The 72,089-nt window shown below is 47.0% G+C and overlaps 1 long non-coding RNA gene across 1 annotated transcript; it reads left to right on the plus strand.

Annotated features, from left to right (window-relative positions):
• The first annotated feature begins 18,613 nt into the window (after positions 1-18,613).
• LOC123623053 lies at positions 18,614-28,413 on the plus strand. The gene is made up of 4 exons (XR_006729771.1): positions 18,614-18,955; positions 25,661-25,724; positions 27,102-27,153; positions 27,805-28,413. It is a non-coding gene; the product is annotated as an uncharacterized LOC123623053 (long non-coding RNA).
• The last annotated feature ends 43,676 nt before the right edge of the window (positions 28,414-72,089 follow it).

Here is a 72,089-nt window from a genome sequence, read left to right on the forward strand (position 1 = left end):
AAGCAAAAATTAGAATTACAAATCATCATTACGATAATTCTAAATTCTGTAATAGCCCATGTATTTACCTTTACTGAAATATTTATTTCTTTGTATAGTTTCAAGTTATTACAATTTTTTAAAAATTTCAAACTGCAGAACTCCCTTTAGAATTTCTTGCATGGCAGGCCTATTGGTAACAAACTTTTTCAGTTTTTTTAAAATTTTTTTTATTTCCACATATTACAGGGGTACAAATGTTTAGGTTACATATATTGCTTTTGCCCCACCCAAGTCAGAGCTTCAAACATGTCCATCCCCCAGACGGTGCGCACTGTACCCATTAGTTGTGTACATACCCATCCCCTTCCTCCCCTCCCATCTGCTCAACAGCTGATGAATGTTATTAGCTATGTACACTTAAGTGTTGATCAATTAATACCAATTTGATGGTGAGTACATGTGGTGCTTGTTTTACCATTCTTGTGATACTTCATTTAGTAGAATGGGCTCCAGCTCTATCTAGGATAATACAAGAGGTGCTAGATCACCATTGTTTTTTTGTGGCTGAGTAGAACTCCATGTTATACATATACCACATTTTCTTAATCCACTCATGTATTGATGGGCACTTGGGTTGTTTCCACATCTTTGCAATTGTGAATTGTGCTGCTATAAACATTCTAGTGCAGATGTCTTTTTTATAGAATGTCTTTTGTTCTTTGGGGTAGATGCTTGGTAATGGGATTGCTCGATCAAATGCAAATCAAAACCACAATGAGATATCACTTATCTCCAGTGAGAATGGGCTTTATCAAAAAGTTCCAAAACAATAAATGTTGACGGGGATGCAGAGAGATAAGAACACTCCTACACTGCTGGTGGACTGCAAACTAGTACAACCTCTGTGGAAAGTAATATGGAGATACCTCAAAGAGATACAATTAAAACTACCATTTGATTCAGTTTTTTTTTAAATCTAAAAATGTCTCAATTTCTCTCTCACTTTTTTTTAAAAAGTGCAATATTTTTTATTCATTGATAAAATAAAAGCCAATTTTTAGATGTTTCTTTCTCGTGTATGCTACATCTGTTTTAGTAGTAAGCAAAGCCCTATAAGGAGTGGCTTCACCTAGTCCTCAGACTCTGATGCATCTTCATCTTGACTAATCTGGAAGTAACGAAGTTCGTAAGTCTCCTTATCAGAGGCAACCACTCGAAGCCAATCACGAAGATTGTTCTTCTTAAGGTACTTCTTGGTAAGGTATTTCAAGTACCTTTTAGAGAACTGTTTCTCAGAAACAACTATGATTTTATTTTTGAAGCATTCAATGTGAATAACATTCCCAAGATTTCCAGTTTTTCCATTGACTTTAACCTTTTCTCATAAAAACTACTCAAAATTAGGACTATTTTGCTGGAAATAGGATTCTTGGATAAGTTTTTTTCTTTTTTTAATACTTTGAATATATCAGCCACTACCTTCTGGCCTTCAAAGTGTGTGATGAGAAATCTGCAGATAATTTTATTAAGGATCTCTTATGTATGACAAGTCATTTCTTTCTTATTGTTTTCAATATTTTCTTTTTGTCATTGTCTTTCAAAAGTCTGATTATAATGTGTCTTGGTGTGGGTATCTTTGAATTTATCCTACTTGAGTTCATTGAGTTTCTTGTATGTTTACATCTTTCATCAAAATATAATTATAAATTCACCAAATTTGAAATGTCTTGGCCATTATTTCTTCAAATAATCTCTCTGCCCCTTTCTCTCTTCTTCTGAGACTCCTATAATGTATGCATTGCTTCACTTGATGATGTCCCACAAGTCCCTTATGTTCTGTTCACTTTTCATCAATCTTTCTTCTTTCTCTTCCTCAGACTAGGGAGTTTCAGTCGCTTTACTTTCAAATTTACTGATTCTTTCTTCTGGCTGTTAAAATCTGCCTTTGAATACCTCTAATAATTTTTTTTATTTCAATTATTGTACTTTTCAACTCTAGAATTTCCTTTTGGTTTATTTTTTTAATCTCTTTATTGTTATTTTTATTTTATTTATACATCATTTTCTTGAATTTCTCCACATCTTCCTTTAGTTCTTCGAGTGTCTTTAAGATGTTTGTTTTAAAGTCTTTGTCTAGTAAGTCTGCCATCTGGTCTTTCTCAGGGTCAGTAGCTCCTGGGTTTTTTTTTTTTTCTTTTTTTTTTTGCCTTTGAACAGGCCATACTTTTCTGTTTTTTAATAAGCCTTGTGGGTTTTTGTTAAAAACTGAACATTTGAATTTAGTAATGTGGTAACTCTGGAAAGAAATTTCTTCCCATCCCTCAGGATTTGCGTTTGTTTTGTTTTGTTTCGTTGGATTAGTATAAGCTGTCTCCATGTGGAGGATCAGCATGAGGCGTAAAATTAAATTCTTCTTGGGTATTTTCTGAGCATGTTCATTCCCCTGTGTATACACATTGACTTTCTAATTTTCTCTTATGTGCAGTTGATTTTGAATGTCCCAGTCTTTAGTGTCCAGTTCCCAAAAGGAGAAAAAGAGAATAATGAAGGGGAGAGGAGAAGGGCACTGGCCTTTTATATCTCCTGGAAGTACTTAGCACAGGGGGAGGGGCTTATAAAAATGGGAAGAGGGTACAGCAATGGCTACTCACCTTGGCGTCTGCACCTCTGTGATCAGAAGCAGCATCCAGTGACCAAAACACAGTTCCTTGACACTTGGAGGACAGTGTCCTTATTGCCTGCTCTGGCTCCTGCAGGCTGCATACAAGCTACATCATGAACATTGCACAGCTGCCTACTATGGGGCTGGGGGTCAGGGAATGTGTAATTGCTGCTGAGATAAGAGCTAAAATTGACCAAAATTAACTGCAGTTTACCATCTAAGCCCTTTCATGAAAGTTGCAAGCTCCAGAGCTCCAAAATTGTTACATCAGACAGATTTTGCCAGTGTGATTGTTGTGTAGGTGAGGAGACAGATTCCTGGTGCTTTCTACTTTGCCATTTTCCAGAATCCCCCTCTTTTAAATTTGTTTTCAACAGACAATTTCAAACTTACATAAGGTCAAGAAAGTAGTATATAAGCCCCTAGGTACTTGTTACCCAGTTTCAAAAATTACTAACTCATAGTCTACTTTGTTTCATCTATATTCCACCCTAATTCTCACCCCTCCCATATTATTATTAAGCAAATTTATTAAGAAATAACCTATGTAACATCAAATTAACCCTTTCAAGTGCACAATATTATGAGGTTTGACAAATATATATACTTGTGTAACCACCACAGTTAAGATGTAGAAAGATTTCTCTCATCCCTAAAAGGTCTCCCATGCTCCTTGGCAATAAATCCCCATGCCTACCCTGGGCCCCAGGCAACCACTGCTCTACGCTCTGTCGCTGTAGAAGAGCATTGCCTTTCCTAGAATGCCATGGAAGGGAAATTGCATAATATCTACCCTTTTGTGTTTAGCTATTTTGCTCAGCACAATGATTTATGTGTATCAGTAGTTTGCTCTTTTATTGAGGAGTACTATTTGACTGTCTGAATATGTACAGTTTTTTATTATGAATAAATCTTCTACAAATAACTCCTGTGCAAATCATTGTGTAGACACATTTTAATTCCTTTTGGGAAAATATCCAGGACTGGAATGACTAGATCATATGGTAAATATAGGGGTAACTTTTAAAAACAATAAACTGCCAAGCTGTTTTCCAAAGTGGTCGTATCTCCTCATCCTTGTCAACACTTGATTGAGGCCAATCTTTTTAATTTCAGCCATTCCAATGGATATGTAGTAGTATCTTACTATGATTTTCATTTTTCTTTCCCTGATGACTGTTTTGAACATCTTTTTACATATTTATTCCACATTCATACATCTTCTTCTGCAAAGCATCTGTTTAAATTTTTTACTCATTTTGATTAGACTTTATTTTATAATTACAAAGTACTAGGAGTGCTTTATATATATTAGATATAAGTCATTTATTATATCCATTTTTTCTTTTAGTCTGTAGATTATCTTTTCTTTTACTTAATAGTGTCTTTCGCAGAATGAAAACTTTACATTTTTATAAAATCTAATTTATTATTTTCTTTTCTTTTATGGTTTATGCTTTTTGAGTTTTATAAGAAATTCTGGCCATGTCAATATCACTAAGGTTTTCTCCTATGTTTTCCATAAGAAATTTTGTAAATTTGTAGTTTTAGCTCTTATTTTTAGGCCCATGATCCATTTTAAACTGATTTTTATGCATAGTGTGTGGTAAGGGTCAAATATTTTTCCCTAAATTAATGTTCAGTTATTTCAGTACCATTTTATGAAAAAATTATTCTTTTCCCCATTAAATTAATTTTTCTCTTTTGTCAAAAATCAATGCCACATAGGTATTAATATTAGTCTATTTCTGGACTCTCTGTTTTGTTCCATCGATCTATGGGTCCGTCTTTATGTCAGAACCTCACTGTCGTGTTTCTATCAGTAGTTGCTATACTACACTTTGAAATGAGATAGTGTAAGTCCTCCAACTTTGTTCTTTTTCAAAATTGTTTTGGCTTGTTATTGGAAGGAAGCATTAAGTATGAGTGAGGTTCAGGGAGCCTCCTAGGAGGAAAAGGCTTTTCTTTTTGAGGCTTAATGCTATTGGAGATCCTTTGGCAGGAAAGAAAATTGGAAACCCAGAGTGCAACTCACCAGGAAGGAAGGGAATTTCTAGGTGGGTGAGTGACCCAAGTTCCGCTCAAACGGTCTGAAGGCTGGGCTGCTTCTATTACAGCGTGTGGCTAGTGTTGGAACGCCCTGCTCAGCCTCAGCGGTTCCGGCCCAGTGGGAACAGGGCTGTGCTTGTGAGTGAGCCCTAAGGGAGCTGTAATCGTGAGGGCCGCCAATGCAGGCACCACTGGGACACTGCCAGGGATCTGGGGCCACCAGGACCTGAGACAGTAACGGACATGTAGTCCCAAGACCGGCGCTGCTCAGACTGTGACGTGCCTGTGAATCACTTGGGGGTCCCGTTAGGATGCAGAGCCCTACCCGGGGGGTCTGAGGCGGATCCGGGACTCTGCGTTCCTAGTGACTGTCCGCCCAGGCGTGCGGACGCTGCTCACCCCGAGGAGCGGGGCTGCCCAGGGCCAGAGTTCAACCGCGAGACCAGAGCAGGAACCGAAGGTACGGCAGTAGCCATAACCGCACTGGCCAGACTCTCCGGTTCTCTGTTTCTGGCTTTATTTATGTATTAATATCATTCTGGCTTTCGAAAAGAGGAGGAGAAGGAGACCTCCAAGTCCGTAGAGTTTTCGGGCAGTTTGAGAGTGGCAGGAAGGCGTAAGACAGAGACACTATGTGCTAACAGAGGCATTAGGGGATTTGAAAATTTAACTGAAACAATCATGGAAATGTGTCTGAGCAGCAACTGGTGAAGTGAGTTGTAAACGGTTAAATTTTCAGTATTGCCGCATCAGACTCCACAGCTGTTGACTCCAAAACCTGAAATGAGGAAGTGGGCATTTTAAACGGCCCTGGCCGAGGAAGGACACGCTGCAAGAGCAGGGATAATGGCTATGTTGTCAAAATAACCTTACAAATGTCAACTGTCCTCTGGCAATGCCGTTTGATAAATTGCTTACAAGAGGAATTTAGAGACATTAGAAGATCGGGGGCAGAGTTTGCTTTATAAAAATCTGCCACATAGTGAACACTTAATAGGAAAATGGACGGATGAGCGAATGAATGAATTAATGAATGAACGCAGGCAGTGATGAGGCAGGAAAATCTCAGATCTGTTTAGATTCCTACTGTCCATGTTTTGAATATTTAGCAAATGTAATAAAGGGGATAATGATCTGCAATTTAATTTTAATCATTTCAGCTAAAACTGTTAGGATTCTTGAAACATGCTTTTGGAATGCGACACATTTACCTCAGAACTAAATGACAATAAAACCCACTTAAGACGTCTATAGAAAGATACTTAGCTGTAATCTTTCACTCTGAACTTCAAAGACATGCATTAATTTGTCCCACTTTGGGTTTTTGGAGCCTATTGTTGAAAGGAATGTTACCTACTGTTACTAAAAATTGCTCTGAATCATGACCCTGTGAGTTAGCTCGGGTCCTACAGTTCTGGGAGACAAACGCCCTCCTTCAGGGACCCTGGCAGCCAGAGGACAGACTGTCTTAAAAACAGAAAACTGCAACGGGAGAATTTCTCTGCTCCCTTTCTTTCTCAATATAATTTAATATATTATATTAAATTTTATATATATTAAATATACATTTAATATATTAAATATATTTTATAATATATATCATATATAATTATGTATATTAAATATAATTAAATGTATATTAAATTTAATTTATTATAATTTAATATTTACTTAGTGGCTACTTCATCCCAAGATCCTGAAGTCCTGAAGTCCTGAAGAGGGATGATTCACGGACGCTGCCCTAAGGGAGCTCACAGTCTGGTGGAGGAGGCAAGGCATAAACAAGAATCTATAATATATAACAAGTACAAAAAGAGGATGTTCAGAGTTTCTTAGGGTCAGAGGGAGGAGCAGCACATTTTTGCCTGAGGGCAACAAGGAAGGCTTCTTGGAGAAGGTGACATGTGAAATTGATCTTAGAAATGAATGGGGCTTTTGACAGAGAAGAGGAAGGAAAGGCATTTCAAACCTACAGAACAGTGAGTATAAAGGTACAGAAATACAGAAGAGGTTTAGAGTTGTACAAATCTTGGGTGGCCTCAGATGTAAAGTGCTGGGAGGCTTCTGCTGACCTCTGGATGAATGAGGTTAGCGTCCAAGTGCTAATCTGAGGAAAATGGTTGGAACTTCAACATGGGGTGAACAGAATCAGCTTTTCTGGTTTCAGATCCTTCCAAAAAATCTATCTCAAAATGGATATGAGGCCCTTTTCCCAGACTGATCATTGAAAGAAGGGGATTTAGAAGGGGATGTTTGTCATTTGTCCTCCATTTTATCTGGAATAAGTAGTCTTGAACACTTGGGATGTGTGGCTATGAGGGTGCTCATACTGTTGATGGTCATCTTGAATATTCTAGATGCAAGTGCAGAAAGCCCAATTCAAACACGCCTGTGCAAGAAAGTGGTAACTCAAAAGACCAGAAGTTGGTTGGAATTAGGGTCTATTAGATTCAATGTTCAAACAAAGTCTCCAACACTCAGTTTCTCATCATCTTTCGGCTGAACTTTCCCCAAGGCTGGGCCTCTCCATTGGGCAGTTGGTTCCCTGAGAGCAAGTGCCTGAGAGAACAAAAGAGACCACTCATGCTGGAAGCCACAGTCTTTTTGTAACTTAGTCTCAGAAGTAACATCCATCATTTTTGATGCAGTGTATTCATAAGTGAGTCACTACATCCAGCCCACCCTCAGGGATTTACACAAGAGTGTGGATGCCAGGAGGGGGGATCATTGAGGGCCATCTTAGAGGCTGCCCGCAACACCATGTCCAAGACAGATCCCAGTCCCACACCAGGAAGATCAACTCTGCTAATCTGATTCTTGAAACAAGAAGAACCCCAAGTTATGGATACCAAGAGGTGGGTGTAATGGGGAGTCACCCTAGAGTATGTCTGCCTAAAAGAAAAAAAATATTCTTGCTCCTCCTTTAAGGTCATATTCAAATGTCTACCTCCTCTGAGAAACTTCCTTTTTCCTCTAGGTAAATGGTTTGACTCCCTGTTCCCTGGGGACCCACAACTGCTGTACATCCCATCCCTCTGGTGGAGCACATGACTGACTCCCTGTGTGACGGCAGTCTGCATGGATGTGTCCTCACAGCAGTCTGTGAGCTCCTGGAGGGTGAACTGTGCCAGGCAAGGACGATAGTGGTGAACAAGGTCCCATTCCACGTGACATCCAGTTTGATGGGAGAGGTAGTAATTAACATGATAATCACAAAACAATTGATAATTTAAAATCTTAATAAATGCCATAAAGCCAAAGTTCAGGCTCTACTGGGCTCTAATCTGGTCTGTCTTTGTGTTCGCCACTAGCTTATAGCACTGGGCAGGGCACAGAGCAGTCATTTGGCAAATGCTCGTTCAGTGAAGGAGTTTAACAAGGGCTCAATTATGCTTTTAAAAAAAACAGACTAAGAAAAGCCTCTCTACTATGATTGCAGAGTAGAATTTCATGTTCTATAAAAGATCAAAAAGTGAAGACTGAGCTAGATTGCTACATTTTATAACTTGCCATTTCCAGACAATGAATAAGTACTAATTATTTCTCCCACAACCCCCTTAAAAGGCAAATAGTGTTCTTCAAATAACTGTCTCAGAAGTTATAAAACAGAGAGATTGTGACAAAGTCTACAACAAAGAAAAAGACTGGACTTAATGGCTTTGTTAAGAGGTCTGGGGTCATAAAACCTGGGTTCAAGCCCTTATTCCATCTCTAATAGGCTGTGTAACAAAGATAAGCCATTTCAGCTTTCCGGGCAATAATGATATGTCCCTCAAAGGTCTCTAATGAGGGCTAAAATATATTCAAAGAACGTAAAACTGATAGTCAATTCATTTCTTCATTTTTTCACTCAGCATTTATTTCCCCTGGCTAGACTCTAGAGATGAGAGCCCCACTCTAGGGATACATGAACCAAAAATAGTCACATAAATAAAAAATTGCAATGAGGTAAGTAGTCATTACAGCAGAGCTCAGTCTATCCAAAGGGAGGCTCTCAGGAGGCAGGAGCTGATTCCCCCAGTGGGATGTGGAGGCTGGTTCATGAGGAGGCTTAAAAGTTGTGTAGGTGCACACTGAGTGAAAGGTAGGAGGGGCAGGTGACACAGATACCGGGGACAGGTGTCTGCTGAACTCAGCTTAGAACACCTTCCTCCATAAACTGTTCTTTTGTAGCCATGTTTCATAGTGGGGCCCAGTCTCTCCCTGGCCACAGCTGATTGGACCAAGGCAGACAGCTGACCCAGGAGATGCACTCCATTGGCTGAATCTAGCCAATCAGATTCTTTTCTGGGAATTGGGGACTTGGGTCAGAGGGGAGCTGATGCTGGACACTCAAGGTCATGTCGACTTGGGGCTGAGGCTGCCAGGGAGAGGCAGCTCTTTGGAATCTTCCACACTGATAGGCAAACAGAGGCCGCAGGTTTGTGGAGAAATCTGTAGAATGCGAGCAAGAAGAAAAGCAGAGCGAGAGCCCCCACGGCCGAGAGAGCCCCGCGCAGGAAGCAGTGGCTGGGCCCAGCTGCAGAGCCTGTCTCATGACAAATCACCTTTGGCTGATGCTGAAGTGTTCTGTTTTGTTTTATTTTGTTTGTTTATAAAAAACAATCTCTGACCCAAACGCCATTCCTGTTAGCAGGACACTAACACGCATAGTTCTGCAGATGTAACTTCTAAATTTATGCCATCCTTCCTCCCTCCTTTTTACTGCGAAGCCCATCAGTTCTCTCCTCTTAACTTCTCACAGGGCCAAGCTTTTCCAGTTCTCTTTAACATCGCTTGGGGCTTTTCCTGAAAATGGCAAAGAATAGCTTCCATTGCCTACTTTACCACCCCACCCCCACTGCCGTCAGCCTGCTCCACAAAGTCAGTCATAGAGTGACACTTTATTTTCTCCAAGCCAAATTCAATCTGGCTTGCAACATCCATCCACATGGCTGGTGGGAAATTTAACCTCCATCATTGCTAGGTCCTGTATCAATCCAATGCCATTGCCCTGTGAGGTCCTGCCCCTCCTGGGGTGCTACCAGCATCCCTGTGCTGCTGGTCCTGACTTGCTCAGTGTGCAAGGGACCCTCCTCCTCTCCCACACTGCCTGCAGAGGCACTGCCCTCTCTCCCGTCCCCTTGTTTAATGCCTTTAATGAACACTTGCTCTGGAAAACCATGGTCCAGAAGGTAATTCCTGGAGGAGAATCACAGGAACAAACACAAACATCTCTGTAAGTTATCATGCCTTCCAGACAACATTGCTTGAATGGTTAATTTAGCACCTACTTCAGGTCAAGAATCGTGCAAAGAGGGTTTTTTTAATATATAATTAATTCACAATATTATGGGGGCACAAACATTTTGGTTATATGAAATGTGTTTGCCTTGCCTAAGCCAGGGCTACAAGTGTGTTCTTCCCCCATACAGTGTACCCCATTTCCATTAGTTGTGGGTTTATCCCCCACCCCAACCCCACCCAGACTGGCACCCAGTGAGTATTACTACCTTGTGAACAACTTAGTGTTGGTCAGTTAGTACCAATTTGATGGCGAGTACATGTGGTGCTTGTTTTTCCATCCTTATGATACCTCACTTCAAAGGATGGGCTCAAGCTCTATCCAGGATAATATAAGAGGTGCTAGATCAGCATTCCTTTTTGTAGTTGACTAGAATTCCATGGTATACATATACCACATTTTATTAATCCACTCATGGATTGATGGGCACTTGGGTTGTTTCCACATGTTTGCTATTGTAAATTGTGCTGCCATAAACATTCGAGTGCAGATGTCTTTATTATAGAATAACTTTTGTTCCTTTGGGTAGATGCCTAGTAGTGGGATGGCTGGATCAAATGGTATTTCTATTTTTAGCTCTTTGAGGTATCTTCAAATTACTTTCCACAGGGGTTGTACTAATTTGCAGTCCCACCAGCAATATAAGAGTGTTCCAATCTCTCCACATCCACACCAGCATTTGCTATTTGGGGACTTTTTCAAAAAAGCCATTCTCACTGGAGTTAGGGGTATCTCATGGTAGTTTTGATTTGCATGTCCCTGATGATTAGAGATGTTGAGCACTTTTTTATATGTTTGCTGGGCATTAGTCTGTCTTCTTTTGAAAAATTTCTGTTCATGTCCTTTGCCCATTTATTGACGGGGTTGTTTGATTTTTTTCTTGTTGATTTTCTTAAGTTCTATATAGATTCTTGTTTTCAGCCCTTTATCGGATGTGTAGAAAGCAAATGTTTTCTCCCATTCTGTAGGTTGTCTATTCACTCTAATGATAGTTTCCTTGGCTGTGTAGAAGCTTTTTAGTTTGATCAGGTCTCATTTGTTTATTTTTGTTGCTACTGTGATTGCTTTGAGAGTCTTCTTCATAAATTCTTAATCTAGGCCAATATCTAAAAAAGTCTTCCCAACATTTTCTTCCAGAATTCTTAAGGTTTTGCATCTTGGGTTTAAGTCTGTTATCCGGCGTGAGTTGATTTTTGTGAGAGGTGAGAGGTGGGGATATAATTTCAATCTTCTGCATGTGGATATCCAGTTTTTGAACTGTTTTTCCATCCCTGAGATACTTCACTTAGGATAATGGTCTCCAGTAACATCCAAGTTGCTGCAAAAGACATTATTTCATTCCTTTTTATGGCTGAGTAGTACTCCATGGCATACACACACACACACACATCACATTTTCTTTATCCACTCATGAATTGATGGGCACTTAGGTTGATTCCACATCTTTGCAATTGTGAATTGTGCTGTGATAAACATTTGAGTGCAGGAATCTTTTGGATAAAATTATTTATTTTCCTTTGGATAGATAGTTAGTGGGATTGCTGGATGTCTAAGGCTACATTTATTTCTTTGAGGAATCACCACACTGTTTTCTATAGAGACTACTCTAACCTGCAGTCCCACCAACAATGTAGAAGCGTTTCTTTTTCTCTGCATTCATGCCAGCATGTATTGTTTTTTGACTTTTAATAATGGCCATTCTGACAGGGATAAAGTGGTATCTCATTGTGGTTTTAATTTGCATTTCCCTGATGATTAGTGATGTTGAGAATTTTTTTCATGTTTGTTGGCCATTTGTCTATCTTGAAAAACTTCTGTTCATGTCTTTTGCCCATTTTTTAAGGTTATTTTTTTTCTTATTTGTAAGACTTCTTTGTAGATTCTGGCTATTAGCCCTCTACCAGACATAACGTTTGCAATATTTTCTCCCATTCTGTAGGTTGTCTATTTACTCTGTTGATTATTTACCTTGCTGTCTAGAGGCTTTTCAGTTTAATTGGGTCCTATTTGTTTATTTTTGTTATTGTTGTATTTGCCTTTGGAGCCTTAGTCATTAATTCTTTGCCTAGGCCATTGTCTAGAAAATTTTTCCAATGTTTTCTTCTAGAACTTTTATGATTTCATGCCTTACATTTAAGTTTTTTATCCATCCTGTTTCATTCTTCTGCATGGCTTTCCCACCGTCTTACAGTCAGAAAATTATAAGTTGAATCATTGTATATCTGGGACTATCTGTATTTGGAAAGAGAGAAGAAGAAAAGGAGAAGCATGTTCCCTGCCACTCACTGAATCCACACAGCAGTCCTCTGAGGCAGGGAACATTACTTCCATTTTGCAGATGAGGAAACTGAGGCTCAAAGAGATGAAATAGCTTGCCGGGACTAATGCTCAGGTGTGCTTGACTCCACAGCCCTGTGTTGTGTCCCCTGCTTGATCTAACATCCTTATACCATGTTGGTTTTTGCAAAGAATTGCAAGTGGTTTCTTTCAGCTTTCCAGCTCCCTCTCATCATCACAATGACGACATAGAGAGGCTTAAAATAACCACTTGTCCTTGGGCAGGCTTCCTGCCTTCACCACCGTCACCAGATCTGACTAATGTTCCCAGATTGGGCGGATGTGTCTGAGCCCTTCACCTCTGTGAAGAAGCCACCGTGAGGCAGGCACCACCTCCGTGGTGCGAAATGTGTGGAGACGTTTTAGGCAGCCATGTGTTACTTCTGGGAGCGCTCTTCCAGGAAAAGCTGTTTTGAAATCGATTAATTTGACTCCAGCATTTATTGCTCAAAACACTTACCGAGCACCAGCTGTATGCCGGCCCCTCCCTTAGATATAGGGCCCTTGAGATCTGCAAAGTCTGGTCCATGGACTTGACCTCCTGCATCAGAATTCTGGGTCCCAACCCAGGCCTGCTGAGTCAGAGCTTTTTCCATTGGGGTCTGGGAATCTACATTCCTAAAAAGCCCTTTGCTTTCTAAAGCTGGACACCCTTGGCTGGAGAAATGGGCAGCCCAGCTGAGGCGCCCAAGTTGACTGACTTATGCAAGGTCATTCAAGAGCGTGGATAGAGCCAGGCTTTCAATTAAGTTAGGTTGGCCTAAGTCCCACCCTTACTCTACCGCACTCTGCTGTGGGTATTCCCTAAATGCCAAACACACAGCTCTCCTCAGGCCTCTGAGTTTTTGTCCCCATGGTTTCTGCCTTCAGGAATGACTCTGCTGTGGGTATTCCCTAAATGCCAAACACACAGCTCTCCTCAGGCCTCTGAGTTTTTGTCCCCATGGTTTCTGCCTTCAGGAATGACCTTTCTCTTATTCTCCACTGGGTAACTTCATATTTATCCTTCAAACTCCAGCTCCACTTTTACTTTCTCCAGGAAGCCATCCTGATTCCATCCCCTTTTCCCTGTCTCCACCTTCCAGCAGTAAATTCTCATGACATTTTGTTTTTACAATCTTCTTTTAAAATGGACATAGTCTCATCTCATATTCTACCAAGGTCTCAAGATAGGAGATGCCATATTCCAAAGCTAGGTGCAAGAGCATTCTGCAGGACTTGCAAAGGAGAGGCCAAAACCCAGTTCTGCTTTAGTCACCCTTCCCTTCTGCCAAATGCAGAAAGCATGAGAGCTGACCAGGCTCTGGCTCCTGACTGGTGCGAGGCAGGCTGAGTGTCCAGGGGCAGGGAGGGGGCCTACGTTCCCACCTGAGCAGGCCAAAGGTGTGTGTTTTCAGGGGACCAGATGTGGGCGAGTAGGTAGGTAGGTGTGGGGTTGCCCTTGACGCTGCCCTAGAAGGGACCGGGAAGTGCAAGGTGAGCTCAGTCAAAGTCACAGGGAAGAAAAATGAGATATAATGAGCCACAGGGAAAAACGCCTTGGCTGCATCAAGGGAATGGCAGGGCAAGATCTGCAGCAGGGGCCTCCGGAGAACCCATGACTGTTACCATAAGAAAAAATGCAAAAGCATTCAAGGTTAGACTGGAACCAGACAAGTAAAAACTTTTATTTTCCTGCTTTCACTGCCTTCCTTCCTCTCCCCAGATTCCAGTCCTAGAAGTGTCAGGCAGTGAGCTACGTGGGAAAGTCTGGGAGAGGAACTGGCAGTTACTGAGACCTGCCGTGCACCAGGGCCCAGCAGCTCTTTGCTCACGCGGTCTGTTGCTGTCACACGTGCACACTGCTCTGTGCACACGGAAGAGCTCCTGAGCTGGGGGTGTGCAGGCAGGCCGGCTCCAGAGCTGTCTTGTCTGCCTTGAGCAGAATTCAGATTCACAACTGACAGGTGGTGAGGCCGGGCCAGTTGCAATTTCCCTTCCACCCTCTTGCTTAAACCTCACAAAGGTTTTTATTCCCATTTTACACATAAGGAAATGGGGGTTGAGGGAGGAAAACTGCTCACCTGAGTTCGTATAGTTACTCAGTAGGGGGGCTTGATGCTAACCTGTCTGGGTGTTGGCAAAGATTTCTTCCAGGTTCCCCACAAAGTCTGAACCTGTGATCTATAGGCCAGGGAGACAATTACGAAGGGGGAGAGCGTTTAGGGTGAGTCCTCATTTGTATGGTCGGCGCGCTGGGCCTAGTGCCCTTAACAGCCTCTGGAAAGCCACTGTCCTCAGGGCACCTGCCAAAGCCAGGGGCGGTTGGCAAATTACTGCTAGAGGGTTTTGTTCCATTAATTTGTCAAAATCACTGAGCTTCCAAAAAGGCCTTAGTCCCTGTTGGAAATGTCAGTGAGGTGCCTCCCAGGGGCAAGGAGAACATCAGAGAATCAAACAAATCTTTGGGTGGGAGTGGGAATAGGGGCGCAGTGAAGGCGGATGCGGTGGGGGAGGGGCAGAGCCGTCTCCTTCCAACCCCACCTCCCTGCTCTGAGTGCAGGTATCCAAGCCCCGCTCTCATTTCCAACTCTCCTCATCCTTGCTCCAATTTCTTTTTTCTTCTGTGCCAAATCTGTATGTTTATTGAGCACCTACAATGTTTCACACTCTGGACAAACCCCTTGTAATAACGATTATGGCTGTGGACAATCCTTACTGTGGGCCAGGCACTGTTCCAAACGCCCTGTACACATTATTCCCTATGAACAGGAACTATTATTAACCTCATCTTATAGAGAAGGGCAATGAGGCACCATGGATTTAGATAAGTCTCCTAAGGCCATGCAACTAGTAAATGCAGTTTAGGGATCTGTAGGCTTTATGTCACCTAACAGTCCCAGCAACCCCACGGAAGTGATTACAGCACCCCTCCCCGATCTTACCAATAGGCAAACTGAGGCTCAGAGAGGCAAGGAGACAAACCCAGGTTGCAGACCCGGTGAGAGGCAGAGCGCAAGTATGAATAGAAATCAGCACCCTCCCCCTCAGGTTTGGTATAGTTGCCTCTTCGCTGTCTTCTTCATTTCCCACCTTACTCCGCCCTCTCATTCGCTGTTGAGTAGATGGTGATGGAGTTTGGAATTGGCCCCTGTAGTTGGGCAGGACTTTCTCCGGGTCCTGCTGATCAGCTCTTATAAGAGGCACAATCTGGCTTCCCACCTTGTCATTCTGGGCGAGTCACAGCCTCGCTGTCCTGCTCCACTCATGGGTGAGGAGTGACGTCATAGCTCCCTCCAGGCAAGGACGCTGTGAGCTTAAAGAAGGAAACAGTCTGTGCAAAGTGCCTGGGGCGCTGATGTACAAATGCCCGTGACATAGTAAGGGCTCAGGATTGTTACCTGTTATTATTATTATTCCCAAATTTTTTAAAAGGAAACTGTTTATACTTTTTATAGCTTTCCTATAATGCCCGAGAGAGCTCCTTCTAAAACACAAATGTGATTTAACTCATCCCCCTGCACCTCAAAGTCCTTAGGACAAAGTCCAATGCAAATCATATATGTTCCTGCTTGGATATGTAACGTGTGCCTAACATTTACATAATATTTGTACACCTCATTTTACTCAATCCTCACAGCAATCCTGAGGGCTAAGCAATATTATAATTTCATTTCATCAGTGAGAAGGCTGAGGCTTCCTGAGGCTAAACCAAGCTCCCAGATGTGACATGAGGGACCCTTATCAAGCCGGTCCCTTTTGTTCCTCTCTCCTTCTCCAGAATGCTCGCATTCTTCTCAATTCTCTACATATCTGAATCTGTTTGCTCCTTTATGTCCCCATGTTTCTGCCCATGTTTGCCCTCTGCCTACAATGCCCCCTCTCTTGTCTTTATCTGGAAAAATCCTGTCTATTATGGAAACACCAGCCTAAACATCACCTTTGGGATGCTTCTCTGGCCTTCTTCTCCCAAACCAAGTGTACCTCGTCGTCTGGGCTTCTGTAGACCTTGGCATATTCTTCTGGTGTTGTGATTATGACACCACATTCTAGGCATGTGTCACCGGGTCTGAGAGTTCTGCTAGTACATGGACCATGTCCTGTTTTCCTTTGTGTCACCAGTGCCAAGTGCAGTGACGGGTGTGATGAACTAATAAATTGGCTGATCCTCCCAACACATAAACATGAGACAGAGAATGCACGCGATGGTGAGACCATCATTCAACACCTGAAATAAAAAGACAAAGTTGAAGTTACTGCTGCCTGTGGTAAGGGACGGCGTGCTGGTCAGACAGCCCCTCAGTTGTTGATCTGTGCAGAGTTTTGGGAAGCAGAGAGTTCAGGGACTGGTGCACCTGAGAAGTGGTGAGTGGTAATGTTTGCGGAGGTGTGGTTACTTGAGCTTGACCATTCTTGGTCAGTTGCCCTCAAAGACAAGTGAGCTGAACATTGCCTGGTTGACTTGCAAAAGCAGGTTCACTGAGGCAAGCTGGTGTTGATCATTTGCACCAGTTTAAAATCTGCTCCTATGGCTACTTGTCACCATGGCTACAGAAGAAGCTCTTTTTTCCCACTTCTGTGGGAATTTTTTTATTCTCAGAAAGTATGATTCAGTGCATAATATTAATAATCTTAGTTAATGCAAATAACTTCGATGGGTTCTGGGTTTCTCGAAATCATGTAATACAGCAGAAGCAAACTCATAATCACAAAAATCTAACTCCAATAGCAGCATTTATATATTTAATGTTTCCATGAAGCTCAACTCTCATGTTTCCCAAAGTAAATAAAATAAGTAACTTCTTAGAATTGACCTCCAAGTGTTATTTAGAGCTTTGAAAAATCGCTGGACACTGTTGGGAGATCACAAACAGAAACACAGGATGCCTGGGGTATGTATTCTCAGGAGAATACCCAGGGTACTTTGCTTTTTAAAATAAACGAACAGCAGTTAAGAAAGCCTTCCAGAATTCTGTACAAAGTACGATGTCAGTCAGAAATAAGTAATCCTTTTAATCTGAGTCAGCCTGCCTCTGCCCCAAGGGCTGGGAAAATTTCAAAGTTTCACAGGGAGGAAGGAGGGAGGGAGGGAGGAGGGAGAGGAAGGGAAGGAGGGAGGGAGGAGGTGGGGAGGAAGGAGGGAGGAAGGGAAGGAGGGAGAGGGAGGGAGGGAGGGAGAAGGGAGGGAGAGGGAGGGAGAGGGAGGGAGGAAGGAGGGAGGGAGGAGGAAGGGAAGGATGGAGAGGGAGGAGAGGGAGGGAGGGAGGAGGGAGAGGGAGGGCCGTGGGTTGATGGGCGCAGAACACACGTGGCTCTCCTGAGGCCATCTTTCCCCCCAGCGGTTCAGCAGGAAAAGTGCCAAATGTCCCTGGACCACGTTCATGGCCTGTGTTTGTGGGCCGTCCTGTGATCTCAAATGCTTATCTCAATATAGTCGGGAGTGTCCACTTGTCCAGGCCACCAGGGACCTCTGCGTTGCTTCCCTGGCGTGTCTTGCCAGCCTTCCGGAAGCATCTGACTCAGTCCTTCCCGAACACCTCCTCCGGGCTCCTGCGACTCCACACTGCCCTGGGCTTCCTCCCACTTCACTGACAGCTCCTTTTCAGCCGTCCCTTCGGCAACTCCTTCTCTTCTCAAACCCTCCAAGTTGGAGTGCCACACGGCTCTATTTTGGGTCCTCCTTTTTTCATACATCCTCTCTCCCTCGGTGATCTCAATCAGACACGTGAAGATGACTGCCAGTTTCACGACTCTGGTCTCTGCGTATCCTTGAGCTTGATACGCAGTCAGTGGCATCTCTAGAGTCCCCACCTGGAGGTTTAATGGGCACCTCCAATGTAACATTGTGAAAATAGACCCCCACTCCTTTTCCCAGCTCCCCTCTTTCCTCCCCGCCCCAACCTATGCCTCTCCCTGTCAGTCAGTCGCTTAGGTCAAAACCAGGAGTCATTGCAGGTTGCGCGTGTTCCCTGGACCCCACATCCAGCCCACGCCCAGCCCTGCTGACTCTTCCAAGACACAGCCAGCCTGCCCGCCTCTCCCCTCTGCCATTCCACCGCCAGCCCGGCCACCTCGTCTGCTGCTGGACCACGGCGAGCTCTTCTCCACCGGGGCCTCTGCTTCCACTCCCGCCTCCGCGGCAGGGACTCATAGACACGTGAGCTCTCCAACGGCTGTCACTCACACCTGAGCAACACTCAAGCCTCTTGCAACAGCCTAGGAGGCAGCCTGTGATCTGGCCCTGCCTCGGTCTCCAGCCTCCTCCCACATCGCTGCTCCTATGCTCGTTACAGTCCCGACACAGGGACCTTCTGTTTGTTTCTCAAACATCGCGCTCTTTCCCTTTCAGGACTTTGGCCCTGGCTGCTCCCCCTGCCTCAGATACTATTAATATTTGCCCAGATCTTTGTACAATTTGTTTCTTTTCATTCAGGTTACCCCTCCCAGAGAGGCCTTTTCTAACTGCTCCGGCAAGGGTAGCTGGGGCTCTGCCACACTGCTCTGTTTCATTTTCATCATGGCATTCATTACCAATTAATATTTCCTGGTTTATCTGTCTGTTGGCTGTCTCTCCGTACTCGACTGTCAGCTCCGGGGAGCAGGGACCTGTCTGTGCTGTGCTCTGCTGCAGCACGAAGAGCCGGACTCACGGAAAATGACTGGTAAGCTTGGTTGGATGAACTCTTGAATTACAGAATAATTAATGGTTTGGTTTTTTTACATTTTCTAAAATAAGCCCTCATTATTTTATGAGAATAGAGCAAAATTTAAAATTAATTGAGAGAGAGAGAGAGGAAATGAATCACTAACAATGTGAAATATCATTTTAGGTTGGGAAAGTAGAAATATGGCAGCCCCTTAGCCAGGTGTATTAAACTGAAACCATTCTGCCTAAAAAGAAGTAGCCCTCTACCCAGTCCTTGCGTGTATCTCCTTATCTCATCCAGCGCTGGCCATCTTCCCAGAGACAGTAATCACCATGCACTCACTGCACACCCATGTGTCCCCTCTGGCTCCCATTTTATTCATAAGGAGACTAAGGCTCAGAGAGGTAGGGTCACTTCTCCAAAGAATTGTGTGGCACCAGGTCTTAAATTCAGATCTCTCCAGAGGGATTTAACTATTGAACGTGGCATTCTAATCCTTAATGGGGTGTGAGAAATAGTGAAGGCAACCTCAACTGACATCCAATTCCTGGATGGTCCTTTCCACCTGTTACCGCTTTTAAACCTCGCGACATCACTAGGAGTTGGGGTCATTAATCCTTACCCCTTATCCTGATCAATTTCAAATGATAAAACTGATGTCCTGGGTCATAAATGCAGTGTCCCAAGGTCACCCAGTGGGTGACAGACCCAGAACTGGCTACAGCCCTGGTGTTTTCTGTGCAGCCTGGATGCCTCTGTGTGGGCACACAGTAGCTTTGGGGAGCTGACTTCTGTGCAGAGTGAAATTGCTACATTACTTTGAATGCCAGAGTCCCCTGTCTGCATAGTCGATCAGTATCATGGGGAAACGGGAAGAAGATCCCAGTTACTGGGTACCAACACGTGCCAGGGCTTTGATTCTACGTGGCATTTTGAGAAAGGTTAGCAGCAGGCCTGAGACTTCCCTTATAAGGAGAAAATTAGACTGGCTTTATAAAAAAGAGGTTTTAATAATTTCGCCGTGGGAGGGAAACAAGCTTGGGCTAGATCCATGTAGAAGGAGATAAGAAAATTGGAGGAAGAGGAAGGAGAAATGGGGCTGAGCCTGGGGAGGGGGAGATGTCCAACAGAAGACCCTGCTGTCAGCAGGAGCAGAGTCAGTAATATTGAATGGAGCCGTCTGGGGCCACCCCTGTGTGCAGTGTGTGATGTGAAGCCCCCTCACCTTCCCCTGCGGCCCCCTCCGTCAGGTGCACACAGCGCACGGCTGCTTTGGAGCAAGGGGCCTGCGCAGAGCAGGGCTCGGGCCGTGTCAAGGCTACTCACATGGAGGCTCAGGTGAAAACAGGAGCTGCCTGGGCGGGAGCTGACACCGGTACCTCTATTATCCCCGATCCTCTCTGCACATTTACACGGCAGATATGACGGCTCCCTCAGCAGAAGAGGGGAAAGTAGAATTTGGAGGGGATTCACAACTGCCCCGAGAGCCCGTGCCGGGGAGTGCTTGCAGGGTTCTCCTCCCAGAGCTGAAGTCTGTACTGGGCAGTTCAATTTCCAAACTGCTGGATGGGGGTGGCCTGATTTTTGCCAGGTCCCATTATCTGTGGATACAAAAGAGGCCACAGGAAGCCTAGAGATTGGATTCCACTGGTGGGTTGCTGCCATCCACTGAGAGACACTTTCTCCTGCCCCTGAGGTCTCTTGAAGTCCTCTGGTGTCTCGCAGAGGCCCACGCGCAAGCCGGCTGCTCCCGGCCCCGCTGCCTGCCTCGCCGGCTAGTCCAGCGCCTGCCGCTGTGCCAGGCTCCACGCCTGGGGCGTCACTGCCACCAGCCACAGCATTCTACAGGGCGGTGGCCACTCATCCACAGAGGCACAAAAGGTGTTTTAGGGCTTCTCTGAGGTTAGCCTCCTTTGGGGATTAATTTAATTGTAATAACATGGCAGTTTCAGAACTCCACTAACCTGGATCACTTCTAGTCAACTAACCCTGCTCTGGCTCTCTGCCGAAGGTGGGAAAGCCCTGAGGTGGCAGAGCTTGCTTGGACGGAGGGGTTTGCCCGCAGTCCAGAGCCAATCCTGGGGAACAGGACAAGATGGCTGTTTGGAGCATTTATGAACTCCCATGAGGTCAATCATGACATCCAAGTATGATTTTCTTATTTCTTTCAAGACCCCGAGGGACAATTCCCTCTCTGTTTTCAAAGAGAAAGAAGTTACCTGGCCTGCAAAGTCAAGGGGCTTTGCGGAAGGGAATCTGCAGATATTGCTTTTTTTTTTTTTTCATCTATATGGTTCATCTTCTGAGAGAGGGGAATGCAGGCTGCAGAGTGAGCTAATCAGGAACGGCAGAGAGCTGTCATTCTTTGTCACGGCTGTTTTTCATGATAAAAGACAAATTAGTAAATGGCAAGTGGTTCATGCCAGCAGGTGTTTAACAGACAGTGTCATGTCACAGGGGCTCTGTGGCCGGAGCTGGAGATGCACGTCACTGGCTGCGGGTCCCACACAGACTCACCGAGCTCCTACTGTGTGGCAGGCAGTGCATTGTCCTTGAGACCAATTCTCTTCTTTGACAATGAAGGCTTTGCCCTGGGTCACCTCGAGATAAATTTGCCCCCAGAAGCTTCATGGTTCCCCTGCAAATTGCTGGGTCCTTCTTCCCATGTGCCAGACCTACCCAGGTGTGTGCCCAGCACGCCTGTGGATGCAGTTTGAGTTACTTTCTAGGAGATGCCCCCGCCTCGCCCTGCAGGTAGACTGCCAGCCCCGGGCCCACCACATCTGTTTGCTGGGCCACCGTATACATGTCTGATTCTCCTACACTCCATGAGGACTTCGCTAGCTGTGTGGGATGCCGCAGACTTGAAAGAACTCAGTGCCTCTGTAGTTTATCAAAGTGACTCCTGCCCCTGTGTTCTTTTGCAAAGTTCTTCTGAGCCGATCACTTCAGGGGAGAGCACAGGACTTTCATCTTGCATCAGAGCCAACAAAGACTGACAAGAAACTGGCTAACATGACGGTCCCCAGGGCTCCTCCCATCCAAGGACACCGTGACCGCCTGTCCCTCCTTATCCCCTGTACACCCGAGCTGCCGTGTGGCCATCTCACCAGACAAATGAAGTCACTGCAAAGTCCGCCCAATTAGCAGTTGATTCAGAAAAAGTGGGTCAATGCTCTTCCTGCCAGGGGAGGACTCCAGTCACCAGGCAGAAGTGTGTGGCGCGTGCCTGCTCCCCTCGCTGGCACAGAGAACGGGAGAGCAGGCCACCCTGGGTGTCGGTGCCACTCTGGACCGCATGCACCTGTTTGTTAAATTATGGGATGGTACGCATTCCCAGGATGGGTCAATTAAGGACTTGGTGTCTGAGGACACACACAGAGACTGCCACTTGAGTGACAGTGGCTCACGTCTACTTTACTGTTTACAAACCACTGCCATCTCCTTATTCAAAACTTGCCACACTCCAGTCATTGGTGCACCACCTTCCCCTGTACCTGCTCATATCCGTGGACACTGAGTCATAGCTTCCTCTCACCAATATTACTTGCTCACTTAGTTGATTCTCTTGGAAAAAAATCAATGCATTTATTTAAAAAGGAAACTTTATATCAGTATCTGAAATAAAAATGCAGTCTCCCTGGGTATAAGATAGCTATAAAAATAAATACAGTGGAGACAAAGCAGTGCCAGTGGATTCCAGCCACAGAGGGGCCACGAAGCCCCTTCGTATGAGATTCCAGCTATTGGGAGTTGAAGACTCACAGGACAGCTCTCAGGGACTTCATGGCATGACTTCCAATGACTGACACGGAACAAAGCATGTAAGAGAGACCAGGGCTAAGGAGGATGTGTCCAGAGGTGGAGGAAGACATGCAGGTGTCCCTGTGGCATGCGTGGGGACGGTGCGGCCACTCTTTGCATGTAGTTGCCTGTCATGTCCCTGAACTGGAAGCCCCTGTTCTGACCCCTGTGAAACGGGAGGTAAGCAAGGGCTAAGCGGGTGTTAAGGACACTGGCAGCATATGGGGACCTTCGCCTTGAAGTCATTAGAAAGTCTGTTAATGCCACGTCTGGCACCATCTGAAGTCATCCCTCTTCCATGCATGGCCAGCAGCCTGCACACTGGGAAACGCCACGCTATCCCATTTGAACCTCAGGACAGTCCTGACCGGCAGGCGTGGCCACCCCGTCACAGAGGAAGATGTTGGCAAACGTGGAAGGGAGCCGATGCGCCTGAGCCGCAGGCGGAGAGGAGGCTAGATTTCAGATTTCGTCTGCCACTCCTTCCACGGCTGACCAGAAGGCCTGCTCCTGAGCTCTTCTGTCCAGCTCCCACCCCAAGGGAGCCCTGAGGTCTCCAAAGATGTTCTTGGGATGGACGGAGCCTCCTTGTACGAGAAGCAGGTGGGGCAGGCACTTCATAGACAGGCCTGGACTGGGGAAACCCTCCCCTGGCCAGGCCATCAACCTGCTAGGACAGGCCTGAGCACCACACAATGGCCAGAAAACGCCATCCCTAAAACCTCCTGGCAGGCCTGCTTCACGCAGACCCCAGCATCTCACGGCCGGCTGGAAGTGGTGGCACAAATTAGGGGTTTGCCTTTTTCGGTAGGTCTCTGGGCACTGCAGGCTGCCAAGGTCTCCCTCATCTCTTGGCCCCACTGTCCTACCCCACGGCCTTTCCCCCAGGTGCTCTCCACACACGCCCTCCCTCTCTCACCTCTCTGCAACCGGAACGTGCCGGACTCACCTGCTCCCCTGGCTGCTGCGCACTCATGCTTCAGAGACCTGGGTAGGCCTGTTCTCCAAAAGGCCTTTCCAGATCTCCTGGTGAGCGTGGGTTTTCCCTCTTCCCTCTGCTCTCACATGCCTTGGTGCAACCACGGGGGAACACCCTCCTCCCTGAGGCCCCAGGACAGTGCACGAGGCTGACTAGAAAGGAGGCGCCACACGCACATAACATTTCTGCACCTTCAACTTTCTCTTGCAACTGCTTGTCCCAGCCAGGTTTACAAACTACTGTAAAGACAGAGAGTTAATTTTATTTACTCTGCATGAGCTGCAGTTCCTGGGCATCATCATCATTTGCTGGATTATGTGGAATACGTAGTTGTTAAATTGAAATAAACTAGGCGGCTATCCTTCATGGCTTGCAGACATTTAAAAATAGTTTTCACTAATGTGATTCAGTTCATTTCAATTCAGTCTATTTCCCAGACATTCACGGAGTGCCTCTTACATGCTGGGCGTTGTCCCAGTTGTGCAAAGCAAGGCCGACATGGCTGCTTCTGCCCTCGGGGAACCCGTGTGCGAGTGGGGGGGCTGACATATAAGTAAATCATACAATACAGTGTGACGTGGGTGGAACAGAGGTAGGTGCAAGAAAGACAGCTCACACAGAAAGCCAGTGGCTGCCTCTTATGGGAGAGTGACAGGAAACATTACATTCTGAATCGCACTTTGAAGTTAACTAGGAATTCAAAAGGTTTTCAGGACCTAAGCAGAGGCTCTTCTAGGCAGAGAACAAAACAGAAGTATAAAGCAGCGTGAATCTTTTCACATCCTCTCTCCTTTCTTATTCCAAACCGATAGATAAATAATTTTTTTTCATTCAAAAATGTTAATTAAATGTTTACAAAGTGCAAAGCTCTGTCCTAGGCAGGGACAGCAGTGAACAAAGAGGTGAGGTCTCACATTAACAGAGTTTGCATTCTGGAGGGGCAGACCATCGACAAAAACAAACACCAACCAATGGAAACAGTATTTCACATCCTACTGTGCTATTATAAAAGCAGCAATGAGGGGTGAGGGAGGGCAGCACTGGGCCATGGTTAGGGAGGGTCCTGCAAACTTGACATTGGAGCTAATATCCAATGGCGGGAAGGGCTTTGCCTTGTGAGATCTCGTGTGGAAGAACATTCCCAGCAGGGGGAGCAGCAGGTGCAGAGCCCTGAGGAGCAAGTGACCTTGAGTGTGTCCAGAGCAAAAAGAATGCCGCTGGGGTTGGAGGAGGTGAGCCTGAGGGTAGGGTACAAGACGTTGCTGTGGCTTAGCAGCTGAAGTCATAACGTCTCTAGGCCATGCTCGGTCGTCTAGATTGTGATCCAAATGCACTGGGAAACGTTTTTTCTTAAGATGTGTTTCAGAAAGCCTAATGCTAACTACCTTGGCAGTGAAATCTTGAATTTGTTCCTTAAAGATTTGTGCTATCTCAAACACCCTTCTCAAGTCTTGAGGCTGGATGTGTGATGTTTTGCTTGCCCGGAGAGCCAGCTCTGGGTCTGAGCTCCTTCCTGCCACTCAACTGCAGGGAGGTGGAAAGAGCTGCAAATTGATCTAATCATTTTCAGAAACAATTGAGCACTTTTACTGATCTCCATGGAGACTGTCTTAATACGAGCACTGTTTATATCATGCCCTGTTCTTACTTGGGAGTATAATAGATTCCATGATCAGATTCTCTTTGGGACCTGTTACTTTTGGTGAAAAATTAGGCTTTTTGGACTGAGTGTTAATAAGACTTTCATCTTACTGATTGTTCGAGTTCTAGGACAAAGTTTCCAGGCGGGCTGGGGAGGGGCCTTGGCTGAAGTGCTGGGATATTGGCCTCAGAGAGTTGCACTGAGCCAAGGCCTCGGGCTCTGGTGGTCTTGAGTTCAGACCTCGACTTTGCCATCACCAGCTGTGTGACCCTGGGCAACTTATTTACGCCTCCAGGCTTCAGCGACCCTGTTAATAGACGCAAAGTCGAGGGCGGCGCCTGCTCCATAGGAGAGATCCGGTAAGTGTAACTTTCCTCCTCTTTGTCTCCTTCCCTGCACTTGCTAGAAGAGAAGACGCTCTTCTTCTTCTTTTTTTTTTTAATCTGCTGGGCCAAGCCACTTTGCAAGCGGGGCTTATGGACTTTGAATACTTTTTTGTTTCCAATAACAAAGATGTTTAAAAAATTTTTGATAGAACAGGTCTGAATTGCTACACTTGGTTAACTCAGTCAAAGCTCAACTGGGGAAGCCTGACTCCAGAGGAATGGCCAGTTCGTTTTGCCATTGGATGGTACAGCCTCGTGACAATGACAAGAGCTTGCAATCGTGGTAAATTTAGCATGTCCTAGAAGTTTCGCAAACAGCTTAACCCCGGGAACCTCAAGAAAGAGGCACTCCGCCCATTTTAGAGATGAGGCAATAGGATCAGGGAAAGGAAGTGGGACTCAACTCAGATCTGTCCGCTCCCAACAGTGTCTTCACCTCACTCCTGCAGGACCTGTGGGGACACAGCCACACGGCTGTCGAGGTGGCCATTGTCCAAAAGACCTTTACTGGCACTCAAGACTCAGTTGAGAAACTGCATGGACTAATCGGCCAATAAACTTGTTGAACTTGAAACTGAGATACCACGTAGAAGCCAACCCCTTGATGACATAATACTCAGGAACGGTGCTGGATTTATTAAACATTAAAAGTCTAAATATCTGTCATCCAACGCTGAGAATGCTGCTCAAGAAGGGGCCTGGGAAGGGCCACACCCACCGCCCCCACCTCCCCTCCTCCCTGCCGTTTTCCAGCTCCTCCCCAGATACGGATCAGGTGGATGGCGTATGCTTTAATTTTCCATCTCTACTGTTCTGACTGAGTGAATTGAGCAAAATGAGAAGCACGCACGCGGATTTGTGTGCTTGGGCCCTGGGCTGGGCGGGGGCTGTGCCTGTCCGTGCACGAGCTCACCCGGCCCCTCCGGATCCCAGCGCCCTCGCTGCAGGGGTGAGACCGGCACCCTGGCGGCCCAGAGGAGTCGTGGCGGACCGACGACAGTCCACCATCTCGAATGACCACAGCTGAGTTAGAAATCCACTCCAGCCCTCGGATCAATTCCGTGTCTTTTCTGATGTTGGGAGACGCGAGTCTTCAGCACTGTCTTTATTCCGTCTCCGTCCATGGGGTATTGATTATTTTCAGAACAAGTGTGTCACATCCTTAACCTTTCCACCTGAAATGTTGGCTTCCAACTTCAAAATGTAAGATATGGATATTTATTCCCCCCAGTGTCGATACTCCCTTACCCAGAGCTTATGATGTACCAGGCACATTTTAATATTACCCAAACACTGCAAGCTAGATGCTGATATTATTTTGGTCTCCTTTGTTTTTTTATATGTGAAAAGAGGAAGATAAAGCTCAAAGAGGCTTATTAGCCCACCGGAGTCCTCGCATTTGGTGAGTCATAGAACTGGGGTTTACTCCTGGGTCTGCTGTCACCGCTGTGTTCTGGCCGTGACTGCCACTTGAGTGTGCGAGTATTGTGGTGAGCATTGAGGCTCACCAGGGAGGGCTGAAGGAACGAGACTTGCCACAGAGTGTCAAGCACGAGGCAAATGTCCATCTCAGTTAGTGCCCAAGAGCATCATCTCTGTCGTCTATTGTACCGTCAGGGAAACTGGGGCTCAGAGGGAGAAGCAACTTGCCCAAGGTTGAGTGACGTGGTGCAGCTGGAGCTACAACTCCAGTCTGGCTGACACTTAGCTACACTTTCTAATTTATCTAGAGTATCTGTTCTCAAAGTGTGGTACCCAGAGCAACAGCAACAGCCTCACATAGAAACTTATCAGGAATGCAAATTATTGGGCCCTGCCCCAGACTTACTAAATCAAAAACTCTGGAGGGGTCCCAGCAGTCGTATTTTACAAAGCTGTCCCAGTGATTCGGGTGCAGCCTAAAGTTTGAGAACCCTATGATCTAGGTAATATATAAAATGTTTGAGGATCGTCTTTTGCATATAACTGTAACTCAAAAGATGAACCAAAACTGTGACTTCCTTCTCAGCAATTAAAAGCAGAAATTGCATGGGAGTAATAGCCTTTTTTTTAGTTGTTGTAGGCAATTAATGAAATAAAACATCCTACCAAGGGAGTAGAAGAAACCTGCAGGTCGGGTTTTACGGACAGAGTCAACTTCCACGCTGCCGACTCACTCTCCAGGACTCCACAGCTGTATTTGGTGCAAGTTTTCTCTGAAATTTCCCAGTGCCGTTGCAAATATAAACACATAAACATATAAACATATCTTCTTCTTTTCCCCTTTTGTTTGTAAAGAAAAAAATGCAATGCTGCTCTCTGTATTGATGTGCAGTTGGCTGCTTTTAGTGTAACCACTATCCTAGACATCTGTCCAGGTGAACACACAAAGACCGCAGCATTCTGTTTATTTTTTGAACAGTTTTATTGAGGTATAATTTACACACCATAAAATTCACTCATTCAAGTATACAATTCAAAAGTGTACAACTTATTTGTAGACAATTCACAGAGTTGTACAACCATCGCACAATCCAATGTTAGATCATTTTCGTCACCCCTGAAAAAAACCTCATGCTCACCTGTGGTCATTCTTCTTCAGCCCTAGGCGACCACTCATCTACTTTCTGTCTCCACGGATTTGCCTATTTTGTACATTTCATGTAAATAGAATCCTACTATATGTGGCCTTTTGCATAATGTTTTCACTTACATAATGTTTTTGAGGTTCATCCATGCCTTAGCGTGTATGTTTTTTTATTGCTAAATAGCACCCCATTGCACGGGTGCACCATATCTTAATTACTCCAGTCACCACTTGGTAAACACTTGAATTGTTATAAACTATGCTGTGAACCTTCCTGTGCAGGTCTTTGTGTGGACATTTATTTTCCTTTCTCTTGGGTGCACCGGTTTTAACGCAGGCTCAGTTTCCATTGTCTCGATGTATTATAAAGTACTTAAACTTTTACACATTTTGGACATTAACTTTGTTCCATCTCTCTCTCTCTGGTGGTTATAAGAACACTGCCATGGATATTCTTGTTTGTGCTATTATTGCTGTAGCATGAAAGCACACAAAAAAGTGAAAAAGTCAGGAAGAATACACATTTAAAATTTTCACCAGTCCTAAAAAGCTTCCAAACATCCACCTTAACTGTCTTTTAGGCCCACAGAGAAAGTGGACTCTCCTCCCCATTGAAGCCTTCAGGTGACTGTAGCCCTGGCTGACATCTGATGTAATTGCAAGAGAATCCCTGAGTCAGAAGCACCCAGTGGAGCCACACCTAAATTTTAGATTCACAGACACTATGAGAGAAAATAAGTGGTATATTGTTTTAAGCCATCAAGTTCTGGGATGTTTTGTTACACAGCAGTAGATAACAAATACACCCAAACTTCCAGGCCTTTGTAAATTGGCCTCTGGCCATCTCTCCCCTCTCGTCACCCTCCCTATTCCAACATGGATCATGAACTACAGAGAGGTAAAGCTGCTGGCAGGATATCAAAAACGCCCTGCCCTTGAACCCCGCCTGGCCTTTGCACAGAGTGTTTTCTCTGTCTGGAATGCCCTTTTGTCTTTATTCTTTGGGAAACCGCAAGTTCTTTCATATCTCAACATCTCCATGTAAGTGATGCCTTCTTTGATTCCTTGATCCAGATACAGGGTCTGTCTCCTCCTTGGTGCCACCACTGTCCCTGTGCATAAAGATTCTAATACTTTTACAGAGTTCCCAGATTCTTTCCTGCTTTGTCAGGCTCTTCTCTAAGACTGTGAGACCCCTAAGGACAAGGACTGGCGTTGACTGTTGACTCCCCTCTGAGTCTCCAGCGTCCAGCCCAGAGGCTGGCGTGAGCCAGCACTGGCAGCAGCTTGTTATGACTGCATACTGAACCCTGGGTGACTGTGCCAGCTTTGCTGCAGAGCGCCTGTTGGACATGGGTTAACTGTGTGCTGTGACTGCCAGTTTATACCCTCTCGGGCTGAGGAGCAGTAGGCCCCTTGCCAGCAACAGGCACACTTCTCGTTCGCGCAGGGGCACAGCAGCCATCAGGAGGCAGGGGACCAACTAAGCCTTGTGTGACATCACCAGTTCCCGCACTTTTAGCCATGACGAGAGAAGATCACTGTGTCAGGATGAGAAAAACTCTCTTCACCTTTTGTTTTTTTCCCTAAGTTTTCCCAATGAAGAACAACTTGGGATTGAGAAAAATCTCCCAAGTGCAAGTTGGGCAGCAGAGTTTAAAAAGATGGTGGGCTGGTGAATGGACTCTCAGATACAACAGCAAGAAAAGCCCTGATTTGTACTGTGCCACAATTGTTGCGGTGTCTATACTCCCACCACGATCAATTTCAAGCTGCCAGTGGTTAACAGCCAGGCAGGGCGATTCCTGAATACTTGACAGCTGGCTGCCTCGGCTGTCCTGGGCGGCCCGGGCACAGTGGGAGATCAGGAGCCTGAGCGCTGCGGCCCCTGCCTGGCGGGCACACAGCATTACCGTGGAGGGGCTCTGCAGCCTTGGAGAGGTGATTTTAATGTCTGTGTCTGGAGTTTCTCATCTGTAAAATGGGAATAATTGCAGAACCCATCTCAGGATTGCCTTGAGCATTACAGGAGATAATGCATACAAGGTTCTTAGCACAATGTTGGCGCTTGGGGAACATTCAACAAATAGTAACTGCTAAATAGTAGAATAGAAAGGACAACTCACTTGGAGTAAAACATTTTGGATTCTAGTCCTGGTTCTGCCCCTGAGTCGCTGTGTGACCTTGGACAATTGACTTCAACTCTCTGGAAATGAGGTGTCTCTTCAGTGAAATGAGGCTCATGACAGGTAACCTGTGTGGGCACTTATTATGTGCCAGGTACTATACCACGTCTTCTACATCTTGCACCTTGATAATCTGCCACACATCCTATGTGGTAGATTCTAACATCATTCCCGTGGTGTAAGTGGGAAACTGAGGCTTAGACAGTATCCGGCCCAGAGTCATACATCTAGTAGGTGCTGTTAGCGGACCTGAACTCAGGCCGTCTCACTCCTGTGCCTGTAGACTGTACGACCGCCTGCCCCACTCATCAGCAAGAAGGGTTAAATGAGGAGAAGCAGAAACATTTTGTAAACTGCACAGCAATAGCAAACAATGGGCGCTGTGGCTGCCAATCCTTGAACATTGAAAACATACTTAGGGAGCCTTTATTTCATGTCAGGTGGTGGGCACCAAGTGAGGGCCATGGCAGACCCAGTCCCAGGCCCTGGGAGCCTACCTTTGAGGGGAGGGGACAGAGACCTACAGAAAGTGGCAGACTCAAGTATTGTACAGCAACGCAAAGCCGGAGAGGCGCTGGAATTCTTACTTCCCAAGGACAAGCTAAAGGAGTCACGCCTCCGATGGGCACACGGGACCGGCTCTGAGATGTGGCTCTATGCCACGTGTCCCCAGTGGGGCAGAACCCCGAAGGGGCGAAAGGGACAGACGTTCACAGGCGCCCGGCCAGGCTTCTGGGTGCCGGTCTGGTTTTCCCCTCACCACAGCCCTGCACAGAGGCGACGTCCCCTGGGTCTCTCCGGGCAGGATGGCTGCTCAGAGAGGGAGCAGGTGCTGCTGCCGGCGTGGGCAGTGTGTCCCCTCCTCGCAGAGCCCACTGAGCCCCCTCCTCTCGAGCTGTCCCACCCTGTGTCACGTCGGCAGAGGGCACGGAGCTCCCTGTCTCTTGGGCGGGCTCAAGCAAAGGGTCCCAGCAGGAGAGACACGCAGAGCCTCGAATCACCACCTCCGTCCTGGTCGCCACTCGCTGCTGATGCTGCTCTGAGTCATCCCAGCTCTTCTCCAAGAACTGAATCCGTCCCGGGGCTCCGTGCCTGCCTGAGGGAAGGGGACGGCCTTTGTCGCCTTTCTTACACTGTATGGCAGATGCCACTTCATTGTTTGGCTTTTTTTTTTCCCAAAAAGACAATTTGATATAACTTGCGTTTTTCCTTCTTCTGTTGTAAGTCAAAACCCAGTCAATGGGTCCTTCTGAGGGACTTACCTTGTGTGAGTCTCCCCGTAGCTCAGCCAGCCAGGCGGCCCCCACGCCCCTGCCCAGCACCCGTACATCTCTCGAGTGCTGCCCGCATCCAGGCCCTGTGCCGGAGGTCTGGGGGACAGGAGAGACAGTATCCATCCTGGGGGCTCACGGTCTGTGCCCCTGAGTCTCTGGACCCAGAAGCCAGCACTGCAGCTGGCCGCGGCGGTGGGTGCAGAGGCGGTGGCCAGAGCGTCACTGCAGACCCCTGTTCCCAGCCCGGCTGGCAGGACAGGAGAGCAAAGTGGCTAGGAGGCAAGGGGGGCACATTTAGAGGTTGGAAGGGAAGGGGTCAGAGGCACGAGTGGCTGGAGGAACAGGGGAGGGAGGCCTAGGCGCGGGGGGACTCTGGTGAAGCATAAATGCCTCCTCTGGGGCTACCTCCTGTCGCCGTCATGCAGGGAAGTGCTGATACGAAGGGCGAAAAGACTGATTTTGACGTCAGGGGAGGGGCCTTGGCTTTTAGCACAGGAATCCCTGCTCACCCCTAGAGCTGAGAGGACACGTGACTCAGGCTGGTGCAGATTTAGAGCCACTAAAGCCTCCTTCTTCACACCGCCTTGACTCCGCCTGTCGCAGGGTCTCTCTGGCCACAGCTCCCCGGGGACCCCATTTATCTCTCTTACGCCTGCCAGTGAGGTTCTTTTCTTTTTAAGTGCTCAGCAACCTAAATCTCCTCTAATACTCGTCCTCTGCACAGACGACTCAACATGGATAACTCTGGATGCGCCGCTTTCCGCACAGGTGACGTTTCCTTTGCCAACGGCTCAGAGAGGGCGGCCACACAGGGTGGGGCGAACAGCGGATTCTATGCCTGGACAGAGGCAGACACAACCCCTTCATCATTTACTCAAAAGAAAAGAAGAAAACAAAAGAAAACAAAAGAGAAGAAAAGAAAAAGGTTACTTCCCTGTTCTTTCCTTTGTACCTTAGAGAAACTAAAATATAATCACAGGTTTTCAGGTCAAAGAGGATTGAAGAGGAGACACAGTGTTCTACGACTGAGCTGTTCTAAGAGATGTATTCGGTGCACACTGAACCTTTGGGCCAGGCCTGGAGGTTCAGAGTAGGACAATCATGATCACACATTTGGCTGTCAGGGGCTCGGGGATGCCGGCGAGGTGGCTGTCATAGTGGCACAATGTCCCTAAACACTGGCCAGGACTGCCTTCCATGTCATGCCCCTGCCCCCGCTTCTGCGACCCTGATCGCATCTGCAATCCCGGGAGTGTGTTCCCATCACTCGGGAGAGACCATCCACAGCCAAGAAAAGTTATCTGAAGAAGATTCCAAAACAGGCTCATGAGACCCACAACAGAGTACATTTCCTAAAAACTAAGGCAAGATTCTGGAATTTTGAGGCATAAAATGCTTCTTCTTTTTTTTTTTTCCAGTGAAAACATTTGGCTCAGTAAATCAAAAGCCAGTGTATTGTAAATGGTTGGCTTCATAAACATAGACTGGGGAAGAATGCAGTGCCCACCCACACTTGGCAAGCATCCCGTAGCTAAGGCGAGGCTGAGCGGCAGGAGGGGAGAGAGTGAGGTGTAGGGGAGTGTTTCTAAACACGGCCCAGGCAGGCCTCTGAGCCCGAGTCCCCGGAGGAGGACCGCCGCAGCCCCGGATGCGTGCACAGGGAGTGAGGTCAGAGTGGCTGGACCTGGCCCCGCACCTGGAGCCCTGGGCGGAGACAGCCTTGCAGAGGCTCCACACTGGCCTGGACGCAGAAGCCCAGCAACTGTGCAGGGCAGGTCTGGGCCAGTCAGAGAACCCAGAGCTGCCTTAGGTCAGGGCAAAGGAGAGGCAAAGGGACCCGGTGGCTCTGCCCTGCGAAAGCCAAGGGGAACGCGGACGTCGATGTGGACTCCTGAAGAGAGCTGCGTCGGGAATGAATAACGGCAATAAATCAAGTACACATGAGCGCCCTACACGTCCGTCCGAGCCCCCGTGCAACAATGCTGAAGACCAATGCCTGTCCCCTGACGCCGGGATGGCGTGTGAGACCCCACATGTACAGCTTCCTTGGGAGAAGGAAAAGAGAAAAAGGAGAGTGAAAAATCTAACTGGACACAAAGGAGAGGGTGCAAATTCCTCAGTGACTGAGTTTACCTTGAATTGGCAAGATTATGTTGCCCACTACCCAGAGGAAACGGGGCTCAAAGAGATAAAGTCCCACTTTTGCCTGCCCGAGCTGGAGGCTGAGACCCCTGCCCCCACACTGGCGGGAAGGTACTGACGAACACACCAGGAGCGCGAGGGCTCGGCTGAGGGCAGGACGAGCTGCAGGACACGGCTCCTGGTGGTCCTTCTGGCCGCTTCCGGCTTCACCGCCGACTGCAGAGATCACTGCAGACGGTTTAACCCTGCTCCCTGTACCCACAGGTGGGCGAGCTGAGGTCCAGCGGGGAAAGGACACGTCCCAGGCCACACAAACAGCCCAGGCTGGATACCCGGTTTCCTGACACCTGGCCAGGGGCCGTCCCCCGGCGCCATGCTAATAACACCTCCTTTTTAGGTTTCTTCCCCTTCTTCCTTTGGTGGTTTTTGAGGAGTGAGGAAATGTTGACAAATCTCTCCTGACTGAAAGAGAAAATGGACACTGAAGTAAGCATGACCCAGGTAATGCCTGGGGTAATTCTTAGCAGGAACACAGAATCCCACTGGAATGTTCATCTGTGATTATGGCAGGAAAAACTGGCCCTCGAGTGTTTTGAGGGCCCCTGTCATAGCCAAGCTCAACCGCGCCATGAAGAGCACTATCTGGCTGGGGAAGTGGTGCACGCCTGGGAAGGACACATGAATAGACAGTCCCTGAGTTTCTTCCTAATTTGAATAGAAGACGATCATGTTGCAGGGCGTGGTCAGTCTACGGTGTTTGCCCAAATTACTCAGTGAGGTCAGAGTGTTGTCGCCCAACCAGGTTCGTTTGCCCGCAGCCCGAGAAGCCAAGATGCTGAGTCAGCGGGTTCTATGGCGGAGAAAGAGTCTTTATTCTGTATAGTGCTAAGCGGGGAGATGGGAGACATTTCTCAAATCCATCTCCCGAGAATTTGGGGGGCAGGGTTTTCAAGGACAGTTTGGCAGGCAAGGGATTAGGCAATTACGTTTGTTAATTAGGGCAAAATTATAGGGGTGTAGGAATCATCTCCTTGTGTTGCTCTGGTCCCTGGGGTCACAATTCCTGTTGAGCTGGATTCTTGTCATGGGCGGCTGGTCTGGGAGGGCCAACCAGTCCACTGGAATGCGGGGCCTGGGAGGCATCTTAAACACTGCCTTTAGGTTGCAGAAAGGTGATGTTGTCCATGGAGAAAGTTAAGAATCTTTCTGGACAGCAGCTATGTGGCTCTGGAGTGGCGATTACAGAGAAGCAAACGGGGACAGCGACTAATCATTGCCATTATTTTTACCTAGGCCTTTACCACAGTTCTTGCCTTGTGCCATTATTGAAGGGCAGTTTCAGGCGGTCACTGCGGCTTTCAAACAAAGATGTACCGTGCTTTGGAGCAGCCTTTCTTCTCTGAGCCCCTCAAAGATGTACCGTGCTTTGGAGCAGCCTTTCTTCTCTGAGCCCCTCAAAGGTCTACCGTGCTTTGGAGCAGCCTTTCTTCTCGCAGCCCAGAGCACTGCCGGCGTCAGGACAGATGTTGGAGACAAAGTCGCCGTAACTTGTAGATGGACTGGATGTTGAAGACTAAGCAACAGAGATGGTCTAAGAGGCCTCGTAGGGTTCTGACCTGCGTGGGCCACCAGGTTGATGACAGTGTCTTTTATTGGGGTGCGCAACTGTTATTTGTGCGGGGGTCTACCATCTGTCACGCACCCCTCTTGTGCAAGAAGAATAGGCTGCTTGTTTCCTAGACAAGCAGTTTTAGGGTGAGGAGACTGAAAGACCTTTTCTACGATCACACAGCACATATATCGCAGAGCTGGGTGGGATTCACTCCCAGACCTACTTGACCCCCAAAGCTGCACTCTCTTCACTCTGTTTGGAATGTCTGAAACACAGCTGCCCAGAGTAGAGGTCAGAAGTCACAGAGATAGGGTGACCTAACATCCAAACTGAGTCTCCTTTAAAGGCGAGGACTATGAATAATGAAGCCAAGTCAACAGGTAAAAACTGAGACTGCCCCCGGCAAACCCACTGCGCAGCCCCCATGCACAGGGGCAGTCACACTGTGACCCCAAGCCTTCTTGGTTGCTTTCGTCAAGTATCACCAGCCTGGATGGACTCCTGGAGCGGCCCACAACGACTGCCACCGTGCTCTGGGCACCTCTCTCCCAGGGATGGTCGTACACAGAGCCACAGCAATCACTGCCACGTCTTTCTCCCCTCCAGGCCGTGGGCTGCGTGGGGAAGGGGCGATCCCTAGTTTCTCTGTCTCTCGGTGATAAACTGTTTTCTCGCACTATACTTTCAACACAGAATATTTCTGGTCACCAAAATATGTGTGAATTTTCCTCCATACCAAGCAGTTCTCTCGCAAACATCAACTGGGTGTCCTACATTTCAGTTCAATTCAGTTCTGACACTAACCAGAGTTAGCGCAGACTCCGCAGGTTACGGGCTCAGTGTCACAAGGCTGCCCCTACTTCTGTCCCTAATTTCAAGTCCCAGCTTGTCACCTGTACCTCTGATCAACCACCTATAATTTGAAGTTCCCACTACTCCTCCTTGGGTTTGATAATTTGCTAGGATGGCTCACAAAACTCAGGCAAACACTTTTAATAGTTTATTATTTAGTAGAGGGCAGGGCACAGCCAGATAAAGAGGTACACAGGCAAGGTGTGGCCCACAGTGGGCGTGACGCCTTCCCAACACCCCCACAAGTGCAGCCACCTGGAAACTCGCCAAACTCCATCGCTTAAGGAATTCTCTGGAATTTTTATCTCATACGCAGGATCGATTATTAACTTGATCCCTAGCTCCTCTCTCCTCCCCAGAGGAAGGGGGTTGGCCTGAAAATTCCAAGTTTCTAATCTCAGCTTAGTCTTTCTGGTGACCAGCTCCCGTCCAGGAACTCACCAAGAGTCACCTCATCAACACAAATGATCTCCCATCACCCGGGGAATTCCAAGGGAGTTAGGAGCTCCGTGCCAGACACTCCTATCACTCAGGAAATTACAGGTCTTTGGAGCTCTGTGTCAGGAGCTGGGGATAAAGACCAAGATAGATATTTCTTATTATAAATCACAGTAGCGCAGTGGGACAGACAGTAATTTCTTGAAATATCAACAAATGGTGGTGGTGATGGAAATTTCTTTGCATCCTCTGTGAAAAATGTGCCTGCCTATCATTTTGGTAATTTTCTACTATTTCATTAATATTTAAAATAACGAGATAGCAATAACATACTTACTACTATGTTTATCATGGTGAAATTTGTATAATACTTTTATATCCATTATTCAATTTAACTCTCACAATATGACTGTGATGAAAGAACCCATAATAGGTGTTTATCATTTTATCTGCCCAGCACTTTTTACATCTTCTGGCATCAAATTGCCCATCCTAAGGCCTCACGTCTCATCTCCTCCTACCAGCCTCTAACAGGTGGTCAGAGGTGAGCTGTGAGCTGTCATCTTCCTATAAGACCTTGCCTCCCCAGGGCATGGCTGGAAGTGATTGATCCAGAGACAGGCATGTGGCCCAAACTAGGCTAATCAGAATTATTCCCAGGGAACTAAGGGCAGAGTCCTTTCTTCTCTGCCAGTGAAGATGGGAGGAAGTGAATCTAAGGGCTCTAGTGGCCATCGCTCTAGCTTCTCAGAGAATGTCAATCTTAAGAGCAAGAAAGCCAAGTTGTGCAGAGAAATATAGATTAGAGGAAGACAGAGAGTCCTTGGATCCAGTAGACTTTGCCTGGCCAGGTGTTTGAATGGCCCACTAAATACTCCTTTTGCCTAAGCTTCAGTGAGCTGGGTTTCTGTCACTTGCAACCCCAAAAGGCCTGAGTAACATAGATATTACCCCCACTCCACAGAGGAGAAAGTTGAAGGTCAAGGGTTACTTGGTTACTTGGTCAAGATCACAGAGTCTCCAAGTGTCCAAGTTAGGACTAGGAACTTGGAATAGCTTGCGTTCTTCAGACATCAAGCCAGATCTCTTCCTCACTATGCAGTGAATCCTTCCTCTAGGGGCCTTTTCTATTTGTGGAATTTTCTCTCATCAGAAAAGGAATGCTTTCCCCCTCCCATTGACTTTCACAGGGGTTACTTCATGGTGAACTCCTTGCTGTTTGCCTCCTAGGACAACCTCTCATCCTCAAACATCTGATGACACACTTTGTTCCTACTCCATTTCTTCTGTTTGATTAAGCTGCAACTCAGTCACCCTTCAGTCACTTCGACAAAGTTAAAATGTTGTGATACAATATGAAAGCAAATTGACTTCCTGCCTGGAAATCTCTTAAACTCTCGGGGAAACCCAAATTCCAAACCAAATTTGGCCCCAATCCTAGACTAAGTAGGTGCCAAAAGAGACTGAATATTTGGATCCAAAGTGAGTTTCCATGTTCCTACCTTTTGGGGGTGGTGGGACTCAACCACATGGAGTTGCATGATGATGTGGGCCAATTAAGCTCAACTAAACCTGCACCCTCATTGGCTTTGCTCAGCCTCCCTTTTCCATGAAGTCATCTGCTACACGACATGACTCTGAGCATGCTCAAATACAGGACATTGCATGCAATAGAAAGAAAGTGTCACTATAGTTATTACTGTAAGTCATTTGCTTCATTATCTGAGCCCTGTTGACTGGGAAGCAGGAGAAATCCCAGTCTGAAGTGGAATGTAACGTTCCAAAAAATCCTTGAAAGAAAATATTGTTACTTTTTTTTAATAGGAAGAGAAACTGAGGCTTAGGAAGGTGAACTAAGTAGTGAAATTCTATACCTTCAGCCCAGAAATTTTTTTTTGCTTTCTAGCCCCATATGTTCTCCTGGCTCTTGGACACGATCATCATCTATCTGTTCAGTGGATTGCAAAGTCACCACTTCCAAAGTTGAGCTCACCACCTTTATCACTCAAACCTGTTCCCAGTCTCAGTCGATGGTCTGCCCATCCAGCCACCCACCCAGCCATCCATCCATTCACTTGTCACCCATCCCCCTGTCACCCATCCACCCATCCTTTCACCCATCCCCCTGTCACCCATCCACCTGTCACCCATCCACCCATCCTTTCACCCATCCCCCTGTCACCCATCCACCTGTCACCCATCCACCCATCCTTTCATCCATCCCCCTGTCACCCATCCACCTTCACCCATTCACCTATTCTTTCACCCATCCTTTCATCCATCCACCTCTCACGCATCCACCCATCCTTTCACCCATCCACCTGCCACCCATCCCCCTGTCACCCATCCACCTGTCACCCATCCACCCATCCTTTCACCCATCCACCTGCCACCCATCTACCTATCACCCATCCATTCACTCATCTACCTGTCCATCCATTCTCCATCCATCTATTCATTCATCCACCCATCCTTCTATTCACCCATCTGTTCATCCTTCATTCATCCACCTGTTCATCTACCTATCTGTCCACCGCTCCGTCTACCTTTTCAACCTTCCCACCATCTATGCATTCATTTGTCCATTCTCCATTCATTTAGTCATTCAAGCCAGAAGCATGGGTGAATAGCAAGGGTGCTTTAGTGATGAATAAGCTTGAGTTTGAACTTTGTTCTGACCCTAATGTAACTTCTCTCACTTCTTTATCCATCTTTTTTTTTTTTTTTGAGACAAAGTTTCACTGTTTTGCCAAGGCTTCTCTCAAACTCCTGGGCTTAAGCAATTCTCCTACATTGGCATCCCAGGTAGCTGGGATTACAGGTACGTGCCACCATGCCCAGCCTCCATGTATCCATCTTGACTTAAATTACTTCATTTGTAAAAAGGAAATTATGATACTGAGTCAGATATCTGACACTGCATAATAACACATTGCATTACATTTTTGATAGAATATAAAAGATAGAATTTTGATAAAATATAAAAGAATGTGTGTGTGTGTATTACATAACATAATGTTTGGCACTTAAACATGTAATGAACAATTATTATCATTACTATTTGTATTAATATTAATGACAGTTATACCTGTGCATCTGTGTAAACCTCGAAGCACTCTGGACATGTGGATGTTACCTAAATATACACGCTTTGTCTGTTCAGAAGCTCACATATGTGCGTGTATGATAGATGGACAGGCAAGTCGGCTAAATGATAGTGGCAAAGGAATATGTCACCTTCTCCCCAGAGGGGGAGTCCTTGCAAATTTACATTAGTGTAACAGAATTTTAATAAACGTTAGAGACACAGTTCTAGGTCTTCTGAATGAATTTTTGAGTCACATACTAAATATTGACAATATTGACAGTAGCTGCTGGCCATTCAGTGTTTACTTTGTGCTGGCACCATGTTAAGTGCTTTATATACATCAATCATTTAGTCTTTCCAATAACATTGAAGAGTAAGATGTGGAGTCTTTGTGTTGAAGGTGAAGAGAGTGACATTTGAAGAGGGTAAGGCCCTTGCTCCAGGCCACACAGTTAGTCCATGGACAAGCTAAGATCCTATCTTGAGCCTAATTCCAGAGCCTGGGCTTCTCACACCACAGAGAGCAAATTGTCATCTACAGACACCTCTGCCTTCAGGGTCTTTTTCAATCAGTAGCTACTGGTAGTTCTCCAACTCTGAGTCCCCCAGGTCACAGTAGCAGTCTCATGCCCTTTTCTGGTCAGGGCAAGCTGTTGCTAAGTGATGGGTTTGCCCCATCTCTGACTCGGCCCTGGAGGATGCACTTCACATCCAAAGTGGCACTTGGGTAGCACTTTGCCTCCCAAAGGATCCCAGAGCCACTTCTCAGGCCTGAACACTGTCTGTCAGCTTGGCTAAGTACCCTGTGCTGAGGGTCCCAGAGAAAGTCAAGGCGGGAAATGCCACTCCCTGGACCCCAACCTTGCAGTGAGGTGGGGAGAAGAGTTCAGAAATGAGCCGAGTTAGACCCATTTCCATGACACCCAATACACGCACATCCTTGGCTGCCTGTGTGAGCTGAGATGGAGAAAGATGTGTGTCCCAGAGCTGCTCTCGGGAGAGGAATGCTTTAAAGAACATTCTGTAGGTGCACAGCCTGCAGAGCTGCCCTCTAAGTCGGTGGTTTTATTAACTTATTTAGTGACTAACTGCATTCTACGCTATAAGGGTCCTACATGAACAATTTCATTTCATCCTCACTACAACTCTGTGGTGAGCACTGTTATTATCTGCATTTTGCAGATGAAGAGACAGCTGTAGAAAGGTGAAGTCATTGGTTTAAGGCCACGAGTCAGGGAGCTGTGGAGCTGAATTTTGAACCACGCTCTTGACTCCAAGACTGCCTTTGACATCAGCGGGATGAGGAAAGATAGTGAGGAGGAGGGGGTGTTTCTTGGCAGCTGAGGTCAAGGGGAGATTTGGGAAGGTCATTGCAATGGGAACTTGTGAGTGTGCAAAGGCTGTGTGAAATGCAATGCAATTCTGCCCCGGGATGGAAGGTATCTTGAGCTAAACATCACAACAGAGATATCAGTACGTTTGGATGTGACAGTGTGTTGGGAGAAGCTTGTGCTGCAGCTGGGTTTGTCCTGGAACTGGCAGGGGGTGAGCCAGCTCAGGAGGACAAGGCAGTGAGCGGCCACCTGCGTTGCAGGAACGGTGCCAAAGAGGGGTGAAAAGGGCACCGTGCAGGCCCCTGGTGCCGCCTAACCCACCATTAAATCTCTCCACAATGAGGGGCATGCACATGTTTTGCTTGCTTCCAGAACCTTCCCCTAACTAGTTTAAGCTCTGCGGAAAGCTCATGACATTTGGGATTTAAATTCCATTTAAGTGTTGCCAGGAGGAAGGTAAAAATCATACACACAGAGCACAGAGAGGCCTTTCAATTCCTACAGCTTCAAAGCACTTTTAAAACATCTCTAAGGAGACTCTGGGGGGTTTTGCAAATTTCTCTTACAAAATAGCATTTTTGTCAGAAGGAAGCGAATCAGCAATGCATGTATTAAAATTCTCTTGAAATCCAGATGGATTTTAAGACTGAGGATGAGAAATTGCTTTCCAAAAAGCCAAGGAAGCCAGACCATGGGGTACATTTTGTTTTGTTCTGTTTCGTTTTGTTTGAGGCCATCTCTGTAGGAAGTCAAAGTGCCCATTAGAAAAGTACTTAAAAACCTGGAAATCATGAAATAACAGGCTTTAGGAAGCCCTGCAAATCAGTTTGAACTTTTTGTTTAAATTACCATTTTTTCATGAAATCCTGGTAGGTGTCTTCCAGTTGATTCGGGAAGGCAGTGCTTGCAGTCACAAGGCAAAATCAGTTCTCTCTGATCATTTTACAATGAAACCGTGCTGGAGAAATGCTGCTGACCCCGTGCACAGCCTCTTCTGGTCCATTAACTCACCAGGGCATGTCCTCCCAGAAAGGCCTGCCCGTCTCGGGCTGGGGAGGCTGCATAGCTGGTGTCCTACATAGGTCTGCATAATGCCCGGCGGCTACTGCAGGATCGATCTTGTCCACTCCAGCCTCGTGGCTAAATGGCCTGCCAGCGGGGCTCCGAAGGCTGAGGGGCCATCCCTCGGAGGAGTTGCAAAGAAGTTACCCTAAGTGCTTTGGGATGAAGATGCTCTCTTCCTGCCAGCACTCTCCCAGATACCCCATCATTAGGTGCCCCAGGGGCCAGGCCGTGCAGCTGGAGTCCTGTGTCTGAGCGTGTCTGCAGGGCAGAGGGCCCTATGTGAGGCCACGACTCGATTGATCCCCCCAGCTGCGTCAACAGAGAGGGAGGTTAGGTTCAGAAAGGCATGCAATGAACATTTATTGAACCCCACCTCAGTTGCTTTTATTTATGCTATTTGGTTGAATTCCCTTCACAGCCCTGAGCAGTTTAATCATTCCCATTTTTGAGTTGAAGAAATTGAGGCTCAAGGACAATAACAACTTACCCAGCACTTTCATCTCCAACACTGCCTCTTGAGGTACATGTCGAGAAGGACTATACGGAAACAGCCCTTGCAGACAGAGGCATGCGATCAATGCATCAGCCTATTGTCCGGCTAAAGGAAGCATTTCCTGGGTGTTTGTGCCAGCGACTGTTCCAGGTGCTTCCCAGGTACTAGCTCCCTCTGAGGAGCCCAGTGTTTTATCCCCAATTTGCAGATGAGGATATATAGCTATAGCACAGAGAGACTGAATGACTTGTCCCAGGTCACAGAGCTAAGCAGCGGTGGAGCTAGGATTCAAACCCAAGCAGTGAAATTCTGAATGCTTTCTCCCCTCAACATTTTGTTAGGAAAAAATTCAAGCATACAGAAAGTTTGAAAAAAAATGCTGCAATGGACACCATGTGCCTACTCACTAGATTCTGCCATTTTTAGCCTTTTAGTATCTTTATTTTACTGCATAACTACCCATCTCCCCACCCATCAGCCCGTCTTACTTTTGGATCCATTTCAAAGTAAGTTTCAGACTTCAGGATGCTTCACCTTAAACATTTCAGCATGGATATCATTAATTAGAGTTTAAAATCCACTTATGGTTCTTTTTTGAGATAAAATTTCCATAGAGAGAAATGCACAAATCTTAATTGCACCATTCGATGAAATTCAACAAATGTGTATACTTGTGTGACCCAGGCCCTGGGAAGATATGGGAAATTGCCATCACTCCAGTATGTTCCCTCACACCTGCAGGAAACCACTGTTTGGACTTTTTTCTTTTAATCATAAATATGCTTTTCCTCCTCTAAAACTTTATATAAATGGAATTGTACAGTACGTAGCCTTCGTGTCTGGCTTCCTATGCTCAGCATGATGTTTTTTGGATTCGTTCCTTGACATAGCTAAATGGGATCCCACTGCAGGAATTTATCACAGCTGGTTTATTCATTCTCTTGCCAGTGGACATGGGGTTGTTTCCCTTCACCCCCCTTTTGGCTGTTTTGAGTAGGATAGCTATGAACATTCATGCTCAGTTCATAGTTTTTCTATGGAAGTGGGCTTTCCTTTCTTTTGGGTTAAAACTTAGGAACGGAATTGCTGGGTCAAAGGGCAGATTTATGTTTAGTTTTACAAGAAACTACCAGATTGGTTTTTTTTTTAATTGTTGAATATTTTTACATTTCCACGAAGCCTCCTGTGAGAATTCTGGTTTGGAGCTAAGCTTTTAAGCGGTATGCCTGCCGTCTCTCCAAGAAGGCCAACAGATACTTGCAGCGGGTTCCTGAAGGTCAGAGAGAATGAACTGGGCCCCACAGAGATGACACCTACTGGGCCTGGGGGGAGGGAATCTGTTTTTAGATCTTCAACTTACTTTTCTTACCAAAAGCAGAGGGTCTGGTCCATCAATGACTATGAGACCATTGTGTGGAGCGAACTTCTGGACACCTGGTAGCCTGGTGAACTCTTTATATATAGGAATATACGAATACACCACAACCCTTTATCTTTGGAGTTAGGAGCTATGTTTAGGCCTATTTTATAGATGAGGAAACTGAGGCTCAGAGGGGTAAGTGAGCCCGCTGTGGGCACTCACCAAAGGCAAAGATAAGATTGGCTACCATTTCTGTTTGACTTCAAATTCTGAGCATTTTTCACTGTATTCTAAAATCTTCTGCTGTAAAAGGGGACAGGCTGGGAGAACCCGAGGGGAGCTGATAGGTGGAGCTGAACATGCTGGACTGCACGGGGCCCGATTCTGGGAAATCTATAACAAACAGAAGGTGTCTAGACCATCACCATGGGCACAAATCTCCTTAGTAATTTTGCTGCTGAAGTCTCCATCCTTAAAGGGAACAAGGGAATGTAGAGCAATTGTAGATGCAGAGACAGAAAATATTCTACAATTAGCAATTAACTCTGCAACAAGTAACTGTAACTCTGAAGCAAAAAAGTAAGCATCTTGGCACAGACTGGCACAGGAACAAATAAGGAAAAAAGGAAAACAAAAAGCATGGGACACAAAGCAGAGGGAAGTCATGTCTGTAAAGGCAAAAACTGGAAACCACCTAAATACCCATCGAGGACGACTGGTTGAAAACAGCATGCTGGTGCGTCCACACCCTGGGGCTCTGTGCAGCCGGCGAGAAAGAATGAGGCCTCCTTCTGTGAGCCCACACGCACAGCGCCTGGTATATACTTCAAACACACACATACACATGCACACACGCGCACACACATGCTAACACATGCACACACAAGTTCAAGTATTTTATGTAGAACATGAGCTTACTTGCATTGAGAAGAATTCTCTTATGCTTGTGAGTACACAGCACGTTTCTGGGAGGACATACCACGTACCATTCACAGTGGTTACCTGGGGAGGATTAAAAAGGAGAGCAGAGAGAACGGGCAGACTTTCCTTCTTTACACCATTCTGAACTTCTTGCATTTTCTTTCAGCACTGACAGTACGTAGAAACAGCTGTAAAAGCAGGATTCTGAACCTGGGAAAAGGAAAAGAGAGGAGGAATCTGGTCTGTGTAGAACAAAGGCAATTTTCTTTGTCCCATTTGGCAATTTCTGGTGAGGAAGAATGGAAACACATTGGGTGTCATTTACGCCTTTGGGTGGGGATAATTTTGCTTTTGGATCTTATAGCATGCGGTCTGAGGTTCTGATACAGCACTATTCCAACAAATCTTTCGTCTTAAATATTCGTTACGTCCCACATTAACCAAATCCTCTGGGTGCAGGTGTGGTAGCTCCTTTCCAGTGAGCCCCAACCCTCAGCATTCGTGCCCTGGTGTGGTCCTTGTCCTTTGAATCTAGTCTAGTCTTGCAACTTGCTTCTGGCCAATGGAAACTGACACAGAGTAACTTCCAATGGTAGGTCATAAGTATCCTCGGAATTTCCATCTGGGTCTCTGGGAACATTTGCATTGTGTAATAAATCCAACTACCTTGAGGTTGCCAGAGCGTACGGAAGTCCTCACACTGACCATGTGGAGAGGCTGCATGCAGAGAGAGAAGTCCTCGACCAATTAAAGCTGTTCCAGTTGCCACAGCAGAGGCTCCAGCCCTGTGAGTGAGCAAGCTTGGACACACAGCCCTCAGATGACTGGCAGCCTTCAGATGACCCAGCCATGGCTGACTGCAACTGCATGACAGACCCCGAGCAAAAACCAGCCAGCTGTGCCCAGTCAACCCACAGAGCCATGAGAGAGAATAATACAGCTTTAAGATCCCAAGTTGTAAGGCAGTTAACCAGAGCAACTGTTTACAAACCCTCCTGATGCCTTTAGCCACAGGACACTGCGCACAACTGAAATGCTACACAGTTGTCGAATATATAAGTCATATGAGAATAGGACTGGCTGGGTTGGAGTGAAGGCCCTCTGGGTTTTCCTGCTGGGGCCCTCCACTGCAGACCAGGCAATCTCCACCGCACAATGCGGGCAGCTCACAGACCAGGTGGGAAACCACAGCCCAGGGGCCAGGTTGTCCAGAGATCTCTGCAGAAAAAGTCTGTGTCCCAGAGTAGCTAGAGGCTGTGCAGCTTCTTCTCTGTTGGGACGGGGATGAGGGAGACCCATCACCTGCCTTCAAGCCCTGCTCCCCGAGGTTTTCTCTTCTGCATTAATGTCAGGACTGTCTGTGTGCAGGGCTGAGGCATTGCACAGCGGCAAGGGGTACCCTCCACTTCCAGGCTACGGAAACAGCACCACTGCTGCTGGGCAGGGGCTGCCCACTGTGGCAGCCCTGCTTGTATGGCCTGGGGTTGGCCTCTGTGGGGCTCAGTTGTGCCGAGGCTAGATGGGTGCTAGAAGCACCTGTCTTCTGGGACATTCTCAGTGGCCTTTGGCTCGGAGAGCTGTGAAGAGAAGCCCCTGCCTGCCTGGGCTGTGGACCTCTGCTCTTCTTTCAGTGCACAGGGACTGACTTAGTGACAGTCTCCTATCATGCCACGCTCTGCCCCTCCAGAGGCATCTGTCTAAAATGCAGAGCTAACCTCGTCACTCTGCACTTAAAACCTTCTGTGGCTCCCCATTGCCTGCGGGATACAAAACACTTATGTGGGCACTTTAAAAATGCTGATTCCTGGGCTTCAACTTCTGAGATTTTGATTCTTTGGGTCTGAGAGTGGGGTCTGCCTTTTTAGCAAGTGCTTCGAGCTGACTCTGACACGCGTGATCCCAGACTGCACGTGCTCTGGGAAAGACTGACTCTCAGGAAGTGCTAAAACTTCCATGCGATCTCCTGACCACTTTTCTTTCCCGTCCCCTTCCAGCCTGTATCCAGCAGCATGGCAGCCCTTGCCCACGCCCAGACACGCGGCTTTCCCCCCCACCTCTGTGCCCAGAGCTCCCTCCTCACTCCTGTGCTCACTTCCGGCTGCCCGTGCCCGCCTCCCCTAGCACGCCTGCTGCCCACTGCCTCGCTTCCCTTCGATCCTTCAGTCCTTGTCCTGCACCTGGAGTCACCTGCCCCTCCAGGCTTCTGCCTGGGCTGCGAGGATCTTAAAGCAGGGACAGCATGGTAGGGCTCTGGGTCCCCAAGGCTCACGTCCTCAAGGGTGTGAGTGAGGCCCAGGCCAGTGCGCACAAGCAAGAGAAAAAGAGAAATGTCCGAGGAAGGAGCTGGATGGGGAAGGGCCAGCTTAAATGTCCCTGGAGTCCCCTGAGACTGGAGAAAAGGGAGACAGAGGCAGAAAGCAGGAAGACAAATCAGGGTCCTGAGTTAGATCTCCAGGGACACAAGAGGAAGCGCCTCTGTCTGGAATGCTGGCTTCTCTGCAGGCCTGGCCACGGCCACAGGACCTCAGTCGCGGCCTCGGAGGCTCTGAGGCGGCTGAGTAGAAATGTCATTTTGAAGTTTCAGTGAAGAGCTCCAGTGTGGATGGAGAACTGCCTTCTTGGTTCTGCCCGACCCCAGCCCCTCCTCCTTTCCAGTCCCACCCACTCAGCAGCCCCAAACCTGGGGTGCACCCTTGACCTCCGCCCCTCCTCCTCCCTGACATCCCCCAAAGCCCAAGTCCTGCAGTCTTACATCACAGTCCCTCCGCGCCTCCCTCCCTCCGCGCCTGCCACTGTCTGACTCGGGCTTCCTCCCCCAGGAGCTCAGGCACCAGGGCGTGTAAAGAAACATGGATAGGCAGCTGCTGCCAACGTGCCCCGGGAGGATGACAGACCTCCCGCTCGCAGAGATTTTACCAAACCTTTAAAGGTTACAGTCTTCTACCCTGCAATCATCTCACAAAAGCTGTCAGGAACATCACTGAAAATGAAAACTCGCAATGTGCAAAGTTCAGGTGAAGGAAGCCTGCCAATTGTTGGGGCATTGGGCGGGGCTCAGGAGGTGGCTCCTGACACTAGGCTTTTGCCACTAGCAAAGTGTCCAGCACGGTAGCCCCCTCGCACTCGGGAGTGTGTGTTTCTCCTCCCTGACCTCTGAGGGGTGCCCTGCGGGGTTGGAAGGACCTGGGGCTTTGGAGACAGTTTTGCTTCTAGCCTCAGCCCTGCAGCTGCATGACTGTCCAAGTCACCTCAGCTTTCTGAGCCTCAGTTTCCTCATGTCGCTAAGCCCATACCTTGTAACAAGGTATGCAGACACAAAAGGCAAAGAGCCCGGCATGGGTCCTGGGAGCCTGACACACCCTGGCCTTGGCTTGATGTCCGTGTGTCTGTCCATCATCTCTCCAAGTAGGAGATGCCCCCGTGACAGCGGGATGGGGAACAGACACTCCACAGCCACACCAGCCACCTGGGCTCGAAGCCCAGCTCCGCCGCTTCTGAGTTGTGTCATCCTGGGCAAGCTTTCAGCCCTCCCTGCCTCTGCTCCTTTGTCTACAAAATGGTGCTAACAGCAATACCTAACCCTTAGGGTCACTGTGAGGCTTAAATGGGATATGACATAAAACGTGCTTGGACAGAGGCTTACAGTAAGCTCTTGTAGATGTCAGCAATAACTATAAATCCTTCTCTAATCAACATCGAGTGGGTGCATATAGCTGGTCTGCTAGGGATTGCAAAGGCGCCTACAATCGAGCTTGAAAACGTACGTATGTGCCCTGAACAGCCTAGTCGTGGAGGACAACTTCCCGGTGGCCTTTGCTAGCCCTCCTCCGCAGACAGGGCGTCTTCCAGCGCTGCTGACCCGGCTTACAGTGTGGGCACGCAGGGAAACCTGGGCTTTGCAAAGACACAAATTCCCATCTCAGCTGTGTGACATCAAGCAGGTGGCCTCACCTTTCTGACCCTCAGTTTTCCTGTTTGTGGAATAGGGAACTGACACCTACTTAGGACTTGTGGAGGATTTTACAGAATAATGGATGGCACAATAAACATCAGCAAATTACCATCTTTCTTGTCTCATTCACCAAACCACATAAGGTCTTTGGCTTTTCGAGAATGGTTAAAAAGCAGATTGCTTAGGAAGGAGGGCTGGCTAGCTCAGGTGGGATGCTGCCTAAGAAGGTTGAGGAGAGCCGTTCCTGAGTCACAGCTGTGGATTCCTGGCACAGCCCCCGGCTCCCCTGTCCTTGCACTTGTGCTGCCTTCTCTGCTCCTGTGGTTTGCTCGGTCCCTGCGAGTGGGCGGTTGTTTGGGCTCTAATTCTGGCGTCTCCTTATCCTGGGCTGCGGCCGTCAGTCACACAGCACCAGCCTCAGAACCATCCAGACATTTCCCCCACCTGCGATGACTTGCACAGACCCCAGACAACAGCACATCATGTGGGGCTGGGAGGACCAGGGTGGAGACAGAAGATGAGGACGATACTCGTCATCCACAGCCCTGACTGAGCCTCACAGCAAGCCAGCGATGTCGGCCGTGTCACCAGCGCTATTTTACAGACGTGCGACCTGAGATGCGGGACAATGACACCACTTACCCACCAGCACATGGGAGAACGGGCATCGGAACCCAGGCCTTCGGTTCCTTCAGAAAACCTACACGCTTGACCATTATGCGTACAGCTTCTCGGGCAGGTGTGAGCACATGTCATTGTCCTATGCAGCTCTGTGGAAAACACAACACACACACACACACACACACACACACACACACACACACACACACACGGAGTCAGATTTTGAATACCGGGGAGCTTCCTATATTCTTAGCCTGCTATTGCCAACTGTTTTTGACTTGAATAATCACACTCAGAGAAGCTGCAGGAATGTGAAAAGAAAACGAATGTGCAGATAAACAATTATACAATAAAAGCAAAAACAAAACAAAGCATCTGTGACTTTCTGCCTTGAGAGTCAAAGAGACTAAGACCTCTTGTCCCCTGCTCATCTGAGACCACACAGAGAATAAGTGAGACTCTGAATGTGGAAAGTGGAAGGAAGGAAGGGAGGGAGGGGAGTGGGCGAGAGGAAGAGGAAAACGAGGGTAACTAACCACAGGACAGGCTCCAGGAGAGCCATTGTCCTTTGCGGCCCTGATTACAAATTAAGCCTCGGTTTGCTCATCTGAAATCCAGCGCTGCCCGCTATGAGCCCTCACCCTTCTCACACAACTCCTGATTGCCTCCTGTGAAAACACAAGAACTGGACATTTGGGAATGGGCTTACTAATCACCGTTTTACAGGTGAAGAAACTGAGCCTCAGCAACATTAAGTAACTTGACCAAAGGCACGAGGCCAACACCAGGCCAGACTCGAGCCAGCTTTGCTGCCCGCAACACCCAGGTTCCTTCCGTGGTGTCCACCTTCTCTCTACTGAGAAGAGTCACAAAGTCCCTGCTGCTGCCAAAGTCCAGCAAAGCTTCCCATCCCCAACCTGATGCAAAGAACACCCTGAGTTGAGCATGAAATTTCTCCTGCTGTTTTTTTGCTCAGGGCAGCCAACTTGATGAGCAAGAAAATAAAAACCAACTTGATTACTAAAGGGGAGTCTAATTTGTTCTCTGAAATCTGGAATATTTTGAGAAGAGGGTAGAGCTATCGACGTATTTTAAAATCTAAACTGCCAACAGATATTTTTTTCCTGGTCCTATTTCCTCTTATTTTTCTGGCTTGGCTATTTCTCCCATATCTGGGGTGAGATGAGAGGAAGAGGGACTTTGAGTGCTGTGCCCACTGGGTCACCGTTTCCCCTGCCCCACTGTCTCTGGTCTGTGACAGGCACAGGAGAAAGCACCCCATGTCGCCCCAGGTCTCTGTCCATGGTTAATTTTTGGTGCACAGTGAAGGCAGCTTGTTCAAAGTCATTGGAAATACAAAAATCCAATTTCCCACCAAATTTGCAGGGGCGAGAAGTATGATACCAACAAACATTTTCTGTGTCTTTTAATGTATAGGGAAAAAGCAATGGCATCAACTTTAAATAACAAAAGCACCTTAGCCTCATATTCCTCACTGGGTATTGTCAGTGCTTTTCTGAGGACATCTGACAATTTTTACCTTTAAGTGACTCATGAAAAGTCTGCACGAACTGTCCTACAGCTGTTTTCTCTTTGCAGAATCTGAAGATTGTGTTTTCCATCCAAAAGCTAGAAAAGGCAAAGTTTTGGTCTCAGCCTGAGGAGTGGGCTTTCTCCTCCTGAGACACCCAGACGAGTGGGCATTATGCCTCCGCCTTCTCCAGGGTTATCTCCCTTCCTTGCCCCCTGGAGAATGTTCAGGAAGATCTACCCAGCCCATCCATGGGCCCTGGGATTGGCTCTGTGTCTGGGGAAACAACACAGTATGAGTTGCCGGAGGCTCCCAGGTGTGCGAGGCCAGCGCAGAGGCTGCCAGGAATCGTCACCCTGATGGTGTTTGAGTAAACTGTGTTCTCTGAGGGAAGCGTTTCCCACATGTGCTGTCATTGCAGCCCAAGAATTCGGAGCTACAGAGTTTAGAGCTCAACACTGTTGCATTTTGGGGAACTTAGTGATCACAGGGCCCACACGCTCCATTGTGCAGGTGAGGAAATGGAGGCTGACAGGGTGAAGTGGCCTGTGCTTGTCACTCCGCTTGTTAGTAGCAGAGCCAGGACTGAAACCCTGACCCTTTCCCCACTGCCTACCTGCATTTGTGCAGCTTGGAGCTAACCCTTTATGTCAAAACCCTACGATTAGCCAAAGCAGTTTCCTAAAACCTAAAATCCAAATAAAAGAGAAAGAGAAAAGGCAGGAAGGAGGGAAGGAGGGAAGGAAGGGAGGAAGGAAGGCGGGAAGGAGGGAAGGAAGGGAAGAAGAGAGGGAGGAAGGAAGGAAGGAGGAATGGGAGGAAGGAAGGAGGGAAGGAGGAAAGGAAGGAGGAAAGGAGGGAAGGAAGGGAGGAAGAGGGGAAGGAGGGAAGGAAGAGAGGGAGGAAGCGGCAGCAGGAAAAATGCTGTCCGGCTGGCCCTGGCCCCAGGAGAGGCTCTGGCTCCTGTGCATGTAGAATAAAGCTCTTTGCCATGTGGCCCGCCTATGCAAGCCTTAGTTCCTGCTATATCTCCTCCTGACTTTGTTCTCGCCAACTGAATACAGTTCCCTCAAATTGCAAAGCTATTTCCAGCCTCCACACCTTCGTGTACCATTTCCTCTCCCTGGAAATCCCGTTCCTGCTCACGCATCAGCTCTTCTGGGAAGCCTTTCTGACCGCACCCCACTGGCCAGCCTTGAGCAGGGCAGTCAGTCACTTGCCCCTCGCCCCAGAGCTGCTTCTCTCCCGCGGGCACTTCTGGTGCCCACCTTAGCAACTTCGTGGGAAGTCGTCTGCAGCAATGTCAGTCCTCTGCCAGGCTGTGAGCTCCTCCAAGGCAAGGAGCAGGATTCCCGGGTTCTGTCTCCCCAGTGCCTGGCACAGGGCTGTCGCAGGGCGGTTGCTAATGAGGACGGCTGGATGTGTGAATAGTTATCGAGTGAAACGGACATGGTCCAGACAAGACCTTCTTGGTCCAATGATAAAATATTAAAAATTTAGATCAAATTAATGGCAGAAATAGTGAAAGCTGAAGCCGTCAACCCTAGTTTTATGCATCTCTTTCCAATCTAATTATATTTGTTAAATTTTAAAAATAAATATTGTAAACTAGCCCAGTGCAAAGGAACCTTTTTTTGAGTAGCAAACTTATCAAGCAGGAGCCAATAAAGCAACGTTTTTCCTCGTGATGAATAACAAACTACTTACATCCTAAATGCCCATTTTCTAAGGAGGCATCAGATTACTCATCCACTTAATTAAAGTATCTGTAGTTCCAGCAGGAGCCCAGCGAGGTGATAATTATTGCTGGCATTCCCTAGCATCTCTGAGATTGAAGCACTGCCGACACATTGCAGAAATTCTCACCAAACACTATTTCTAAAAGCAGTATTGCAGACAACCAGCCTGAATGTGTTAGTCGATTAGTACTTCGGTCTGAAAGGTGAATTCTCCACCTTAGGCTGAGCCTGTGATGACACGGCCAGAAAAAAATAATCATAATGAGAACAGTGATGCTCACAGAGTACTTACTGCTTGCCTCCAACAATTTCCTTTTCACAGTTGAGGGAACTGAGGCACGGAAAGAGAAGTAGCTTGCTCACGTTCTCGCCTAGACAGTAGGACTCTAGAACCTGGCATCTTGCTGTACTTCCTTCATAAGAAGGAAACTAACACTTACTGAATGTCTATCATGTGTCCATTTTTTTCTATGCATGATATAATTAAATCTCACAATAATCCTTTATTGTAGTGGTTAAGAGCAGGATCTCTGAAATCAAACTCTTTCAGTTTGAATTAAGGCAGAAATAAAACACAAAGTCTCCCAAGAGAAAGCTCTTTGTTCCTCTCTCTTTCTTACTTAGGTTGCTGGTGTGAAGACATGATGCCTGGAGTAGGAGCAGCCACCTTGTGACCATGAGGCAACAAGTCAACATGCTGAGAATGGTGGAAGGGAAGGAATAAAATATCACTTAGTCACTAAGTCCCTGAGCCAAAGTGGGAGCCACCCACTTTCAGACTTTTTGTTAGGTGAGATAATTGACTTTATTTTTAAAGGAACTATTTGTTAGTATTTTTATTAGCTACAACTGAAAGCATTCCTGTTTGATATAAGAGCTTTGAAAGAGGCCTGGTATGGTGGCTCACACCTGTAATTCCAGTGCTTTGGGGAGCTGAGGTGAGAGGATTGCTTGAGGCTAGGAGTTCAAGATCAGCCTCTGAGCAACATAGTGAGACCCCATCTCTACCAAATAAATAAATACTAATAGAAGAGCTTTGAAAGGCTCCTGACATAAAGCCAGTGCTCAGTATTACACCTGATTTTTACAGATGAGGAAATGTGACTCAGAGACACATGTTCAGTGTTACATGGCCAGCGAGATTTGAACTCAGGTGTACCTGCCGTGACCCTTACTATTCTTCCTCATTTGGCCAATGTAGGGTTGAGCTCCAGGACTTTTTCCTGTTCTCACCTACCCAAAGTTCATCCTCTTAGTGATTCTGGGTCAGCGTGTGTCACACCAGTTACTCTCATGCCGGGTGGGTGGCGGTGGTGTTGACTGTAGGAGGAGGACACAAGTAGAGGAATTACCCGTCTCGGAGTTCACACTGGGCGAGACTGCCGGGAACACTGCCCTGCTGGACCAGCCAGGGGGAGAAGACCAGCCTGCCCCACCAGCTGCTCACTGGGAGCGCAATGGCCACGAGGCGTCCACTCTTCTCCATGCTCCTCCCCGTCCCTGACTCTTCCCCGACTTCGACTGCTGCCCAAGCTCTTCCTCAGTGCCGACAGCGGCCAACCTTGCTTTGCTTGGCCCAACAGACGTCCACCCAGCGGGGGTCAACTCCCCTCGCCCCTCTGCCTCCCCACACTTGCCTCACCGTCCTGCTCGCTTCCTGGGCCCCTGGGCCCTGATGGTGCTGCACCTGCCTCTGAGCCCGGACATCGATTTTCTCTCCGACCCTGACCATCCTTCTCCAGCACGACCCACTCTCGGCCCTGGGTCACGCTGCTTGAGGTCACACTCTGGAACCACCTTCAGGACTAACCTTTGTGTCCCCAGGGTGCGGTGCTCTAAGCTGGCAGGGCTCCCACCTCCCTGACTCAGTACCTCTCCTTGTTGCCGAGGTGTCACGGGTGACCTCAGCCAACCCTCAGGCAACTGCAGATGTGCCACAGGGACGTCCTTTCTCATCTGTCCGATGACTGGTTCCTTCGAAAGAAACAAACCAGAGACTTTCTCTGTGTAAGTGCTCTAGGCCGAGTAGTGTCGCCCGGATTCATATGCTGCGGTCCTAAGCCCAGCATCTCAGAATGTAAATGTATCTGGGCATCGGGTTTTTTAAAGAGGTAAAAAATGAAGTCATATCCAATATGACCAGTGTCCTTATGAAAAGAGGACACTAGGACACACACAGGTACAGCGGGAAGAGCAGGTGAGGACTCAGGGAGGGGGCAGCCGTCCACAGCCGAGGAGAGAGGCCTCAGAGGAAACCAGCCCTGCCCTCGTCCCAGACCTCCGGCCTCCAGCGCTGTGGACAACACACTTCCGTTGTCTAAGTCACTCGGCCTGTGGCACTGTCACCACAGCCCAGCAGGTGGACAGAGAGAGGCCTTCGGTGGCCGCCCCCCTGCGTCTCTGGGAGAAGCTCCGTGTCGCTGACCTGCGGGAACGGCAGCGCCTCTGGAGCTTCGTGACATCTGCTTCTCGCCAGCAGCTCCGGGGCTGCTCCTGCCTCCACACCGTGCGGGTGGCCTGCGTCTCCCCCAGGGCTGTCTGTCACACCGCCCTTAGGGCATGCGAGGGCATGCTTACCCCGAAGTCCTGGACAGGGTCTTGGGAGGATCCCATGGCACTCCGCAGGCCCTGCCCTGGAGACCTGGGGCATAACAGGCCCGTCAAGCCCAGTGGCTTCCGAACAGCACTTTGGATCCGCACCCCCACCAGGGGGAAAGCCCTAAGGAGGGAACATTATTTTGAGAGTCCTTAGGTGCACATCCACAAATAAATAATTCTCTCTCTCTCTCTCTCTCCCTCTCTCTCTCTCTCTCTCTCTCTCTCTCACACACACACACACACACACACAGGGATTCTAAGTCGAGCGGGGCTCAGGGATTTAGGGAAAGCTCTCCTGCTTGAAGAAGACGCATTCTATTCATTTTCCGTCTCCAAACCTCCTCAGGGCTTCCGCTGTTGAAGAGCATAATATTGCACTGGCATCTGTGATAAACTAAAATATTTGGCCGTATGTGCCCACGGCAACAGAAACTATCTGGTTTAAGTGAGAAGAGAGCACACTTCAAAGTCTAAGAGTCTAAGCTTGGTCTCATTTTCGAGTCCAGGTTCTAACAACTCTTTCTACCTTGGAGAAAAATTTAAAAGATGAAACAACTTTCTACTTACCGCATAAATGTATGTGACTGTGTTTCCAAAACCGAAAGGAATGGTGGGGTTAATTGCATTCAGAGGGCTGCCTGGGGCTGCCTCCATTGCGGTATTTATCCAGATAACCTAGTCTCGGAGAGGTTGGGTGACTTACTTACGGTAACCCTGCTAGAAATAGAAAAGCCTAGCACTAAAATTAGGTCTGTCTGATGCCACAATCTATGTCCTTAATCACTAAAGCTTCACTGCTCACCCACTCCCAGTTGAGGTAAGGAGGAGCTGAAACCAAAAGCAGCCATTGCTTTGGAGTCCTTGCCCGTTCAGATATTGACATCAGCATCTGGGACACAGGTCGGTTTTCAGCTACCCACGGGGAGGGCAGGGTCCTTGGGGTCGGTAAGGTCCATGCGTAGATTTGGGGGAACTGGGGAGGCCCGCTGCAGAGATGAAGGGAGATCTGGCAGTTTCCACCTGGTTCAGGTTGCTTATTGGGGCATTTATTAGGTGCCTACTATTTACATAGACACATTAGTTTATTGCTCCTCCTGTCCACTGGAAGAGGCAGGTATAATTATCCTCATTTATTAAAGACAAGGAAACCGAGGCTCAGAGAGGTTGAGCACCTGCCAGAGGACACACAGTTAGAAAAAAATGGAAGAGAAGGTTTCAGATTGTTGGGTTCCCAAACCCAAGCTCTTTCCCCTAGAAGCTGTGAGCAAGCTTTGAGTCTTTCCGACCTGCGATTAGAACAGAAAGAACACCTGGTTATTTTTGTTTTTTTCAACTTTGGTTCTCGACATCTTTACAGATTTGGTGGACTACAGTATTCAAAGTTGTTCCACCGGCCTTAATTTATTTGAAAGGCTGCAGTTTTCTCCATCCCTGCCACCCAGAAACTTCTGCAGCTTCACAATAACCTGTTCCATGACACTTTCAGCAGTAGGTGACAAGTGTCATAGACACATCAGTCAGCCGCCCTCCCTCCCTAGCACTCAGCTGGCAAACAGTCCCACCTAGCCACAGCCCTGTCCTCCCACTCCCATTCTATCTGAGGTCTTCTGCTTTCAGTCACAAATACCCCTCAGTCATATATATTTAAATTTTTTTTCTGCTAACAAAAGCACTCAATCTCTTTGTGCTCTTCATAGTGACTGACATTGTTTCAAAGCAGATTTAGAAATAGTCTTGGTCCTGACATTTATGCTGCCAGTGGGTGTTGTTTATGGCTGAGCAATTAGAACATAGATTAACATAATATCACTCCTCAACTTTCAAATCTCTGCACACAGGTTCCCAAGAACTCAGCCAGCTTGCTTCCTTTTGTCTTTTTGCTTTTTCCTCCTCCACACCCATCCACCCACCTGCCGTGAAATATGCTATTTCAAATTGAGAGTTCAAGAAAGTTTGTGTAATCTAAGTCATGAAAAGAGATGTCTTCTTCCTCCACAGCAGGAGCAGCCCACGGTACCTGTATTCTCAACCAAAGAGGTATTTTTTTTTTTTGTCCTTGAAAACTTTTTAAAAATTCTGTCTGCCCTCTTTTAACTCTTGGAAAAGCTGAGGTCAGGAAGCAGGAATGGGCTGATTAAACATCTTTTCTTTAGAAGAATCCCACACTCTTGGATTCAAGAGCTCTTAAGTCTTACGTCTTAGTAAATTGCACTAGTCTCTTCATGGAAGGCGATTGTGAGCCGGCCAACCTCTGCACGTGGGCGCTAGATGAGAGCAAGAGAGCCTTGAAAGTCGCATTGGCACCATGGGCCAGAGACGTCCTAAGGGGAACTGTGAGGGGTGACTGTCACAGTCTCTGCCGTACCACGGGATCAGTGTAACCGGGCGAAGCACGTGAGTGAGGACAGCCCTCTGGCTAGCTGTCCCAGTTCTCGCGGGGTTGCTGGTGACTTGCTCTGCCCGTCTCCAAGCCCCAGCACTGACAACTCCGGAGTCCCCCCTGTGCCCGCCACTCCACCAGCACCCCCAGGGTCTAAGCCACCGGCTTTGCTCCTATAGCTGCAACAGACCCCTCCCTGCGTTCCTTGCCCCACCCCACCCCCCTTCAACAAAGCAGCCCAGGGGATCTTTTCAAACGTGTCAGTGTCAGCTCGGACCACTCCTTTGTCAAGGGCCCAAGACCACCCTCGGGGTTAGTGATTTGCCAGTAGGACTGACGGGGTGCGGCATTTTGTTGCACTCATGGCTACGACGTATTCCAGCAAAGGATACTGAACACAACTGGGGAAAGTGTTTGGGGTGAGGTCCGGGGAAAGCAGGCTCAAGCTTCCAAGGGTCCTCACCCAGTGGAGTCACACAGGACGTCCTTAGTTCCCCAGCGACAAGCGACGGAACGCTGTCTCCTGGCAGGGAGGCTCCCTGGAGACCCGGTGCCGGGGTTCCTACGGGGCTGGTCACCTGGGCTCTCCCGCCCGGCACACCCCGCTCCAGACTCGGGGCAGGGGAGCCCATGTCCGGCACGAGCCGCGGTGTCCGCGAGCGCAGTCGGGCACAGTGAGCCTCTCCGCCAGGGCGCGGGCAGCGCTGCCCGAACCCGCGTTCGCAGGCGCCAGCGGAAGCCCGCCCGGGGCGGCAGCCAGGCCCGCGGGACTCCTTCGCTCTGCGGTTTGTCTCTCTCGCAAAACCCTGCCGGACGCCTCATCTCACTCGAAATAAAACCCAAAGTCCTGAAAGTGGCGTCCCAGCCCTGGTGGTGCAGCCCCTGTGGCTGTCCCAGCTCCGGCCGCTACCCTCCCCTGCCCTCGCCCTGCGCTGGACACTGGCCCCCGCTGGTCCATGCTCACTCCTGAGAAGTGCTTCCCCAGCCTGGCGTCCCTCTCTGTCATCCCTTCAACGGCACACGTGACTCCCTGTCCCGGGTCCATCTCCTGCCACCACACCTTCTTTGTCGCTTCCTCCTTTATTTCTCTCCCCATCATTTTCTGACACACTGTATCATTTAGTTGGATTCTTGTCTGTATATATTTGTTTGTTCACTGAGGTATCTCTGTCCCTAGAGCAGGGCTTCAAGAAGCAGTGAGAGCTTGGGTCACCCCTATAACCTAGAGCATAAGAAAAAGCAGGGGTTGTGGTGCCAGACGGTGAGAATCTCCACTCCACCACGTAGCACCTGTGTCGCCTTTAGTGTGATCCGTACACTCTGACCCTCAGTTTCTTCATCTGTTAAAGAGGGGTATTAATAATATCTGGGTAAATAATATCTGAATGTAGTGAAGATATTAAATAATATCTGAACGTAGTGAACATACCTGAGGCGTCTGGACCAGGATAGGCACTTTATCTGCATTAGCTCTGACTTTTATTGTTTCCTTCTCTTCATTACCTTTTTATTATCTTGAAAACATTTTTTTATGGAAGATTTCAAACATAAACAAAAGTGGCATGATAATGACATGAACTTCAGTGTATCTACCATCCAGGTTTAGTAATTATCAACTCAGAGGCAATTGTGTTTCACCTATGATTTTCCCCAAATTCCTGTACCCCCAGACCCACATTATCTTGAAGAAAATCCTAGATAGCATGTCATCGTATTCATGAATATTATATATGCAACTCTAAAGACAGGGACTCACTTTTTAAAAAACATAGCATAATAAGCTGAAACCTAAAAATTAACACTCATTTCTCAATATTAACAAATATCTAGTCAGTATCCAAATTTCCCTGGTTTCACATATCTCTTACCTGGACAGCATCCAGAATGATCTCCCTACCTGCAGACTCTTCGTCCAGTGCATCTACCACTGCAAATCACAAATGTAAGGCTGTCACTACCCTCCTCCAAACTCTTTGATGGCTCCCTGTTGCCTGCAGGATTGAATCTAATGTCCTTTAGCCTGCTCTTTAGATTCTTTCATAAGCTGGCCCAATCCCTCTCTCCTGAGTTACCTCTGCCTCTGGCTCCTTTTCAATCCCCATCTCCCTTAGTCTGCTTTCAGCCCACTGGCTTTCCTCTGAGCCTTTGCCTCTGCTGTTCCTTCTGCCTGGAATTCCCTTTGCTTCCCTCTCCCCGGTAGTGTTGTCTTCCGCTGTTCTCCCAGGCCATATCAGTCACTCTGTCCTCAGGGGACCCACAATCTCTGTGTCATTCATCCCCCCACCCTGAATGATTAAAGATTTATTTAAGTAGTCGTTAGTTAAATGGCAGCAAAAAGGAGAACTTGGGGATATCCAAAAGTCCTAACAGATTGTTAGCACTTGGATAAATGGTGCAGAATGTAAAAAAGTGTGAGTGATCATTCTCTTTTTTTTGTTTTTCATTTTTCCAGTTATTGTTTATTTTTCTGATGCATAACTTGCTCATTGTGAGAAAGTTTGGAAAATACATAACACATAATTAAATATATTTTCTGTAGTTATAAATATCAAGAATAAAATACTTAATCATTTGTCTTGCTATGATGAAAGCTTTGGCATGTAATAATGTCATTCTTTCTCTATACTCTCAGGGTTTTTATACTGCGTTATTGAGGTATAATTGATATACAAAAACTGCACATATTCAATGTGTACTATCGATGAGTTCAGACATATGCAAACATCTGTAATACATCACCACAATCAAGGCAATAAGCGTGTCCATCACATCAAAAAGTTTCTCTGCGCTTGCATTTATTTATCCACTTATTATTGTGGCAAGAACACTTAACATGAGATCTCTGCTCTTATCACATTTTCCAGTGTACAATACTACATTGTTAGCTATAGGCACTAAGTTGTACAGCAGATATCTAGAACTTATTCACCTTGTATAACTGTAACTTTATACTTATTGAACAACAACTGTCCATTTCCCTGGCAGCCACCATTCTATTTTTTACTTCTATATTTTAACTATTTTAGATGTCTCAAGTAAGTAGAATCATCTAGTATTTATCATTCTGTGATCGACATATTTTACTTAGCACAATGTCTTCAGGATCCATCCATGTTGTGGCAAATGGTAGGATTTCCTTCTTTTTTAAGGCTGAATAATATTCTAATATATGTTTTTATACCACATTTTCTTTGTCCATGGATCTGTTGATGGACATGTGGGTTGCAGAGAACTGGAATTCTTGTACACTGCCGGTAGGAATGGAAAATTGTGCTTATGGAAGACAGTACAGCTGTTCCTCAAAAAATTAAAAATAGAACTACCACATGACCCAGCAATCCCACTTCTGGGTACATATCTAAAAGAATTGAACCCAAGATGCCAAGGAGATGGCTGCACTCCCATGTTCACTGCTGTTGTTTTCACAACAGCCACGACGTGATGCCATTCTCCTTGATGTATGTAATTATTCACTTCCCTCTGTGCCCCTGTGCTGTGAATTCCTCAAAGGCAAGGGCTGCATCGGATTCATCTGGTCTCCCTAGAGCCTGGGCAGGGCTGGAAAACAGGGCGGGTGTCCAAGAACGAATGGATGGATGGATGGACGGGTTAACAGATAGACAAATGGGCAAAACACTTAGAAGATTCTTTTAGAGTCCACAGCCTTGTATCTCCCCTTAGGTCCGTGTTGCTACTGTTCATGTTCAACGTTTTAGCAGCCCGTTTTCTAGCTGGCGCTGCAGGCTCACCTTTCTGCTCCCTGGCAGCTCAGAACTTTTTAATCTTGAATAATTCCTGCTCCTTGGGATGCTGCCTGCTCCCTGACATGAGTCAGACAGGCCCTGGCTCATGGTGACTGATTACCTGAGACACTGCTGCTCTCTGAAATGATCCCAGAGCAGAAGGGCAGCCTGAGGAACAGCGGGGGGCCGTGAACCTCCAGCCATGACATGGACGGGGGATGGTTCCCGTGCTGGAAAGGCCACAGTTCAGCGGGGCTGGCTGCTGTGGAACAAGAGGAATTGAGGCCGAGAGGCATGAGAGTGGGAATGTCTCCTCTTCCTTCCATCCCTTTCCGTCTTCCCTTCCATCCCTTTTTGTAGGAGAATCAAGGTCAAATGCAGCCCTCGTGGCTTGGGCGTCTTAAGGACCAGTTGCTCAGTGTATTCAGCACCACGCTGGGACCTTACAGGTGCACTGCCATCTGTTCCTCCCAAGGAGCCTGGAAGAGGAGTTATTATCCCCATTTTACAGATGAGGCCACTGAGACTCTAAAAGATTATGAAATGACAGAGAGTACATGCAGAACTGGGATTCAACCTCAGGTCTACCCAGATCCCTTTCCAGCAGAAAAGGGCTTTCCATGCTGTAAGTTTAACCTATTCAAGGAGAGTAAAATTAGATTAGTAGGTTTGGGACTAAAATAATTAAAAAATAGAAGATTAAACTAGAATAAAATAGATTGGAAAATATAGTGCATCCTGGGTAGTGTGGATCAATACTATCATATTTCATGAAACTTCTCTTTTACTTATATTTAGCTACATCTACATCTATATCCACGTACACATATGCAGGCGTCCCTTGGAGATATTGCTGGTTCGGTTCCAGACCCCCACAATAAAGTGAATAACACAATAAAGAGAGTCACAGAATTTTTTTGCTTTCCCAGTGAATTTAAAAGTAATGTTTACACTATACTGTAGTCTATTAAGCATGCAATAGTATTACATCTAGAAAACCAATGTGCACACCTTACTTTAAAAGTTCTTAATTGCTAAGAACTTGGTGTTGATGCAGCTGACTGATGAGGGTGCTGGTTGCTGAAGGTTGGGTGATAGTGGAAATTTTTTAAAAGAAGACAGTAATGAAATTTGTCACATTGATTGACTCTTCCTTTCATGAAAGACTTCTCTGTAGCATGCCATGCCGTCTGATAGCATTTTACCCACAGTACAAATTCTTTCAAAATTGGAGTCAATCCTCTCAAACCCTGCCACTGCTTTCTCAGCTAAGTTATGTAATATTCTAAATCTTTTGTTGTCATTTCAACAATGTTCACAGCATCTTCTCCAGAAGTGGATTCCATTTCATAAAACCACTTTCTTTGCTCATCCATAAGAAGCTACTTCTCATTCGTTAAAGTTTTCTCATGAGGTTATAGCAACTCAGTCACATCTTCAGGCTCCACTTCTAATTCTAGTTCCCTTGCTATTTCCACCACATCCACAGTTACTTCCTCCACTGAAGTCTTAAGCCCCTGAAAGTCATCCACAAGAACTGGAATCAATGTCTTCCAAACTCCTGTTAATCTTGATATTTTGACTTCCTCCCATGAATCACGAATGTTTTTAATGGCATCTAGCATGGTGAATCCTTTCCAGAAGGTTTTAAACTTACTTTGCCCAGATTCATCAGAGGAATCACTATCTAAGGCAGATGCAGCCTTATAAATTGCATTTCTTAAACAATAAGACCTGGAAGTTGAAAATGTTCCTTGATTCATGGGCTGCGGAATGGATGCTGTGTTAGCAGGCATGAAAACACTAATCTGCTTATATATTTCCATCAGGACTCTTAGGTGACTAGGTGCATTGTCAATGACCAGTAATGTTTTGAAAGGAATCTTTTTTTCTGAGCAGTAAGTCTCAACAGTGAGCTTCAAATATATTCAGTGAACCATGACATAAACAGATGTATTGTCAGCCACGCTTTGTTGCTTCGCTTCTAGAGCACAGACAGAGTAGATCTGGCATAATTCTTAATGGCCCTAGGATTTTCAGAACAGTCGGTGAACACTGGCTTCAACTGAAAGTCACAGCAGCATTTGCCTCTAACAAGAGAGTCAGCCTGTCTTTTTGAAGCTTTGAAGCCAGACATTGACTTCTCCTCTCTAGCCATGCAAGTCCTAGATGGCGTCTTCTTCCCATAGAACAGTGTTTTGTCTGCATGGAAAAGCTGTTCAGTGTAGCCACCTTCACCAACTGTCTTAGCGAGACCTTCTGGATAACTTGCTGCAGCTTCTACGCGAGCATTTTCTGCTGCACCTTGCATGTTTACTTTATGGAGACGGCTTCTTTCCTTAAACCTCATGATCCAACCTCTGCTAGCTTCAACCTGTTCTGCAGCTTCCTCACCTGTCCCGGCCTTCACAGAATTGAGAGAGTTAGAGCCTTGCTCGGGATTAGGCTTTGGTTTAAGGCAATGTGGCTGGTTTGACCTTCTATCCAGACCACTAAAGCTTTCTCCGTATCAGCAATAAGCTGATACTTATTACACTTTCTTCCTGTGTTCACTATTAACAGATTAGCACTTTCAATTTCCTTCAAGAACTTTTCCTTTGTAGTCACAGCTTGGCTAACTGTCTGGCACAAGAGCCCTCGCGTTCGGCCTGTCTCAGCTTCTGGTATGTGTTCTTCACCAAGCGTAATCATGTCAGCTTTTGATTTAAAGTGAGAGATGAGACTCTTTCTTTCACTGGAACACTTAGAGGCCGTTTTAGGGGGATTGATTGGACTAATTTCAATATTGTTGTTTCTCAGGAATAGGGAGGCCCCGGGAGAGGGGGGCGATGGGGACGCAGCCCGTCGGTGGAGCTGTCAGAGCTCACACAGCACGTACTATCTGCCGCCGTACGGGTGCAGTTTGTAGTGTTTGAACAAGCGCAATAGTGACATCAAAGATCACTGACAACAGGTCACTATAATAGATATAATAATAATGAAAACATTTGGAACACTGTGACAATTACCAAAATGTCAAAATGTGACACAGAGACATGAAGTTAGCACGTGCTGTTGGAAAAATGGTGCTGATAAACTTTTTCAACGCAGGGGAGCCACAAACCTTCAGAAAACACAACATCTGTGAAGAGTAATAAAGAGAAGCGCAGTGCAGCCAGGTCTGCCTGTGTACACACGCACACACACACACACACACACACACACGCACGCACGCGTGACTGTGTGTACTGTGTTGTGATATAAAATGTTTCTTACTGTAGATATCAACTTTTTTAATTTTATAAATTTAAGGGATGGAAGTGTAGTTTTGTGACATAGATATATTGTGCAGTGGTGAGTTCTGAGTTTGTGGTGTAGCCATGTCCTGAACAGTGTACATTGTACTTTTTCTTTTCTTTTTAGTGGCCACTATACTAAGGAGGAGTAAGTACTTTGGCTCTTCTTTTTTTAAAAACACCCTACTAGATTTCAGCGGGGGCATATTCAGGAGATAAGCTTATCTTTTTCCCTTTCTTCAAGATTTTACTCCCATTAGTTACTGCTCTTAGTTTGATCACAGACATAGTTGCCTTAAAACACAATGTATTTTCTGTCTTTATTATTTTTTAGTTGAGCTGATTAGCTTTGATTCCATTCCATTCCATGCTATTCCCATGAAATATTCTCAAGTCCATCCCACATAGATTAGCACAATTTGAGTGCCTACAACAGGTCAGCCCCTACTAATACAAAGAAAGAAATTTTGCACATTTACAAGCCACAGTGCAATATCTCAAATTCCTTTTCTTTGTCCAAAACTCAAAGTTATTTCCCTTGAGCTTCTAAAAGAAGACAGCACCGTCATTATTCTTGCATATGCCTTTCCCTGGACATGTCTGTGCCCTGGGATGCAGTATGAGGTTGCAGCGCTGGGTTTGGAAGCAGACAGGTTCAAATTCAGAGATGATGCCTGGAAAGTGCTTAGGGAAGTGCCTGGCACACAGGAAGTACCGAATCCATTGTACCCAAACAACCATTTACTCATATTTTCTAAAGTTTCCAGATTGTGTTAAGGCTGATGTCCTTAGAGTTTTCATGCCGGGGGGAGAATCATTCATGGTTGTAGCAGAGAACTCTGGGGTAGGACAAGGGCCGGGGAATGGAGTCACTGTGGTAAAACCACATCTGCAGAGTTGCACTCTGAATGCCTGCCAGGAGTCCTCTGTCCATAAAGACAGGCTGTATCTCCTGGGAGAAAAAGTGCAGCAGATTTCAAGACTAAGAATTGGGCTCCATCCTATTGGATTTTCGTATTGAAATTGAGACTATTAAAGAAACAGTGGTAACCAGGGGCACATTTAAAGTCATAATAACATGCTACAGATAATGAGAATTATCTTGAGCTGGGTGAAGCAAGAGCACGAAGGATCCACGGGAGGGGAAACCAGTGTGCCAGCACTAAGTCAGTGGAGCACAGTGGGTGGGTGAGAGCCTGGATGCTGTGGTCAAAACACCTGACTCCAGAGCTCAGTTCCACCACCTCTTAGCTATGAGGTACTGGGCAGGCTACCTGCCCCCTTTGAGCATTGGTTCTTCTTTCCTCTAAGAGTTTTTAATTAGTACCTACTGTTGTGTTGTGAGATTTGGATGAATTATTACTTATAAGTCTCTTAAAACACCACCTGGCATGTGATTAATGCTCACTAGAAACAAACTGCTATTGTTATTATTACTTTATTAATCAGAATTCTTTTAATAGCAATGAATACAAATAGGCTTGAGCAAAAGGGAAACAAAAAGGAACTTCCTGCCTCACTTAACTAAAGCTCTAGAACTAGAGCTCATGGCTACTGACATCACCAAAATTCTTCTCCATTTTTCAGTTCTGCTCTACTCTCTGGTGGGGATACTTTCATGCAGGGTCTCTTGCGTGATGGCAAAGACGGAGGTCATCCGCTCCAGGCTTCCACCCTAGCAGCTGAACGCCAGCGGAAAGAAAGCCTGCTTCCCAAGAAGTCCAGCAAAGTCCCAGGGAAGATCATCATTGGCCCAGCACAGGTCATGCTCCCACCCTTGAGCCAATCACTGTGTCTCCGCGGCAAAGTCACTCCCAGCTGAGCCACATGCACCGGGAGTGAAAGGGCTGATTCCTGTCAGAGAAAACCATGTGGTGACCAGAAGAGAAGGGGGACTGGTCCAGGGCAGGTGGAGCAGTAAGTGTCACATTGCAGACTCCGCAGGGCAGCACTGACTCATGTGAACATCCTCCGACACAGCCTGGAACTGCTCATGGCCTGCGTGACCACTTCTACCTTCCACCCCTTTGCTCATGCTGTTCCTTCTACCTGAAGTTATACTTTTCCACCAACCCGAGTAACCTGCCCCAAAGCCACACACCCTTCAAGGGCCATCACAAACACCACATCCCCTGAAAGCCATTTTGATTTTGCCGGTTAGAAGTGCTCTCCCACTTGTCTTCCTTCCTCTTCCTCTCAGAGGGAGCAAGTACGATGCACTGTCCTCTCCACCTTGCCCTCACCCCACATCAGGGTCTTGGGGAGGCCCTGATCTGCCCCTGCCTGAATTCCCAGCTACGCCCAACACGCCCTGGACCCCAGTAAACACTCAGAGAATATTCATTAAGTTGGGCTGTGTATGACAGTAACAAAAATACCAGTTATTCCTTGAGCACATTCTGCATGCCAGTTGTGCTCAGTGCTTGGTAAGTGGGATTTCATTTTGTCATTTTGACTGAATGATGTGGTAGGTCCTGTTATTATCCCATCTGCATCTATCTCACCTGTGGAGGTAAGGGTATAAAAGCTCAGAAAGCTTAAGGTCAAGGTCACACAGCTGGTACTTGCCACAGCCAAAGTTCAGATCCCAGGGTGTGTGTCTTCAGAGCATACCTTTTGGGCCCTTGAGGCTCGTGTGTGTAACATATGAGTTGATGTTCGTGATAACCCTGAGGGCTACGCAGATGTATCTTGCACCCCAGGAGGCGTCTGAACCTGGAGTGGGTATTGACCCGGCCACATGCTGGCTGGGCAACCCGGGAAAGCTCGCTTCCTCCCTCTGGGCCTCCGTCTCTCCCACTCCTGAAGGGGACAGTTGGATCTGGTGGCTCCAGAGCTTCTTCCAGCTGAAATTCCAGCTCAATCCAGGCCACTGTTCAGAGACGTGAGGCTGATTAGAGGTAGGAATGGTCCTAGAATTAGAGTGTCTTGCCCCCAGTTCCAAGCACCCCTCCATCTTTTCCCCACCAAAAACAGCTTCTTTATGTAGTTTCTTCATTGTTCATTTTCTTCCGGTTTTCTACTGCCTATGAATTTGAAGGAAGAAGTGAATATAAGAATCTGGTTAAGGAAAATAAACGTATTCAACCCAAACTCACCAAGGCAGAAAAATCTATATATAAAGAGGTGAAACTTTTGAGCACTTAAGTTAGGAATGGCGTGGATTTGATATCAAACAAGCTGTTCAAACACAATTGACCTTGGAAATCAATATTCTGAGCATCAGTGTTGTCCTAATGACTTAGCTGATTCACAGTTTTGTGGGTTTTTTGCCTATGTAAAACTCTTAATACATGCTCATACTCCCATAAGAAAAATACATACTTAAATTTTCTTAACAACTCTAAGATGTAGAGATTATTATTATTTCCATTTTACAGATAAGTAACCTGAGGCATGGAGAGACTTCCCCAGTGGCACGTAGTGCTCAGAGGGGAGGTCCTGAATCCAGGCAGTGTGACAACTGAGCGTGACCTGTTGACTGCTATTCTCTGTTGCCTGTGGAGTCCTTCAGTTTCTCCCTATTCTTTGTTCTGGAGACCTAAAGACTTCTTTTTGCATAAGTGACAGACTGTGTTTCACACTGGTGTCACTGTTGGTAGACATCCAACATACTCAGGGCTCCAGCGGACATGAAAAGGTTAACTGTTCCTGTACACATCCCAAGGGAACTAGGAACTCACACCATGGGATAGGAGAGGGCCTCGCCCTCTGGCATGTCTCTGTTAGCAACCAACATGGAACAGACATGATGCATTTAAAAGCTCACTCCTCTCTCAGGCAAGCGAATTTCATGAACGTGGGACTGAGCTGCAGACTGCCCATCAGACTCACGCAGCTTGATAGAAACAGGGTGTGAGTGAGACCTTCTGCCCTGCAGGGAAAAGCTGCCAATGAAATGTCCGGTGCAAGGTCTCAAGCAGAAGCAGCAAGGGACACCTGCTCTGGCTCACAGACATTTGCTTTCTTCCCGGAAGTCATGGTCCAGCCTGACCTTGCCTCTGCAGGGAGGCAAAACTTTTTCCTCTATCTATCTTAGGTTCTTGGCTGGGCTCTGTAACAAAAGACAGGTTAACAAGAACAGAGCATACACATGTTTTAAATGTAAGTTTTAGGTGGCATGGGAACCCTCGTAAGGAAATGAAGACCCAAAGAAGTGGCAAACCTAAGTGCTTATATACCCAGTGGAACAAAGAGGCAATTGTGGGAAAGTATTTAAAATATATGGTGGGACTAAAGGAAATGACAAGGTGTTTGCATAGAATTCTCTTGGCCTAGAATCCCCTTCGCTGGTGGTGATGAGGATGTTTTTTTCTTCCCAGTATGGGAAGGGCACGTTTCACATGGGTGTTTCATCTCCTGCTTTCAGGAAGGAAGGGATAGGTCAGAGAACCCTTCTTGCATCTGCTCTTTTTTAAGTGCTTTTAGCTCAAAATAATCCTTATGCCAAAGTCGCATATTTTGAGGTGGCATATTCTGCCACCCTGCTCCTGATGCACCTCACCCCAATCACAGACAGAAGAGCTGCCCTTCCTGAGCCTCTTAAACCTCCTATGGTCCCCCTCCACATACCCCATTCCCAGGGTATGGAGAGTCTTCTCCAAGGCTTCTACCACCATCTTTCTGTGACCTAGCTGCTACCTCCAGCCAGCTGTCCTCTGTGGCCTGGGCATGGCCACCTGCAGGGTCCCAGGCTCCTTAGACTCCATCTGCTGAGAAGTCACCTCCCTCCTCCTAGGCTGCCTAGCTCAGTGACTGTCCCCACTCTCCATCTGGCCAGCAGATCCAGGAACCCAGACACAACTCTGAGTGCTTTCTCTCCCTATTCCTCTACACCCAGTCACTAAATAAGGACTGTAGATTCTACTCGTTTGTGTCTCCCACATCCTTTTCACCCCTCTGTCTACCCCACCAGGCGTAATTTTGGCTCAAGTGTTTCCCAGCTGGACTTCATGTTACTAAACTTCACTGAAACTCATTCTCCTTATGGCAACCAAAGTGATCTTTCTAAATGCCAAACAGACCCTACCTCTCTCCTGAGAGAAATGTCAATGATTCTCCAGTGCCTATAGCCTGATACCTGCCCTTCTGCGTGTCAACCACTCTTTATTTGTGTTGATCAGTCCATCCACCTGGCCTTAACATACACACTCTCCCTCTTCTACAATCCATATTCTATCAATACAAGCACACGTGGGCACACACACACACACACACACACACACACACACACACACACTTGCACACACCCAGGGTTCTAACCACTTTGGATTCTTTGCTTTCTCAAACTTGCCATGAACCGTCAAGCCTCCCTGCCTTAGCACGTAGGCGTGCCCTTTGCCTGGAGCTCCCTACTCTCACTTCCTGGGCCTGGCAGTGCAAGGTGCCTTGTCACCTTTTGTGATTTCTATTTAGTGGTTCTGTCTTCCATGCCCCGTCATAGCTCCATCAGCCTTATGGTATTCTGTGTTAAACTTTTGTTTACCAGCCTTCTTCCTCCACTAGATGTGATTGCTCAAGGGCAGAGGCCCGGCCTTACTAATCTAGAGAATCAGAACCTTACTCAGCACTGGGGCCCGGCATATGGAGGCCTGAGGTGAGGGTCTGTGGAGCAAGCCAGTCCCTAGGGACACAGCCCACATGACCCCTGCCCTTTCTCTTTCCCATCTTCCAACCAGACAGTCTCTTATTCTCTGAGCTGTTGAGCGAGAGGACAGTAGTAGGGACACATATTAATATATAATCAGACTTCTGCAGCAATTTGGTCTGTAGCATGTAGCTAAATTTGGTATCTATATATTATAAAACATAAAGAAAAAACAAACAAGCTGAAATGATTAGAATAAACATATGAAGCTAGAAGCGTTCTCTTAAATGTACTTGTCAAAATAAGCATAGAGTCCTTGTGCTAGATTTTTAAGGCAGAAAGTTTGCCTCTAACTAACTCGTAGCAAAGCAGCTATTTATATATGATAACTTGGAGGGAAACAAATTAATCTCTGATTTTTCTTTTTCCAGTTTCCAGAATAAGTTGTGAAAATATCTGCACATTCCAGGGCTTTTATCAGCATCTGAAAAACAAGATACCTTTGAATAAGATGCCGGGAAACGGGCTGTCGGGAGTAGAGTTTGGAGCAATCTTCCTAGCAAGCAATTTTCACAGTAGCCCCATGCAGTGAGTATTATTCTTTTACTATTTTGAAAAATGGGAAACAAACTCAGAACAAGGAATTTCCCCAAGTCTCACAGGTGGCATCTGGGACTTGATCCAGATTTCTGTAGGTCCTAGCGCCCACCTACAAGCCTGCACTGTCGCCCAGGGCATGCTGAGCTCTCACTGTCCTCAACCACCACCCATGGAGCCTTGAACCTACAAGGGTGTCGTCGGGGATTGAGGGGACTCCGAACTGGCCTGTGGCCCACTGAGGATGGAGCCTACCTTTTGGGACTCACTCTCTGCACGAGCTTGGGCCAGTGACCGCACCTCTCGGAGCCTCCATTTCCCTGTGTTTTAGTGGGATGGTGATGGCCCTCCCAGATAATTACAGAGGACATTGGATGCCCATGACCTCTGGGGCCTGCAGAGCACTCCCCCGATGGCAGTGGTTGTCAGTGCTCCAAGACCTGGCAGATGCTCTGTCTGCTGTGGCTCCACTTCCCACGTCAGTGAAGCACTGCACTGCTGATCCTCGTTAGAGCAGGAGCACACTGTGGCTTTTAAAACAGGAAATGTGCAATTATATCTGAGCTCAGGGACCAAATTCAGCCATGAGACAGTTTGTTCATATGTAACATGGGGAAAATAATAGTGCCTACCCCAGGTCGTTGTGAGAATTTAAATGGCAAAGTGCATTGTTGGGCACATGGCCCGTGTTCAATAAATGTGGGCTATTAAAAGAACATGACTGCTGGAAGGTGGCACACCTTATCCCTATGGATAGCAATGGTATCACTCTGACAGAGGAATTATGGCTAGGGCTCCGACTGGTGAAGCCTGAGTTATATGCCTGCACCCTAGCCTAGCTGCAAGGGAGGCTGGAAAAGCTAGCTGGGGAAGTAAAAGCATATGTCTATACAAAGACATATATGCCAATGTTGGTAGTAGCATTTTTCATGATGGTTCTGCTGTGGTTTGAATGTTTTTCTTCCCTCAAAGTTTCATGTTGAG

The sequence above is a fragment of the Lemur catta genome, chromosome 18 (assembly GCF_020740605.2).
Source record: "Lemur catta isolate mLemCat1 chromosome 18, mLemCat1.pri, whole genome shotgun sequence".
In the NCBI taxonomy this organism is placed as follows: domain Eukaryota; kingdom Metazoa; phylum Chordata; class Mammalia; order Primates; family Lemuridae; genus Lemur; species Lemur catta.